This window comes from Ursus arctos, unplaced genomic scaffold (assembly GCF_023065955.2).
Source record: "Ursus arctos isolate Adak ecotype North America unplaced genomic scaffold, UrsArc2.0 scaffold_8, whole genome shotgun sequence".
NCBI lineage: Eukaryota > Metazoa > Chordata > Mammalia > Carnivora > Ursidae > Ursus > Ursus arctos.
This window is the reverse complement of record NW_026623100.1, coordinates 76,233,536-76,304,892: the sequence shown is the minus strand read 5'-3', so window position 1 is coordinate 76,304,892 and position 71,357 is coordinate 76,233,536. Positions and strand designations below refer to the sequence as shown.

Sequence of the window (71,357 nt, the reverse complement as noted above, 5' to 3'; positions counted from 1 at the left end):
ATAAAATTAAATTTCGAAGTCCCTGCCTTGAGTTCCACTACAGATTTATAATTTTACAGTAAAAAAATTCGTTTCGATAGACATCCAAGTGTTTAGGGTCAGAAAGGTAATTTTGAAAAATAATCATCCGTATCCTTAAAAGTTTTCATAATGAGGGGCGACGCATTCTATTTCACAAATTTTCTAAAAGGTTCATCAATATTTAATTTTCTTCTAAAAGCCACATTACGATTACCATTACAAAGTAAACAGGCTTTTGTTCCAAGGGAAAAAAATGTATCTCTGTGATGTGGCCGATATCTCTGTTAGCATAATACGGCGGAGGGGAGTATATTTGTAATAACAACAGATTCGTGCTCTGAATTCCTGCCCCTTGCTACTTTTACAAACTAAGCATCATTTTACCAGCGGGAAGACACGTACCTGACTTTGCAGCAGCAGGGTTCTATTCCTTAATGTTTGGCTAATCTTTGGGTGATCTCAAGGGAAGGTAATGGAAAATTTTTCACAGTTAGCAGGGGTTATGTGACCTTCTCTTTCTGTTACCTGGGTCAGCTAACGCTCTGCGAGATGGTAGGGAACGAGAACCTCATGAACGTGTCCAGAGCCTCTTCCCTGCTCTATTCAGAACCAACTTGTAGCTAGTCCTGAGTGCTAAGCTCTAATAGAGACGCTCTTAATAATTAATCCTTTCCTGAAAGTGCTTTGATTTTTCTGATTCACATTGAGTTGAGTATATATTTGGCAACTCTAAGCCTATTGGGCCAAACCAAAATTGTGTTATATTTCTGTCCCTGTGAGATTCGAGTGAGAGAAGCTAGAAAGGTGTGCTCTCCTAACCCATGAAGAGAAGCTTGGCATTATTCGCCTCACCAGACGGGGCACGTTTAGCCCACAGTAGAATATTCACGCGCACCGGTCACCGTGCCTCCTGGTCAACACGTGTGTGCCTCACACGTCTGTGCCTTTGCTCATGCTGTTGCCTTCCTCACGGTACCTTGCAACGCCATACTCAACTCTGAAGAGTCAGCTGTTGCCTCCTCCGAGAAGCCTTCCTTGACTCCACCCCATCCCCAGGCTTGCTCGGGAGCCTCCCCTCAGCCTTCCTTTCCGCCCCCCTGCTTTCCGCTGCACTTGGTTCCAAGGCAATCTCTGTGGGGGTCCGTGGCGCCTGCAGACTCCCCACTTCTGCGGGGCATGGACTGTCTCTGTATGGGAGCGTGCAGCCTACACAGTTCCTCGGGACATGTGTCCTGAGCACGGCTGAGCTGAGCGGAGCAGAGTGGCTGATAATTTATGAAGTCTAGATCTCGCCTCCGGCAAAACTGCAAAAGGCAACAGTTCTCCCAGCCCTGTGCTGCATGACCATTTCAGGACACAGGGGAACATTCATCTCTTTTCTGTAAAGTCGCCTGTGTGGGTTTGCTGCTTGCATTTTTCCTTTTCTTTTTGGCTTTCTTCCTATAAGAATTACACAACCTCCTGTCCTCCTCTTACCTCCTCCTCCTCCTGCACAGCTCTGTACCTCCGGCTCCGAAAAGCTATGAATAAAGAAAGACAGCTGGTACTTCAAGATCCTGTTACTAATTCAATACGTGCATACCTTTCCTGTGAGTCCTGCAGAGAGAGCTCCATTTTCTGGAGAATGGCAAAGCCAAAAAAGCCTTTCACTCCAGCCCTACAGAAAAATACAGACCTCAGAGGCCTGAAAGGGCTTTCAGAACTCAGCCTCGCCCCATCCTTTATGGGAGCGTGTTGGGTAACACAGCCAGACGTGGGGGAGGTGAGGCTTCACCGTTTGCCTGCTCTCCGCAACTCCAGGCCAGCTCCTTCGGCTCTTCGCTCTCAAATAGGGTCAATACCATCCACTGCTCAGCGTCCGGGGGAGGATTCATAAGCTCGTGTTCTGTAGAGTCTGGCCCCTAATGTTCAGAAATGGGTAGAAATAATAATAAAGAGGATGATAATCGTAAAATGTTTATTCACAGTGGTTATGGGTTAAATTTTATCCTCCCCAGATTCAGAGGTTGAAGTCTTAACCCCAGTACCTCAGCATGTGACCTTATTTGGAAAGAAGGTCTTTTCAGAGGTAATCAAATTAAAATGAAGTCATGAAGATGGGCCCTCATCCAGTATGACTGTGTCCTTATAAAAGGGAGATTTGGACCCAGACGCGTGCATGGGGAGAGCGCTGTGTGAGGATGAAGACAGGCGTCCCTGTGATGTTTCTAGAAGCCAAGGACCACAAAGGATTGCCAGCAAACCACCAACAGCTGGGGGACAGCCTGGGAACAGACCCTTCCTCGCAGCCTCCAAAGGAACCAACACCACCGACACCTTGACCTTGGATTTCCAGCCTCCAGACCCGTGAGGGATTGATTTCTGTCGTTGAAGCCCCCCAGTCTATGGTTATTTGCCTTTGAAGATATTGAGAACAGAGACATTAGACAAATGCCCAAGGTGACAGAGCAGCTAGGAGAGGGCGAGCCAGAGCACACACCCATGGGGAGCACACTGGCTGCCCCCCCTCTGCAGCCACACCCCCCACCTACTGCCTCCTCCAGCTCCCATTCCCCAGGCCCCTTTCTCTACACACTCAGAACGTGTCAACTCATCTTCCCCAATAACCCGGCCACCTTCCCATCTCCTACCTTACGCTTCAATTAGGAATGACATCCTTCCCACGAGAGATTCTGATTTAATTGGTCTAGGGTGGGACCCAGCCCTGACATTTTTAGAAGCTCTCTAGGTGCTTTTCATGAGAAGCATGGTGAAGACACTGCACTGGGCCATACGCCGCTTAGAGCAAGGCCACGGCTGCCTTACCTGGTGTCCACCATATTTGGTTCAATGGGTGTTCCAATGGGTAGGGCTTAATGACTGCATCCCAGGTAACAGGCCAATACACAGCTGCAATGCTCCAGGCCATGTTGGACCCATCTGTTGGTTGTGTGAACTTAACTGTGAAAGTTGCCTGACTCCCCAACACCATTTTCCCCTCCCTTCCTCCCTCCCATGCTCTGTGCCCTCCTGGGCTGCCCTCCTTGTATCAGATCTGCACTTTGCTCTCCACCATGGGGCTCTGACTCACCACACCTCCATTTTTAAAAATAAAATTTAATTTAAAACGTCAGGCTCTATGCTCAGTGGGGAGTCTGCTTGAAATTCTCTCTCCCTTTCCCTCTGCCCTTCCCCCCATTCCTGAGCTCTTTCTCTCTAAAATAAATAAATCTTAAAAAAACAACAACATTTGAGCGTCTCTCCATCACATATTTCAGAAAGTTCAAACTCTTTTTGCGACTCATCACACCTGTTGTTCTTCTCCCCCTTCTCCCCCTTTCTGTTCTGCAACATGCTGAGATTTGCTGCCCTAGTCAGACTCCCTTTCCGCAGCAAGCTTTCTCCTGCCTCAGGGCTTCGCTCCTTCTCTTCCTTCTGCCTCACAAGCCAACCAGGACTACTTTCCAACACTTAGTTCAGGAACCTCCGTCCCTGGACCTGCCCTCTCATAGACGGTCCACCCCCACCGGCCTCCCAGGCAGGGTTAGACCTTGGGGTTTCCACTTGCCCTCTTGGTCTGGCGACTGTGGTTATGCATTTATATTATCTGTCCCCCCAACTCTCTGCCGTCCTGGGAACATTGACTGTCCTATTCACGTCTGTGGGGCCATCGCTTAGCCCAGCATCTGGTACAGATTAGATGCCCAGCAAATATTTGCAGAATGAATGAGCAAATCATATTAATTGATATTTACCAGTGCTTCACAGTTTACAAAGTGTGTTAAATGGCAAACAGTAGGGGTAAAAGGGAAAGAAAGATCATGTGGATCTAGTGGCCGTTTCACCGAGGCTCCTGCCAGCCCTGACTCAGTTTTTCAAAGAGTTACTGTTCTTCGAGGGCCTGCAGTGGCAATACAGCCATTAGGGGAATGTGTTGGGTTTTGGACTTGGACAAAGAAGGCTGAGTTCACACATCAGAGTGGAACTGGCTTCATCCCCCTGCTTTGATTGACACCAGACCCCGGGCCACTCCATACTCCAACCAAGAGCCCTGAATGCTGCCATCTACAAGGACAGGTCAGCACAATTAACAGATGTTGCCAATGGCCATTTAAAAGGACAGGTGGCAGTGTGTGCATCCGTCCGCAGAGGTCACTTCTTGAAAACAAAAGGCTTTCCTGGTGGTTTGTTCAAGGCCAGAGCTCCTAGGGAGTCTCCCTTGTCCATTTGGAGCACCAAGCCCATTGTCAAGACTTCTGGCCAAGCCATTGTGAAGCGATGAGGAACAGGGGATTAGGGTCACACAGAAGGAGGATTGGCTTTGAAGCTACTCCTGGGCAGGACCTCCCTGCTGGGGGCCCCGGAGAAACTAATGGACTGATAGGCAATGGGCGTAATCTCAGGCCTGTCTGCCGTCCAACTGCTTCAGCTCCTTAAGTACACCCCGTGTGGTCCCTCAAGCTCGTGTGGTGCCAGCATTAGAAGTCACTACTGTCACCCACATTCTGCCTTTGGGATTGTGCCAGGCCACCTCCCGTCCATCCACTTTGCTCCTGCTTCAATTCTGCTTTCCTTCCAGGATCCACACCCCCTCTTAGCTTCATCTCCTTTGGGTTCCAATTCTGAGTCAATCTCCATGGATCATGGCACTTGATTTCTGGCTAGAAGTCTCAGCTTCGGTGGTCACCACCCTGCCCCACCCCACCCCACCGCCCCCGCCTCCCACCTGTGCCCCCAGTACACCCAAGGGCAGATCTGCCAGTCTCTTCTCCTGGCTTCCCATGCTGATACCACAGCAAGAGGCTTTAGATTCTAAGTAGTCCTCATTTGCTCCTCTTCCTTCAGGGTCCCCTCTGGCCATCTACAATCTGTGTTACTCTCAATCCTGTCCAATTTTCCATCCTTGAGCCCACTCACTCCTGAAGCCCATTTCTAAGTTAACACCGTTGATCGCAGAGCCATGGAGTGGAAAGACGTGGCGTGTATTATAATAAACATGCTACTCTCAATAGAAAGAAATATGTCAGGAAGGTGTTTACCCAGTTGTTTGAGAGAAGAAACATCATCTCCTTTGTATGATACAAAATAAAATAATAAACTGCCTTGTTAGGCATAAGCCAGATGCAGAGGGCCTTGGGCACATCTTAGCATCAACCCCATGAGTTGTTTGAGTTACCTGGTGAACAAATTGAACAGATACAGAGTGGTGGGCTGTCATGAGCGCACACAGATGCCGCTTGAATCCTGGACAGATGGCAGCCTTTTTCCAGGCACTTTGTTTCCTTTAGCCCCAAAGTCTTCCCGATATTTCAGATTCATGCTGTGATTTTTTAGTGGAATGAAATTACAGCAGCTCAAAATTATATCAATAATTATATTCTGCTCAGATGAGAATGAGTGTGTTCCAAACTGCTAGCGGGACCTCTAGCAACCATCAGGAAAGCAATTTCTATGTGCCAAATAATTAAGTAGAGCATTTTAGAAAAAAAAAAAATGAGGAGGAAAGGCTGTGTGTGAGCTCATGCGGATCTGAGAAATTTTGCCTCTGTCATCCACCAGCCAAGACTGAAGTCTTTGAAGCCTTAGTTGTCTTCTTTGGAAATTAGAAATGATGCTAGCCTAGCGTATGTAATTGTGATGATCGGATGGGGGATGCATTGTTACATACATTGCAAATTATATCAGAGAAGGTGATGCATAAAAAATAGTCACAAAATGAAAGATGAAAACTCTTAACTGGGGCTCCCCGGGGATTCCCTGGGTGCGAGACTGGGTTACTATTCAAAAATATTTTAAAAATTCTCTCTAGTTCCAAGAGCAAACTACCTCTTCACCCCTTGACTCTGGAATTGGCCGCATGACTTGCTTTGGATTATGAGATGTGAATTGGTGTGACGTAAGCGTGAAGAGTTGCAGGGTTGTTCTTGTCTTCCTCTAGTTCTGTTATTGCCCTGAGCAAAACTGTATGCAGGTGGAGCTGCCTGGCAGGGAGGGTGGGGCAGGGGCGGGGGGCGGGGGGGGAGTCCAGTCGCAGTGACTGATTTCAGTTGACTGTTAGAAGCATGTGGAAGCCCAGCAGAAATAAGACCCTCAGCTGATCCACAGAACCATGAGCATAAGTGATTGTTATTTGAGGCCACTGAGTTTGAGAGTGCTTTGTTTGCAGTAATTTTGTGACATTAACTTTTCCCCTCTCTACATAGGTTGACCGTATATCTCCGTTATGCAGAACAGCCTTGGTTTATGTCTGTTTTAGGGTCTCATCTGTTTTACCATTTTCCCCGTCTGTCTTTCCTTCCTTCCTTCTTAATCTTTCTTTTTCTTTCTTTCTTTCTTTCTTTCTTTCTTTCTTTCTTTCTTTCTTTCTTTCTTTCTTTCTTTCCTCTCCTCTCCTCTCCTCTCCTCTCCTCTCCTCTCCTCTCCTCTCCTCTCCTCTCCTCTCCTCTCCTCTCCTCTCCTCTCCTCCCTTCCTTCCTTCCTTCCTTCCTTCCTTCCTCCCTTCTTCCTTCTTCCTTCATTTTAAACAAAGTATTGCTATTTGTTGCACTGAGATAAACTCAGATGGACTTGGTAGACCTTGACTTTGCACTTCGTCTTTCTGCATGATCTATCTACTGGAGTTGAAATGAGTGCACTCAAGAGAGACCCATGTTAACATCTGATTAAATCTGAAAGGTGGTTAAAACAACACATCTCTCTTTTCTCAACCTTCCCAAACAGAATGTAACTAACACCTCTCTTTTAGTGACAACATGCAAGGGACTTGCAAATAAAGCAAAATGTGCCCGGGCACTAGCAGCTAAGGACAGCTAACTCTTCCCATCCTTGAACGGCCGTGGGAGAGAAGCTGGAGCTTCTGCCTTCGGTCAGCTGGTATACCGTCCATCTGCGGCAGCACCACACAGAAACTTGCAGGCTTCACAGAGCTCCTGGGCCACCAATCAGAGGGGTTGTGTAGGAACCGGTAAATTACAGCTCAGGTGTAGATTAAGCACGGGCAGGAAATAGTTTGAGAAGCCTGCTTTAGAATGTTGTAGCAGAAGAGGATGTCATCTATTAGTCAATATAAATCTACAACTATTTTTTAATGGTTTTATTTGACATACTTTTTTTCTCTTTTGCTATTAACTTTGTTGGCATAAAGTACCAAAAAAAGTGCATAATTAATGAAATATACAGTCTAAATTTTTGTTTTCAAGAAAGTTAATTATGCTATATCACAAAATGCTTGCAAACACTTACCTTCCACCGTGGAGGGCTGTTGTGATGTCACTAACCACAGGGAAACTAAAAGACCAACCGTGCTGTAGAACCATCAGTATCCATTTCAACATTATTTAAGAAGACAGTGCCCGACCACCATGATTTAACACACGAAGAGCAGCAGGTGTGTTTGTTTTCACTGTCTGAAGCATGACTTTGAATTTAGATCAAATCACTATTCAAATTAAATTGGCTCTTGTTTCATTCTGAGTTTTCCTGTGCACATACCAAAGGTGAAACTATGATGGTTTATGTGTTGTCTCTATGCCTCGAAGTTCACAGAGTGTTTAATGATTCTGGTTTTATTACGCAAATAAATACTTCAAATGGAAAGTCAGATTATTTTAATAATTAGTCTTTTTTTAATTCATGAAATCAAGGCAGAGCTATTTAAACGTTACCACAAATTCAGTTCGAACGTTCAGCATGAAAGATCAAATTATTTGTCTTTACAAGGTAAGGTAAATATAAGATTAAGGAACCTACATGACAGAACCTAGCTTGGAATTGGCTGTGAGGCAAACATACTTAACAATGACATTCATGCACACCGGAAACTAATACAACGTGTATGTCAATTGTGCCTCAATAAGAGAAATAAAAAGCCATTCAGATAAACTGTAGGGATCTGCGAATCAAAATCAAAGCTGTAGTTGTCAAAATGTATAAAGACACGCACACGATATGTACACCCAGAGGCAAATAAACATCCCCAGTAGCTAAACTGCAAAATCGTTGACAGAGCTAATGTTGAGTATCTTTCTAAAAACCAATCTATGTATGTCTACGTTGTTTGTTCCCTTTCTTTAATCAGATTTAGAAGTGTTTGATTTTTGAAGAACTACTCTGTAAGTCAACCCAAATGTCCTACAAGGCCATTACACTTTTTGAAAAATGACCTCTACATTTTGGCCATGTTCTGTTCAAAACTAGATGGAAATCTTTGATCAAAGAAATGGAATGCACATTCCCCACTGCCCGAGATAAAAAGCAAAATAACTTCTGCAGCTTTTGAAGCTCTTAACAAGTTGCCATCGGTAAAACAAAGCTTACAAACAAGATCTTGAAACACCCCTCCAAAAGCAAGGGGAAATATTAACAATGGTGAAAGTGTAATTTACAAGTTTGCATTCTGAAATTTCTTAATATGTTTGACAAAATATTCTCAAGAATTATGAACAGAAATAACTATTATCGGAGAGTTTCGTCTACTACTGCATCTGAGGAAAAAAGGTACTCTGAACGAGGAAAAATTATGCCCAGGGACAAACCTTGAAGAGTGAAATGCTTAGACTTTTCAGTATGAAAGGAACTTTTTAAAGTGTGTTCTAGTGAAAGGAGTCAGAAGTGTCAAATGTCAAATTTTTAAATTTTAAAGTAAAACTTGGAAGAAGATTAAAGACAATTTTATTAAAATGAAAGAAGACCATTGAACAAAATTTTCAGGAAAGTACATAATTTTAAAGACACAAATAATTTTAAAACTGTTTAAAATGTATACACTCTAAGATCATTCATTCCACTTAGATTATTTTTTGTTTGAGATAATCAGTATAAAGAAGTTTTGACATTTGCTTTAATGTACTTGGATATATATTGTTTTTTGTGGGTATTTGATTTGTATTTAAAATTACTTTTAAAAATAGGTTTGACTAGAATTAGGTGATAGATCATCAGTATTATACAATTAATTTGTCCATCAATAAATACATTTTTAAGGGGCACCTGGGTGGCTCAGTTGGTTAAGCCTCCATGGGCGCAGGTCATGATCTCAGGGTCCTGAGATCAAGCCCTGCGTGGGGCTCTGCACTCAGTGGGGAGTCGACTTGAAATTCTTTCCCTCTCCCTCTGCCCCTCCCCCTGCTGGTGCTCTCATAGGCACACTGTCTCTCTTTCTCTTTCTCAAATAAATAAACAAATCTTAAAAAATACATTTTAAACAACATATTTAAGTTCAGTTCTTTCAGTTTCAAAATATATCCTGGCTCCAACAATAAATTGAAAAGTCACTGTATCTCTGGGTCCCTTTCACTGTCATATTATTGTTTGTTTTCTAAGTAAAGCAATCAATGAGCACTTCAAAAAGTCCTATTTAAATTGTGCAGAAGTAAAGATTACAGAACAGCGTTTCCGTATCCAGCCACTCTGGGTCCAATAACCCTGAACGACAGATGTTTCTGGAAGAAAATCCAGGATTTGGGTCAAGAAAGTTCTGGGTAAATATGTTTAAGGGCCATTTGTGGTAGTGCAGGATTCTGATGTTCTTTTTAGGTATGACTTGCACTCTTTTAAATGTCCCTAAAAATCACTATTCGTGTTTACTTAGAACCTCTCTATTAAGTAGTGAGAAATGTCGAAGATATGGTGAAAAACGATGCTCTTTTGTTGTCACAAACCAAAAAAGTTTTAAAACCCTTACATCAAGGCCATAGCATTACCAAGTGCTAGCTAGAAAATACTATCTCATGGGATAATCGGTGTCATGTCTGTTGCACTGGCCTAGGGGAAAAGAGACACGTTTCAACGTCTTTGCTACAGCACGTGGCCGGAGAATGTCAGAATAAAATGGTCACAGAGGGTTTTCGAGAATATTAGGATTAGCTTTTGGCACAAAGACCAAGAGATTGCAGTGTTTCCTTATTGTTCAAAGTGAACCTGAGTTGTCAGAGCAAACAAACGTGTTACAGAGTGTTTTCTACACGCCGTGCATCGTGTACGGTACAAGAGTGCACTTCCCGAAGGCCTACTTCTATTAGTCATTTCTATCTTTATTGGAGGCTTAACCGTTAATGCCTCAGGGTTTACCTTTTAAAAATAGCTCAGACAAGAATGTTGAGGCCGTTTTAACGTGACAATGTGTAAGTCGTCATGCATGTGTCTTTGAATTCCAGGATGTATTTCCTAGTTATAAAACACATAAGTTCCAAATGTCACAGATACTTGTAAGAACTTTGCACCTAAAACGAAGGCAACATGAAGCAATCCAGTAACAATCATTCATGCAATCCTCGGAACATTCTAGATACAGCTTGGGCACATGTGAGCAGTGTAATCGCCATTCTCACATACATGGATGTGATCCTTTTTTTAGATGACACTTACTCATCTGTCATTTCATTGGATTTAGAAATCAGCTGTCAGGGGGATAGACCAATGTTACAATTCTCTGATATTTCTATAGAAAAATTTAAAAGGTCAGATTTCCTTTTTTGCAAGCTTTTCACGTTGCCTCATTTGATCCTGAAAACAATCTGATGAGAAAGTCAGCATAAAAATTAGATCTGCTCTCTTGCCCCAGGCTGTTGGAGTTTGAAAGTAACATCTTGCAAACTCAACTTGATCAGTTGAAAGGGAAATTTATTGTAAGGATCACCTTTCCAACTCACGTGACAAGTAACAGCATCCCGCCAGCCAGAGAAGACTGTTCTCTCTCTCTACCACAGGTCACCTTGAATTTTTTTATTTCTGCTTTTCTTCATCTCTTACTCGGTTCAATTGATTTCCTCAGGACCTACCGTGGCCGGCAGCCCCTAGCTCTCTGTCCAACTGCACCGTCCTCAATCCACCACCATCCTCTAAGAATTTTCAGGGTTTCCTAAAAACACAGAAAATCTGAATGACTCAACCCTTCCTGTGACCTGGTTCCCTTGGGTTAGAGAGTCACCCTAACCCAATCAGCCATAGATGGGAGTGTGGGAACTTTCTGGAAAATGTTGGGAAGTTAAGTATCTAATTAATATCTGTTAACACTCTCTGTGCCAGATACTGGGATAAATATTTTATATGCGTTTTCTCATTCTATCTAGTTAACAACTGTATGTGTAGGTAGTAGTATTTTTATTTTATAGATGAAGAAACAGATTCACTGACTTGTCAAATACCACAGGTTAGAAAGTTGTAAAGCCATTCTTTTCGTTCTGGGCATTCGAATCCAAAGCTGTGCTTTTATTCACTGTGCCATGTTGTATTTCATAATCTCTAAATTTAGTACTATCTCAACTTTAGGAAATCATTCTGAAATGTTGATGGAGCTTCTTAAAGCCTAAAGTTTATCTGGATCCTGAAATGTCTAAGAATTACTGGGAAATGCTGGAAATTAAAGGAAGACAAATGTGGGTTACACACATTCACAGACTCAAATGGATGAAATCAGCGTGGCATTGTCGTAAGGCGGAAGGTCATAAAATAAGGATTTCAGAAAAGGATCCATTTTACATATGAGTACTTAGTATATGAATGAAGCTAATCAAATCACCAGAGAAAGAATAAACTGCACAAAATGAGGCAAGACAGTAGCTATCAGGGTAGAGTGATACTTCATAATACATACGATTTTTAATTTTAACTTCTGGACGCATGAAAGGCATACAGTATTTATGTAATACGTATTTATGAAACATCACTATTACCTAATGCTACACAAGGCAGCATTAATTCGTATCCAAGATGATTTTTATATCAGCTTTGTCATGTCAGTTCTCCTTGAGTCCAATTTTTTCATTCAGCAAACACATACTAAGCACTTTTTCCGGGTCATGCGATAGGATTACAAAGTTAAAAAGCACCGTCTCTGCCCTTAATTAGCAACTGTGTTATTCTTCTGTTTCTCATAGTATCCAGTTCAATTCCAGCCTACAAAGAGTTTTTAATACTCCTTGGTGGCCAAGAACCTTGCAATACTCCGGACATAGAGCGGAAGAAAAAGAAGAGGAGGAGGAAGAGGAGGACCGGAAGGAAGAGGAGGAGAAAAGGAAAGGAACCAGGAAGAAAGGAAAGAAGAAAGGGGAGAGGGGGTATGATTAGTTCCTGCATGAAGGAAAAGTATATTCCAACTGGAAAGATGTACAAACAAATAATTTCAATATAATATGACAAACGCCAAAAAGGATGTAATGGCTGATTGTAGAGGACGCACTGAGGAAGGGCATTTAGAGGGGTGTGGGCATCCCAGGAAGACTTCCTCGAGGTGGTGATGCTAAAGCCGGGAGCAGGCCAGCAGAATCCAACCACCAGAATAAAGAATCGTACATATTGGATACGTACGTACTGAATTGATTGAATAAACAATGAATGGTTCATTGACTAGATCAATAGTAAGTGGATGGAGGAATCAGAAAGAGCTAACATGTGATGTCTGACCTCTAGGCTTTTAATTCCTCACTGGAGAAAAGAAACAGAAGCACAGGAACTCAATTATTCTTCCAGAACAAATCTGAAGACAAGTTCTCCGTCAGAGTGCCTTTGGCAGCTTGGAACAGAACCCATGACTGAAGCAAGGCATAAACGCTGAGTGTTTGTAGAACCGCTGGGCATGTGAATGTCCCCGAGAGGGGCTTGCTTATTTCACAGCTCAGAGAGACCAGGCCTCTGGGCAGCTGCTCCCCGGTTCTTCTAGACAGGAACAAACAACACACTGGGGGCGTGTTTCCTTTGCTCACAGGACTCTACCCCACACTACTCCACCTGTGACACTAGAAGTGAGGATTTTCCACACATCAGGGGATTCTGGGACACTAACTGGATGGCCCTACTATTGAACTCAATTTTGACCCTGAGATGGTGTCAGATTCCACAGGTTCAGGGCTCTGTCCCCCAAGATTGCTCCCCACGCCCGACTGCCCAACACACACGCGCACACACACACACACACACACACACACACACACAAGCTTCAGATGCCGATCCCAAGTCTGGTAGTCACCAGTGCTTCTGACAGGCTCTAAATCAATTTCCTAAAACCCCCTCCTAGGGTTCAATTTAGTTTTCCTGGAGGGACTCACAGAACTCGAGAAACCAGTGTAGTTACTTTATTACCTGTTTATCACAAAGCGTATTAAAGGATACCAATGACCAGCCAGATGAAAAGACACATAGAGCAGGGTCAAGAAGGGTCCTGAGCACAGGAGTTTCTGTCCTCATGGAGTTCGGGGTACAGAACCCACCGGTACACAGGGGGTTCACCAACCTAGAACTCTCTGCGTCGCCTTTCTGGGGTTTTATGGAGGCTTTATCCATAGGTATGGCTGACTAAATCATTGGCTATTGCTGATGAACTCAGTCTCCAGCCTCTCTCCCATCCCTGGAGGTTGGGGTGGGGCTGAAAGTTCCAACCCTCCTATCCAGGCTGGCCACCAGCCCACCACCGGTCCTTGGGGACTTTCCAAAAATCACCTCATCAACATAAACTCAGGTGTAATTGAAAGGGGCTTGTTATGAATGACAAAAGTCACCCATTTCACCTTTATTGTTCTTGGAGCTATTTCAGGAACAGAGGACAAAACAAAATATTCTAACGGAAGATGCCCCTTTGGTTGTTATATAGGAAATTACAAGGGTGTTAGGAGCTGTGTGCCCGAAACAGTGGAAGAAGACCAAATGTCCATTTTTTTTTAAGTCCCACTATCCCATCTTGGCCTTCCTTTGTGGTTGCAAGATGCTGTTAAAGCCTCAAGCTTCACATCCTCACACAGCAATTTCAAGACAAGAGGAGGGTTCTCCTTGTGGAGCACTTTTTTTTCTTTTTTTTTTTTTAAACCAGAGGGGGAGGAAAACCTTTCCAGAAGTTTTCTCAAGTATACTTTCCTCAGTTCCCCTGGGCAGGATTATATCCTATGGCCTTGCTTAGTTGAAGGAAGGCTGGGGAAAAAGCGTATGGCATTTCAGTCGCCAGAGAGAGAACTATAGAAGAAGGGTGGGAGAATGACTGTCGGCTCTACAGACAATCGTGTGCGCACATGAGCTCAGCAAGCCCTAAGGAGGATCACCCGTACCTGGGACGATGTTCTGTATGCTAAGGGGACACGCGGGAACATCAGCTCCTAAGTACGAAGAAGTAATAACAAGTCTGCAACCTTTACTATCTCTTCATGCTTCTTTTATGTACAGAATTGTCCCCAGAATAAAAGAAGGGCCTTTCTTTTAAATATTCTATTCACAGAAATGCAGAAAAGACCTTCCCTCTTCCTTGGTCGATACCTCGCATCGACTCCAAGGAAATCACTGACCCACTAGAAACTGGGAACTGAGAAGAGGTGAACATCTATCTATTCCGAGCGGACTCTTTACTGGATGCCTGTCACACATCGTGTCATGGTCCATGGTCACACTTACCTCATTCGATGGAAATTTAATGTCACCCATGGCTCAGTGGGTCAAGTTCTTGTCTCAAGTCAGAGAGCCAAGAGATGGCCTCACCTGGTGTCCATCTTTGGCTCGTCTGACTCTGAAGAGCATCCCTCTATGAGAGCATCTACAAGCCCGGAGGTGACATCACGAGCGTCTGAATGTGCCAAACATCCTTGTCTTCTAAGCACTCCCGCTGGAAAAACTCAGGCCTGATGGTAGGCAGAAGACGTCTCCTTTAAGCCCACTCTTGCTTATTAATTGATTACATCATGGGCCTCACACTGTGGCGCCCATTTTCACAGCCCAGGAAATTTACACGGATTGTGCAATGACAACCATAAATCATAGTCGAAACAACTCTGAGAACAAAAATACCAAGGGTTTGCCTGAGGTTTGCAGAACCTTTCATCGGAAAGATTACGTAATTTGTTTTGAACCTACACATTCATTATTCATTCAACAGATATTAACGGAGCATCTACCGTGCGCCGAGCCCTGCGCACTCGTGGCTGTTTATAAATGCTGACTTGTGATCTGCCTTGGATTCAACACCTATGTCCTGATTGTTCACTACGTGCCAAACAACGTGATAGATTCCGCTGGGTTAAAAAATGAAGCAAAACCTGGTCCCTGCACTCCAGAACTCTGTCACTGGAGAATCTTCAGTCGCTCCAGGAAGAAGAAATGTGTTCTGCCCTTTTGCCTATTGTAGAAGCCTAATGACATGTATAAAGTCAGAGAATACATGCTGGTATTTTTGTTTTCACCCCCTCCGGACGTATTCTGTACCCTTCTTTTCACTTCTCTGTGCTGCAGGAGGCCAGTTCCTGTGGCCTGCTTAATGTGAGCTCCCTTGCCTGATGTCATCGGGTCTGAGCCAGGAGAGGCACCGGTGACACACTGCACGGGGAAGGGGATAAGAGACAATTCAGGTTATTTCTTCTCTGCTCCCTCCTGGCATCAGTACCGCATGTCTGGGAGGGGCTGTGTGACCCTCTGGACTGGGGCTCCCACCAGGTCTCCTCCCCCTGAGGTCTGGGTGAGTCTCGTCCAGAGATCCAATTCTCATCGGGCTCTGGGAACCTTGTTTTCCTTTTGTCCGCAGCAGTGGTCACTGCCTCCTGCCTACTCTCTAGTGGTCCCTAACTAGTGTCTGGGTACCTAACTAACTCTGCCTTATTTGTTCTCTTAACCTGGCACGCACATCTACAAGGGGTCCCTGTCCTAAAAAAATCTCTTCCGGTGAGCCATCTGGATCAAATTCTCTTCCTTACTGGGACCGTGGCTAATCAGAATATCAAAGCTAATGAAAATTTAGAAATCATCTGATCTGTCCTTCTCATTTGACAGGGACAGAAATCAGGTCCCGAGAGACAGCACCACTTGCCCGAGGTCACTCCGCCTGTGGGAAGGACAAGCAGCAGCCCCCTGCCTCTCTAGCCAGCGCTCCTGGACCTGCATCCCAGACCCCTGCTCCGTGGGAGGCTAGTTTTCTCTCTGGGGTCTGACCTTCCAAACTTTGGACAATGGCCTCTTCTGCAAGCTTTTAAGCTTGCAAGCTAAGGACATGAATGAACTGAGTCATCCCCGCAGAGCTTCATTAATTTTAAGGCAATTTAAGATATCTGAGTCATAGGTTTCAGTCATTTAGACTTTCCCAGCTGGTACTGTGCTTGCCCACACACATTTTTCTTTCAAGATCGAATCTGCATCTAGATGTGTGGCTTTGCCCACTCTTCACTGGTGTCTGAGGGAGACGGCCTCATAGAATGATCCGTGCCGCCCTGTGCTTTCTCCATTTGCACGTGCATAGTCTCTGCGTGTCTTCTGCCTTTCATCTTCATAGAATTAGCAGTCTGCAGCTTGATCCAGACTCGATCCACCAGAGACCTGCCCAAGTCTAAATTCTATATCCAACACAACATTTTACCCAGCCTCCCGAGGAAACTCAGTTATGCCATATGGTCGACTCCACTCACTGAATAATATTTAGCAACCTGATGAACAAGGACTGAATCATATCTTAACCATCTTGGCCAAATATTGTTTTATATAGCAACAGTATTAGTAATATATATATGTTTTATTTTTTTTACACTAGTACTTCCTGCTACGCCCACTGAAAATTAAGAGCTAGACCTCACTGAAAGTAGACTGCACAATAAAAGAGTTCTCGCTCATTAGTGATCTTCAATTCAATATTGCATTTTATGTATGATACATTCAGAATGTCTGCTTTTTCTTTTCCTCCAGAACAGCTGCTGGGATTGAGCAATAGTCTCCCGGGGTAACGCAGCAGGGAATCCTGGGGCATTTCCCAGACACTGAAAACAAAGGCTATGTATCCATGGGGAGGACAGGGCTCGCGCTCTCTCCCTCCCACCAGGGAGAAGTCCCAAATTCTCAGGATGTGGGGAAGAACATTAGAAAGCCTCTGTGTGGGGGCCCCTCTGTGTGTGCCTAGGTGATCTTAAGAAAGTCACTTTCCTCTTTGAGCCACAGTTCAATTGTTTAACGGGGACAATAAAGAACACCCTTTATGAACTGTGACAGTATGCAGGTGCTGGGTCCGTCAGTTACAACGCGCAGGCGCTGTTCAAGCCTAGAGATGGAACCCTGAGTAAGACGCGATCCATGCTTTCAAGGAACGGACGAGTCGGAAATAGGAATATATGCAGAGGTCATCTCAACAAAATACAGCTTGGCTAAGATAGAGCTGTGCACACTGGAGAGACTCTTAGCTCTCCCAGAGAATTCCTGAAAGAGATGGTGCTTGAGATGAATCCTGGCAAGATTTACGGAGACGAGAAGGGTATTCCATAAAGTCAAGACCAGAGCTTCAGTTATTGGAAAATGTATTGTATTACACAGACTGATAAAAAAAATAAGGTGTATTTATCCCTATTAGAAAATATTCGTTATTACTACAAACATCAGTATTTTCTGCAAATCAAGAAGGGGGATTTGGGGGAGAGTCCAATGCAGTTGCAATTCCCCTCCCCCTACCCCTGTGGCAACTATTGCGCTCATCCCCATGGGAAATTGTTTGCTGTAAAATGCTGAACTCCTGGAATTAGGAGAAAGGAATCATCCTACTTTATCTAGAGTCTCTTAGCATGCAAATCCCTAAAGAAAGGAACCCACTATCTTCATTCTCAAAGAAGCATGCGTTACCTTCCATGATCTAGTGATGTTTTCTATGGCAGCTGGGCTACCAATGTTTGAAAAATGAATTATTAAAAAAATTCCTCATTGTAATACAGACTGTTAGAGATAGAAGGGACTTGAGTATCATTTAATCTCATGTCCTTATGTTACAGATGAGGCAACTGAGCTCTAGTGAGAAAAACCATCTGGATCACTAGCCCCTGATAAATTAGTGGCAGAGCAAGAGCAGATAGGAAGTTCCCTGAATGACATCAAGACTTTTCTAAGGACTGGATGAATTCTAAAACCTCTAGCCCAAAGCAATCATGGTTCTCGTGATAGATTTGCATTCTCTTGGCGTGCATCTGTACCCAACACGGCGACAAGTGCAGAATGGGGAAGAGGAGAGAAGACTGGTCCTTGCCCTCGGAGAGCTCCTGATCCCCTGCGAAAGTCTTGTTCGCTTCCTACAAACATGACACATTAATCAGAATTCATCATAAAATCATTGTCAAATGATGCTGTGCACATCAGGAATGAAGATATTTCCTTAGCAGATTTGTCAGAAGAAGGAGGGTTTGAGATCCATTCAGCCTATGTTTATGAAATATTCTCTCATTATAGGTTGTTGTTGTTGTTTTTCTCCCCTGGATAAGTCTTCCAGAGGAATTGCTTAGCCGACTGAGTAAGACAACTACCCTACATTGTTCCAGTTTTCTGTTACTGAGGAAAAAAGCTAACCTGATACTTAATGCTGTAAAACAACCACAACTTTACTAGACCATGCTTTTGTGGGGCAGGGATTGGGAAAGATGGCATAACTGGGGCATCTCTGGGGTACTCCCTTGGGTACTGCTCTGGCGTGAAAGAGTCAAGTAGGTTTCATTCTTGTGCCTGGATCTTTGTCAAGGTTTGGTTGGAAAGCTTGGTTCCATTGGGCCCCCTCCCTCTCCAAGTAGTTTTGGGGCCTTTCTGTGTGGTTTCTTCAGAAGAATAGTCGATTGGACTTAATGAGTGGCAGTTCAGGGCTCTAAGAGCCCAAGGAGGAAGACTCCAGTTTTCTGGAAGGCAAGACCTGGGCCTGGTCATGCATGATCTCCACCATTCTCTATTGGTCTAAGTAGTCTCAGACCAGTCCATAGTCAAGGGGACAGGAATGAACCCTATCTCTCAACAAGAGGAGTATCAAAAATATGTGGCCATCTCAAACTGGCACATTTATCTTTCCACTGTGTTACTTCATGTGTGTAAGAAAATCTTGGTGATTTATGGCCCAAGTAAAAATGTGATAAGAAAAAAAAAAAAGAAAGATCTCAGATGGGAAAACAGGGCAGTGTATGAGAAGCTCCCGTCATTAAATTGTGAGTTCCTATAGGAGCCGCTGTGCTGAGCCCAGCACCCAGCATGGTGCTTGACACAGAGAAGGTGATCCATCAACAGAACTGAGCTAATGGACAGACATTTGTTACTATATTTCTTGTTATGTGAGTGAATTTCTCACACTAAACCTCCCAGGAAAGGTGCCAGGGGAATCTTATTGCAAAACTAGCAGTTTATTGGGTTGACAAAGAGAACATTCAATTAAGGAGATTTTCAGAACACAATGGAATCATTTTAGTTGTGAAATGTGGACTTAAAAACTAATCATTTAAAAACATCCATAAAGTATTTGAAGACTGGATGACACCACACAACCCCTTTCACTCAAGCATAGACGTACAGACGCACAGATGGGTTTGGGTCAATCCCAGGTCCCTCTGCCCCACTCTGAGATCCAGGCTCTTTTCATAAAACCAGGTTTCTAAGAGAATATCACTCATGGATTGACTTATCCAGAATACAACGATAACACCCAACATGTGTCCATCACTGCCCCAGCAATAGGAGTATAGAGGGAAATAAAATATGGCCCTAAGTCTCATGTCTCCTTAAACTCCATGTCTCCAGATTGGGGCATTCTTTGCCCATTCTTAGAATCCAGGGAAATGTTCAGGTGTCTCAGGTGGATCAAGATAGCAGAGGGGCAGGGAAGCTGAGATACTCCATTTTTAGCCATGAAGCCACCACGTCAGAGGGAAAAATCCTTGAAGGATATCAGACGGATATCAATTCTGCCAGTGTGGGTCAATAACAACAACAACTTTTAGCTTCCATCCCTTCCATTAAACATAATAATCTCCATCCCAAAATTTGGATATATCACCCTAGAAATGCTGGCAACTTCCAAAATGGCTCCCAATCATCCCTGCCCCCTGGTATTCACATTCTTGTGTAATCCTCTCCTGTCATTTTGGGGTGGCCCTGGTGCCTTGCTTGTAAGGAGTAGAGTATGGCAAAGTGAGATGGGATGTCACTTCCAAGATTAGGCTAAGAAAGGTTGTGACTTCTGTCCTGCTTGTCCCCTCTCTCTAGCCCTTCTCATGAGTTTGCTCTAATGAAGCAAGCTGCCATCCTCTGAGCTACCCTATGGAGAGGCAGTGGCCCAGAACTGAGAGTAGTTTCCAGTCAACATCCATAGAAGAAACGAGACCCTCAGGCCAACAACATACAAGGGCCTGAATCCTGCCAGTAACTCCATGAGTGACCTTGGAGGCAGAAGCTTTGGGGAGCTATTTGTAAAGCAGCAAGAGATAACACAAGTGTATAAAAGAAGAGGAAAACTCAACGAGGTCAGCTCCGAAGCCAGTGTACTTTCTACTACACCATGCAGTTTCTGGCTAGTAAGGATCTTTCATCCAGAGGCCAGGGGAACATCTGGCCCGTGGAACGATGTCCAAGCATTTTAGCTCAACGTTCATATTCCCCCATGGCCTGACAGCAGCTTCGCCTCCCTCCCTGCAGCCTCTGACTTTGCCTCAGGCAAACCTGGCTGCTTATGCCTTCCTCCCTCCAGGACTCCGCATGGTACATTTTCCTAGACACTCTTCCATCTTGACCTGCTGATGTTCTGCTCAGACTTCAAGGCCAGTTCAAACGCTTCCCTTGCTTCGTTTCCTGGTGGGAGAAATTATTTTCCTTCTCCAGAATTTTATATATGTATATATCCCCTACTTTGGGCTCAGGACTACTCTAAAGGATGAAGGGGCACACTAAATCCCCTGTTTTTCTCTAGTTTATATTTTACAATTATAGTGTTTAGGACTGATTGTACAGTATAATTTATGTAAATCTTGCATGCCTCAACTCAATTATTAATTCGGAAGACAGAGATATGATCTTAGTAATCTCTGTGATGTTTATAGGAACAAAAATCTCGGAGCACAGTAACTGCCTGTCATGGCCTAAACTGTGTCCCTTCCTCCCCCCGCCCACCCCGCCCCCACCAAATTCATATGCTGAAGGTCAGACTCCCAGTGTGACTGTATTTGCGGACAGGGCTAGTAAAGAGGACATAAAGGTTAAATGAGGGCGTTAAGAGTGGGACACCAGCCCAATAAGAGGAGAAAGAGGGGTGCCTGGGGGCTCAGTTGCTTAAGCGTCTGACTCTTGGTTTTGGCTCAGGTCCTGATCTCAAGGTCAAGAGAAGGTGTTCTGGGGCGCCTGGGTGGCACAGCGGTTAAGCGTCTGCCTTCGGCTCAGGGCGTGATCCCGGCGTTATGGGATCGAGCCCCACATCAGGCTCCTCCGCTATGAGCCTGCTTCTTCCTCTCCCACTCCCCCTGCTTGTGTTCCCTCTCTCACTGGCTGTCTCTATCTCTGTCGAATAAATAAATAAAATCTTAAAAAAAAAAAAAAAAGAGAGAGGGCGTTCTGCATCGGACTCCGTGCTCAGCGGGGAGTCTGCTTGAGATTCTCTCTCCTTCTCTCTCTGCCCCTCCCTCCCTGTCTTGCTCTAAAATAAATAAGTAAATCCTAAAAATTTTTTTTTAAAAATGAAGAAGAGAAAGAGGCATGAGGAGGGTACATACACTGAGAAAAGACCACAAGAAGACACAGGGAAATGGTGACCCTGGTCAGGAAAGAGGCCTCAGGAGAAACCAACCCAGCCAACACCTTGATCTTGGACTTCAAGCCTCCAAAAACTATGAGAAAACAAAATTCTATTGCCGAAGCCAGCCAGTCAGTGAGATGGTGCTATGGTAGCCTGAGCAGACGAATACACTGTCTTTTGAGAAGAACTCAGCCAAGCGCCTCGGTAGCCTCAGTGGATCCCTAGTGGTGTGAAAAAGCCAGAAGCAGTGGGCTCAGCCTCGTCTGAATTTGAATTCTCTCTCTCCCCTATACTAGCCAACAAGAGCTGCTCATCCTTTTCCTTCCCCATAAACGCAGTCAATCACGCCTGTTTTATACTGGGATCTTGAGGAAGATAGGCAATAGTGTCTGCAAAGTGCTGGTCATAAACTAAATGCAGGAAAAATACTACTCACTTCCTTCCTTCTTTTCTTCCCTCTCCTGGGCAAAGCCTGGGTCAGTGAGAGGGACAGAGCAGCCTTTTGGAGCCTGAGGCAAAAAGAAACATCACAAATTCTGATCTACTCTTTATTTTTTTTAAAAAGATTTTATTTATTTATTCGACAGAGAGAGAGACAGCCAGCAAGAGAGGGAACACAAGCAGGGGGAGTGGGAGAGGAAGAAGCAGGCTCCTAGCGGAGGAGCATCATGTGGGGCTTGATCCCAGAACGCTGGAATCACGCCCTGAGCCGAAGGCAGATGCTTAACGACTGCGCTACCCAGGCGCCCCGATCTACTCTTTATTTAAAATCTGGATATATTTTTCATCTTGGATTTTTTCCCCTTGATTTTTATTTTTTAAAATATTGCCTTAAAGTGCTATTTCTCTTGATTACTGAGGTCTTTGGTGTTCCTTTAAATTTTGTACCTGAGACAAGGGCTTTACTCTCCTTACGGAGTTTGGGCCCTGATTACATAACTCACAAAGAAAGCCTCCTGTAGCCTGAGCAGAAAGTTGATTCAAATTCTTTTGGGATTGTCCCTGCCTTTGAAGTAACCCCGCGCCCAGCTCCAGCAGGCTATGTGAACGACTCTGGGGTCTGCAGTAAGGGCTGACTCTGTCTTGTCATCTGGGGAGGAGGCCTCCTGAGGTACATGAGAGCATTTTATTTTCCTCCTGAGAGGACATCAGAAGGGGCCCTGCAAGGAGGCAAGATGATGAGCTAAGTAAAGGATTTTCAAAATGTCATCTTTTGCCAATTTTACCTGAGGAATTTTAGTGAACTCTGAGAAAAGGAATGGGTCCAAGCTGGCAAGGCTTTGCCAGCTCCCGATGGAACCCAAATTGGATTTCTGGCTGGGATTCCCAGCGGCGCCTTTGGTCTTTACACCTTTCCCTGAGGTGCTGTCTCTCCTTACCAGGCTGACAGCAGCTCTAGGGGAGGCAGGGGACCTTAGTGTACCTTCAACTGTATTGTCCAGTGCTGGGTCAGGGAGGAGGACAGAGAGGAGGAGGCAGGGAGAGAAGCAGGGGAAGCAGGAGAAAGGGGAAGGGGAGGAAGAGAAATACGTCCTGACAGTACTGAGTCAGTCAGTCGTGACGGTGGTGGTGGCCCTGTGGTAAGTAAGGGCCAACCTGAGCACTTCACTTCCGTCACTGAACCCTCATGACAGCGGCCATTTTAAAGAAGCAGAAACTAAGGATTAGGAATGTCCCAGAACCACCTAAGGTCGCAGAGCTCCTGAAGTTCCAGATAAGGGCACTCAATGTCTTCTGGACCTGTTGAGGGAGGGTTGTTCGACTGAGCTCTTTCCCAGATGCTGTTTCCTCAAGTCTGTCAGGGATCAAGCCTCGTGGTCACTGAGCAACCTTGCAGCCCATACAGGAAGCGGCTTACTTCCCTGTGGCCAAACGCCCTAAAAGCCATATTTGTTAGCAGGCTCTTGTATCATGTAAATGGAAAGAATGGCCCCTGGGCCCTGGGGCATCACTTATATTTACAACTAGGGATTTTATTTCAGCAACCTCTCTTCCAATTTACAGTCAGGACCCTGCACCATCCCCCAGGCCCACACCTGCAGAAGGGCTAATTTTCTCAAGAGTTGGGTGAGTTGCTAGGAACCACCCATCCAGTGCCGAACAAGCTTCAACCTTCAAGTTCTGGGACCCATGGCGAAGGGTATAACATTTCATGTTGTCTCCAGTGATAGCAAGTACACTGAGATATACTTTTAATTGCCTATATGGGGAAAAAGTACTATGAAATCGGTGATTTGTTTACATTTTGTATTTTATTAACCACAAAAGCACGTATGCGTATTTGAAAGTGAATCGCATGGACAAGGGGACAAGGGTGAGATGCACCATGTGCTCCCCCCGCCCCCGGGGGGTCTGCTGAGTGGGCTGCCCCACCTGGAGCTGCGTCCCCCTTGCTGGGTCCTATTGGGGTCCAAGCCCACCTGCGGACCCAGGACTCACAAGGTGGAAGCTGCTCTTCTATTGATATCACCTTTCTGTTCAGACAGACTTTCCTCGTTTGCGAATTTATAGTTGTCATCAAATGAAATGCTATGCAAGGACCCCCAACATATCCAAAAAATGGTTTTAAATTTAAGATGATATCCGGACACAGATGGAAGTAGAGCGAGAAGAGATACACAGGGAGGAAAAGTGACAAAAGGACAGAGGACAAGAAGGAGCATGGTGGGAGGCAGAGCTGGATTATGACGTGTACGCAGGCTGTGCATTCAGATGGACCGGTTTCGTGCTCGTTAGCTCACAATTTCACTTCCTTGAGACTCAGTTTCTTCTCCTGGAGCTGATAATGAAATCCTCCTTACTGAGCTGCTGTGAGGATTAAAGGGGACAAATCTGTAGAGGGCTCTCTAAGTTGGCAAGGCTGTTGCACATATTAATTCTTAGAAACCTTCATCTGAGCGATCAGGGCCATCCAAGGCCATGTTGCTAATTGGCTGAAGTGGGGCCCAAATGGGATGAAAACTCAATGCACCATTGTTCAGATATTGGTCTACGGGTGATGAGCCCGTGTTCCCCATACTGAAGTCTGGATCTTAAAAGCTGGAGAGAGACTGAGACGGTCATCTGATTTCTCCTCTTCCCTCTCTCAGCAAAGTATTAGTATCTTCACGCAACAAAGAGAAGGAAAGGTAAGTACTCTTCAGAGCCCTACAAACTGTGGGGGGCTCCTCCTGCCGCGTATGGAAACGTGCACTAGATTTACCAGAACACTTCAGGCCGAGTTCATCTGGACGGAAACCTAGCACTTGTACACGGGGACCACCCCCTGCAGGAACAGGTTCAGACCTGCTTTCACTTCTCCCTTAGCTGCTCAACAATGGGTAATAGGAGCGCAGACCGTGGGCAAGACCCAGAAAATTCCCAGAAGCTGGAGTTCCTACCCTCCTCTTAATGTGAGTAACAGCAACAATTCTCTTCTACTCATTGCACTGGTGAGTACTCAGAACTCTTTTCCTGTGTGAGAAGAAGAGCTACAAAACCAGGGCTTGGGAGCAAAGTGGTCCCCACATGGCCATTTCTTTTGTATTTATACACTGGACTTTCCCCAGTGGACCATTTATCCGAAAAGAAAAACACATCCCCTACCTCACCATGATGAAGCAAACAAGCAGGAAGTCACCTTTTATTTATTCATTTTTTACAAAATTGGGCGTGAACCCAACTTGGGGCTTGAACTCATGACCCTGAGATCAAGACCTGAGCTGAGATCAAGTCGGTCACTTAACGCACTGAGTCACCCAAGAAGTGCCCCAAGAAGTCACCTTTTAATAGGTACTACTGGGAATCACCTTGTAAATAAACAACTGCTTTCTGAGCATGAAAGATTTAGAAAAAAAAAATTGAGAAAAGAAGTCACTGTTACGGGAAGGTTTTGAGTTGGCCTTTCAACCCAAAGGTTTAGAACTGTCTAGAAAGCCTGATGACAGGCAACACGATGAGTAAAACATCATTGAGTTTCAGAAGAAACTCATTGCCCTGCCCCTCCTTCCTCCCCAACACACACACACACACACACACACACACACACACACGCACACACGCACACAGAGCCCTGCACAGCCATTGAGCAATAACAGGCCACCACGGAAAAAAAATTAATTGGTCTATCTGGTTCCTGGTTCCTTCATCTATAAAGTGAGGGTAATAATACTCATTTTGAAGCATTGTGTAAGAACCAGAAAGAAAGTGGTACTCAAAAAGGCATAATTAAATATAACTAACATTAAAGTTAGTAATAGAGAAGATTCCAAAGTAATGGGGCAATTGATGGCATGGAACCTAGAAGCGAACCACAGGCCTCATGGCCACTGGAAATGTATCTCCCAGTTCTGACTACACTTAAACCCCAGGGTCACCGTGAACCTGGCCAAACGCATCTCCAGTGGCTGCCACAGTGGATGCGTGTACCTTCTCCCCTGGATCTTTTCCTTTTTCCCCTACACAAAGGGAGGACAGAAACCCTTCCTAGAGTTGGCAGAATGTTTAAGGAAGGCAACGAGGGATATGAAATTGAATACAGAATAATGAAATGCTACTAATGGAACCTGAGGAGACAGTGAAGAAGTCGGTGTTAAGACAGGGAACCTCCTGGAACCACTGCCGAGCAAGATGTGGGAATGGCTCCTGATTTGGTCTTGCTTACACTGGCCAGTTAAATGTTGGAAGAGTAGTTAGGGGCACTTATCTTGGTTACTTTGACTGACCCTCATGCTAAGACATCTGTAGATCCTCTCAGGCATATCTAGATGGCAACTGATACATGAAGACCACAAATCTCCCCATTATTGGCCAAGCACACCCATAGCTCCTTGATTTTGAACACATCGTTTGAAAGCTAAGGAATCCACAAGGCCGGTTAGAACGGGGAACATGAACTTGAGCTGGAGGAGTCGAGCAAAGTGGAGCGAACACCTTGGCAGGGAGTAACTCCTGAGAACCGTGGAGACACCAAACATGGAGGAAGGCGTCACTCAAGTCATAGGCACAGAGGTGGGTACGTGCAGTTCACAGAGTGGTGAGCAGCTGGTGGGTGTGTACCAGATGAGCGTGGGAGACGAAGTGGTTAACTTCTTGAATTCCAGCCCCATGAGTCTCAACTCCATGCTCCACGTATGGCCAAGGAAACTGCTCTGTATGCTCCCAGGGCTGCCATTCATAAAGACCTCAATGGAAATGGATTGTTCTGGAGTTGTGGAGTCCATGGTCTGCACATCAGCATAAGGTGGCATTCTCTACAAATTGTCCTGGAAGTTGGTCACAGATTTTTGAGCCTGGCTACAGCTTGCTTTAAGAGCTGCTTAAGAAAGATGAACGTCATCACCTTTGTTAGATGTTGGCCTTGAAGTGATACAGTCGTCTTAGGAATTCTTTTCAAAAGCCATTTACCTGATCAATAAACACAGCCCTTAGCCTAGGACCTCACACTTAGCAGGCACTTACTACTACATGCTTGCCGAATGAATGAACTTATGAGCACTGACGTGAAGGAGTGACCAGTTAAATTCATTGCAAAATGAAGAATGTTCTGGAAAGCATGCACAGCAGGCTAGTAAACTAAGGCAACTGGATTTGACCCAGTCTGGATTTAAGTGGGTGGGTTAAAACGTGCCTCCCTTCTCTAATTGCTGTGTATTTTATCATAGCTGCATTTTGCATGTAGCCATTCCTAGCACTCTACATTTAACCACTTCCCCACATCTTACTGATAACCATAAGCATCTTACCTATTTTATCGATTATTACTATTTGTTAAGGATTTTATCTATTTATTTGAGAGAGAGCACGAGACAGAGCATGAATGGGGGAAGGGGCGGAGGGAAATGGAGAAGCAGACTCCCCCCTGAGCAGAGAGCCCAATGCAATGTGGGGCTCAATCCCAGGACCCTGAGATCATGACCTGAGCTGAAGGTAGACGCTTAACCGACTGAGCCACCCCGGCACTCCTATGTATTATTACTATTATTAATCATTGTGTGTTGGATAGCTCTGTAAATGTATATTCCAATAATAATAATAATAGGAATAGGAATAGTGATAATAACTATTTCTGTTACATGCAAGACATTGTGCTCGTTGCTGTATACACATCTTCCATAATTTTCCTGTGTTAGGTAAAATTCAGATTATAATTTCCCTTTATAATTAAGATATTCTAAATTCATCCAAGATCATATGGCTAAATAGTGAATGAATGAAAAGTCCCACCCAGATCTTCCTACTACTTGCTTGTTTTCAATCTGACCACGATTACTGTTAATAAGTATACAAATGTTGAAGGCACTTGGAATAATTATTTAATCTATCCTGCATGGCAGTAGCTTCCAAAGGACGTGAATCTGGCTTTTGAGAATGAGGAGGAAGTAGCCACTGCATACTTTACATCAGAAGCAATAAATACACCATCAATCACGTAAGCATCAGTTACACACCACTATTAGTTTATAATTTTCTTGATCTCTCTGGCTACAGGGCTCTCTCTTTCCTGGGAAGCTTGCTGGAATGTTCTGGAAAGCATGCACATGACCTCCAGCCTGATTTTTCTAAAACTCCAATCGGACCCCGCCACTTCCCAGTTTAACGCCAGACTTGACGCTCTATCTCCTCTACCAAGAAGACCATGGTCTCTAGCTGGTCTTCTGATCCCTTCCCATTCTAATTCCAACCCATTTGGCCAGCCGCAGGCCTGGCCACGGCTGCTGGACTGCCAATACTGGAGCCATTGCGAGTTAACTAGAAATTTCAGAGGATCTCATTCCTTTGCTTTTGCACATTTTTCTTTCTGCCTGAAATGTCAGCGAGGATCTCTTATTCCTGTTATTTTATGGCTCATAGAATTTTTTCAAGGTCCACCAAGATAGGAAATGTATTTTTTTTAAATCATTGTATCTCCATACCCAGCGTCTGGCGCATAGTAGGTTTCAATAAATATTTGCTCTGGATTAATTCAAGGTAAAAAAAAAAATCACATTTTCTGGGAAAACTCCCTGAAGTCCAGGAAAACTTGCTCCTTCCTGTATGCTCCCTTGATATATTCTAATTGCCACATTGTTATGCAATAAAATGATGCATTTCCATGCCTTTCTCTGAGGCTAGACTCTGAGCTCCTGGGTGGCAGAGACCAAACCTTACTCATACTTGGGTCCTTAACAACCAGCACAGGGCCTGGCTTATAGTAAGCCTGCATAGATTTCCTGGAATTGAAAATGTAATTCTAAAGCAATCACGTGAGCTGAGCAGGGCGGGTGTTATGCTTCTCATTTTACAGTTGAAGAAACAGGGACCCAGGGAGGAAAGCAGTCTTGACTCAATTTTCATTTGAAACCAGAGGCCCAGACAAGGCTGGGACAACGCCTCCCAACCCCTGGTTATAAAGCCCTCTTGGTGGCCACGGAACAGAGGAGGCCAGTGTCTTCCCGACCCATCTGCCGAGGCTACCTCAGGTCTGCTCCTGAGAGGGGCACAAACACTGGAGTGTCTTCAGGGGACAGAACTGGATTAAAGGACTCTGCTTAGCAGTCATGGCGATAGTCTGGGGGAACTCATGAATTCCTCTGGGGCCAGGGACAGCGTCCTAGGCAGGTTTTCAAGCACTAAGATGGTGAGAGGTGCCAGGACCCAGGAGGCCACTTCTTGACCTTCTTTTCAAACTCTGGCCCTGTGGTGGCCTGCTTGTATAGTCGTCAGTGTCCTCCTCTCTGGCCAACTTCCCAGGAACTTCTGATCACTAGAGTAACTCAGTTGTGCATAATTATAAACAGGTTCCCTTTCTACTCAAAACAGTCCTACTGTGGACAATAAATTGTATGGTCCCCTTTCCCTCCCGTATTAGAATATATTCATGCCTCCAGATAGAGCCTCAGGGGGCTCCAAGAGTCTTTTAAATTCACCTTTCCCAGTCCTTTGCTTTTTATTTTTTAATTTTTTTTTAAGACGTTCATCCTCCAACCAGATTGCTTCTGGTTTACCAAGACACACTAGGTTAAGGCTCTGAGTCCCAAGCCTCTGAAGCAGTTCAAGCCCTTTGCCTGGTGTGCTTCTGCCCAAGCCAGAGGACTGGAGCCTCCCTAGAAAGTTGAGAAAAATTCGCAGGGACCTGCGGGCGGTGAACTGCACCTGATTCTCAATGTCTGAGTTTGCTGTGCTTGTGTGTACGGGGCCTGGGGGGGTGGGGGGTCGCTAACTGAAGGAGCCAAGAGCACTTGGATGCCTGCGTGCAGGTGTCTGTTTCACTGGGCCCCCAACCCAGAGGGGAAGAAGGGGAAGAATTAGTGATTAAATTTGGTCTGAGTCAAAAGGGGTCTTCAAGCCGAAAACACTCAAAGCCCCGGTGGTGGAGAGTCCAGGGTAGGGAGGTGGTAACAGGAGGGTGACACCAACCCAAGGCAAGTCATTGTTTTCTTTTTAAATGGGAACTAGGGTGTTGGGGAAAGATAATGAAACTAATTTTTGAAACTGCATGCAGCACCACTGATGCAAGGGATCACCCACAGGGAAGAGCTCCCGGCTCAGAGCAGCATCTGAAGCGCGGGGGCCTGATGCTATCAGGATGCCCCGCTTTGGGGGGGGGGGGGGGGAGAAGCGCCGGGCGACTCCTGCACAGCCGCTGGCTGGCGGCGGGGCGCACAGTCCGAGGCCTGTGGCGGCGCCGCGACCGTCCCTCCCGGGTGCGGGTGCGCTCTCTCCCAGCCCCGGGCGGCGGAAGGATATCGCACTGTTGCCGAGCCGGAGAGCCGCGAGGCCGGCGCCCGCGCCGGGGCCCGGAGCTGCAATGGCAGTGGCAGCGGCCGGCGGGCGCGGGGAGCCGCCCGAGGACTGGCAGCGGCGGGGCTGATTGATGGGCGCCCGGCTCAATGAGGGGGGCCCGGACGGGGGTGGGGCGGGGCCGGCCCTGGGCTGAGCCAGTCGCGGGTGCCGCGGGGGGGCGGAGGCTCCGTGGAAATGTGTCGGTGACATTGAATGGGGAGACGGAGCGCGAGCGAGGCGCGCGCGCGCACACACGCGCACACAGGACCCCGCTCGCTCCGAGATCCCCGGCCACGTAAGTAACTATTAATACCGCCTCGCCGGGAGTTGCGGGCGTGCTGAGCTCGGGGATTGGCCTCGGGCACCATCGGCCATCCCCTTCAATTTTAAATGCACATTCTTCTTACCTCTGGGGAAGAAAGAAAAAATAAATAAAAGACGACGAAGAAAAGCCATCAATTTTCTCCAAAACAAACCCCATCGGGCAATTTGGGTTTAGGGTCGGGGGAGACGGAGTGGTTGTAAATTATTCCAAGGCAAGATCCAGTTATCCAGCGGGAAAGGAACGCCGCAGGTTGGCTGGGGGCGCATCCCCTTCCAGAGTCCGGAGGACCCCCCACCCCCGGAAGCTCGTGCCGGGGGAATCGGAGACCATTGATCTACCTTCGTCCCTGCCCGCACTTCTCGCTTTATTCGGAGGACGATCTGGAGCACGAGCGAGCAGCGACAGCATGAGCCTGTGCTGACCTCCGCCCGGCGGGCCAACCCAGGCTTTGTCGCGGTACCTGCGACCGGCCCGCGCTGCAACTCTGTGCCCGGCTTTTGCAATCTTTTGTTGGCAGCGCTGACCGCTCTAAGTTAAATGCTCCCTTGCTATTCTTTTTCTTCTTCTTCTTTTTTTTGGTCTGTTTGTTTAAATTTTGGAGAGCTCTTGCGATCTTGGAAAAGCCTCAGACGCCATCTACAGTTAAAACGTAGGTAACTACCCTCTCCGGCGCCCCCCCTTCCACGCCCCCCACCCTTTCCACCAAAAAAGGGGGTGCAGCGCGGATTCTGTCTGCCGTGCGGCGCGAGCCGGTAGACCCGTGCTTATTTCCTTTTTCTTTTTGTTTGGTTTCTAACGCGTTGAGACCAAGCTGCTGCCGTGCGCTCCTCAAAGATTGCACAAACTACAGCAGGGCTCCTCCGCCCCGTCTGCGATTCGGAAGCCTGCGTGGGGATCGCTTCGGGAGACCTGGCGCTGCAGCTCCCCACCTTAGCAATCCTGTTAGTCGTCTAGATCCACGTTGGAAAGAGAGAGACAGAGAGAGAAACTAAAAGTGCGGAGATTCTGCAAATCGCTGGCTGCTTTGGGGTAACAAAAGGACCCGAGTTACTGCCGACTGAGCACCCCCGGGAGCCGAGCTCGGAGCGGACAAGGTGCCCGGCGGCGCCCATCTGGGGGCTTCTAACTCTTTCTCCACGTCGCCCCCTTCCCGTCCCCTCCCCTCTCGTTCCCTTTTAAAATCCGTGGCACGGAGGCGCCTGCAGCCGCACTCGCCAGCGACTCATCTCTCCAGCGGGTTTTTTGTTTGCCGAGTGCGATCCCCACACTCATGAACATACACAGGTCTACCCCCATCACAATAGCAAGATATGGGAGATCGCGGAACAAAACCCAGGATTTCGAAGAGTTGTCGTCTATAAGGTCCGCCGAACCCAGCCAGAGTTTCAGCCCGAACCTCGGCTCCCCGAGCCCGCCCGAGACTCCGAACTTGTCGCATTGCGTTTCTTGCATCGGGAAATACTTATTGTTGGAACCTCTGGAGGGAGACCACGTTTTTCGTGCCGTGCATCTGCACAGTGGGGAGGAGCTGGTGTGCAAGGTAAAGAGCCCAGGGTTTGTTTTTGCTTTTTGTCTTTTAAAAAGCTTCCCCGGCCGTTTGGAGGGGGCGGGAGGTCGCCAAGCTCCGGAGCCTGGAGGAGGGAGACTCTCGGGATAATTATCCGTGGCCTCGTTAAATGGGTTTATTTATTTGTTCACGTTCGACTAGTTGCGAAGTTTTTAGAGCGTTGCAGACAATGGGGCGGGCTGCGGCGGGGGCGTTTTGGGGAGAGCCCGGGGCTGGGAAGGGCGGCGGGACTGCGCGGGGGCCACGAACACGCGTGCTCCCAAAGGCTCGTGGAGCGCCTCTGCTCTTGGCCGGGTCCCACTGCCCAAGGGATTTCTCCTTGTGTCTAGCCCCCTCCCCTTCCACCGTGGAGTAGGGAATCCCCCGCTCATTTTAAGGCACGGATGACTGGGTTCCCTTCGCAGCAGCCATTGTTCTTAGAAGCGTGCAGGTGTTAAACCTTTGTTCGGAAGGTGCCCTTTAAAAGAGACACACAAAGGTGTCCCCTCTGGCTGAGCCAGGGGCCCAGCGCGGGGAAGGAGTTTACAAAGAGCTCTCTGCTGCCTGCAGCCTTGAAAGGAGGGTTGGGGGTGGAAATCAAAGCCACCGGCGCACCTTTGGGTGTAGGAAAGAGTGAGTCCTTTGGGTCCTCTTCTCTTGTCTCGTTTCTTCTCATCTCCAGACTTCCGTGCCTGAACACCCCCACGTGCCCCCCACCCCCAACAACACCTTTGCCAGTATGGTCTAAAGGCCGGTGTTTGGAGCCCCAGGGATTCACAGGGCTAATACAGAGATGGGCACTCCAGTTTCCTTTTTGTCTTTGACCCCCAACAGTGACTGGTGTGTCTGTGTGTCTTTGTGTGTGCAGTACAGTCCAGGGGATGAGAAGGGGAACAGTTGCAAAAAAAAAAAAAAAAAAAAAAGAATAGAGTAGAGCATACCGTTACCCAAGCATTGGATACAGATCAAGAATTCATTGTCACTTCATTTTACATTTGGTCACTCTTGTTTTTTTGGGGGGATGAGGGGGTAGTGAGGAGTGACGACCTCTGCTGTCTTTGAAATGGGCACTCCACACAGCTGTGCTGCAAATAATACATCACACTTTTACCATTAACCACAGATTGCTCTGTTTCGTAGGGGACTGGAGTCTTCCATTGTAAATACCCGTTTTTGTGGAGGTCTTCAGTCAGTTTTGCAATTGCTCAGTTCAGATCTCAGGGGAAAATCAGAGACTCTTTAAATACAGCTCTCTGCATCCTCTCCCAAGTTATTGAGACCCAGAGCGACTGTGCCCGGTTAACCAAAATTCAGTAGGCTATTCAGAGCTGGATTGAATTCTCAGAAGACCTACAAGGTTGCACAATAGGGGAGGCATCCTTTGAAATGAATGAATTCCACAGAGCTGCCACTCTCCTATGAGATATGCACAATCGCCCAGCAGTGAGTGTGTGCACTCCTTTTGCTCAACTTCACTACAGCATTTTAATATTTTTCAAAGGCTGGAGACGCTTTTAAGTCAAGGGACTCTGCCTTCAAATTCTGCAGGAGCGTCTTGCTGTTATTTCTTTGTTTAAAGGCAGAGGTGACTTGCCCCTGCTCTTCCTTTCTCCCTCCAGATTCTTCAAGACATATTTCACTTTGGGCTGACCTTACGGTGTCATTCGTAGACGTGCTCTTTGGCCTGAAACTGTACTTAATCTGCTGGTTTAGTTATTGCAAAGATTGAATCAGCCCCTCGCCAATTACTGTGGGGCTGCAAGTGGATTTAAGTGCAGTATCATTGTTCTGCTTGACAGAGGTCATCCCTTTAAGACACGGCAGCCTATTTTCCTGCCTTTTTACCAGAGGTGATGTGGGTGACTTTTTATGCAAGCATAGCTGTGTATATCCTAGGAAGCCCCAAAGGGTTTTTATAAGGCTGCTTCCATGAGCTACCCTCAGATGCTCGGTGTGACCTCAGCTTACTGCAAGGCACTGTGAAATCTGCACACTGAATCAAGTTCCTTCTGACGTCTCAGCAAGAGAGTGCGTCTCCCAGCCCTATGTTGACCCAAGGAAAAAGTCTTTGCAAAAACAGATCAAATGTAAAGATGCCTTTCCTACGGGGGACTGCAGAGAGAATTCTGCAGGACACTCTTTGAGGTCATTTAACCAAAATAATGGAGCCTGTTTATTGTCTCCCTGAGCCCACTGTAAGCTAGGCACCATGTGAAGGAAGGAAGCTTTAGGGGGTCTTCACCTTATCATTTTCATGGAAAGGCTGGTAGCTACTGTGCACATTGACATAATTACTATCTTGGCATAATGGGCACTTGGTTTTGTTTGTTTGTTGTTGTTGTTGTTTTTTGCAAATACTACTAATGAGGGCCTAATCTTACTGCCTTATCTCAATGGTCACATTATATAACTAAGGCTCCAAATTAAACATTTAAAAGAAGCTGGCAACCAGGCTTATGGCTTGATTTTGCATTTGAAGGTGACGGTTTAAATACCAGTCCAACCCCATAAATGCCTGTTATAGCTGCTACTAAAAGTTTGGTACCCATCCGTCTGGGAGAACAGAAGTACTTGTTTTATTTTTCATACTCTGTCCACCATCTTGGAATTTGATCTCCTAGGGAGGGTATTAACTATTTCTTGAAGCTGCCACAAATATGTTGTTTTAATTTCTGTGTCCATTCAGTTTTTCATCAGTGGGACGGGATAACAGACCCAAGGTGCTGAGCAAAAATCACCTTTTATTTTTTAAAAATGCAGCTTGAAGGGGGAAGTCCATGATACATCATCGTAATGCCACGAGCACTGGCGACAGAGCCCACATCCTCGTGCTTCGGAACCCCCCCCCCCCCGGTTATATAACACACAGCGTTTACATTCTCCACTGCAAAACGTTTATTACTCTCTGTGAAATTTTTGAGGCTTTCCTAGGTTTCTGCTGCCCGCAGTCTGGGTGTTAAATTTGACTCAGGCATTTCAGATTCCTAATTGAACGGACCTCTGAGGTCACTGCTCGTAGGTCATCATTTGACAGTATCAGGGTGTGATTTGTGGTCTCTGGAGACGTTGAAGTATTCATTCTTAAATTCTAGGTTATAGTGGCAGCAGCTGTGCCGCCTTCCTGAGATGCCTCATTACGGTTCATTCACAACGTTACTTCGCTTCCTCGCCCTGGGTTAGCACCAGCCCTCCCGAGGTTCTTACTATCCTTGTTTGACTCACTGATTTCTTTTGGTGTTTGAACCTAAGGGCGACTTAACTTCGATCATGGATCTTCAATGGCAGCCTGGGTCCCTGGATGGGTCTCCAAAGGCCTGTGGATCCCCTTAAAATGAATCCAGTATTGTGCGTGCATTGGAGAACGGGCATTGTCAGCTAAGAGGGGACAGAGCTTTTTGTCAGGTTCTCACGTGGGATCCGGCCCCAAAAAAGGTCAACAGCGTTCTAAATCAACGTCTCCAGTTCAGGAAGAGGAGGGAGGCCCAGCGACCCTGAGTGCTTTACCCATCTGATCCAGATTATCGGTGGCCAAGCCAGGATTAGGGCCTCAGTTGGGCGATTTCTAGGCCACGCTGCAAAATGTGGATCAAGGAGAGGATGTTCTAACTAACGAAAAAGATTTAAGAAGCTACATGGTGGTGCACGGGGACCATTTAAGTGTTTGTTGCTGGAGCATTCTTGGCCTGGACTGCTTTCCAGCAAAGCACCTCATGCCTGCCCTTCGCTCATGCAGGCACAGGGAGTCATGTGCCTACATTCCCAGGCAGATAGTAAAACCACATTCCAAACCCAGGGATTTGTATTCCTGATTTAGCGGAGGTCTTGAAATGAATGAAAGCGTTTTTCTTATAACCTCAAAGATTCTCTGTAGTGTTAATTTCTCTTAGGTTGGTTTCAAAAAGGTATTGAGGATGGATTTTCTTTTTAAATAACCCCACGATGAGGTGGCATTTCACAGGCTAATTTTGATTCATAGAAAATCATTGCATAACTGATTCATTGAGCTAGATAGCTGTGGAGGGAATCGAGAAGCGTGTCGGCTTGCCTAGTAAGGACTGTGTGTCCTATTCCTAGCTCTGACGCTTGGGGCTCGATTTGACTGGTTCTCTGAGCCTCGATATCCACATCAGTAAAATGAAGGTGTTGAATTAGAGGACCTCAAGGCGAAGTCTACCTCTCTGCTCTGTTCATCGCGAATATGTTGTTCAGTGCTATACAGCACAATTGCATAGCATAAAATATGTTATATACAAGTGGTGTAGCTGTCGAGTGATGTCCGTTTCTGTTCTGATTTGCTTTTTGGAAGGAAAATCGGGCTCTGTCTGCGTAGCTTGGGGTGGGTCACTTTCAGGTTTTGCCTTAGTTCTTTTGTAAACAGGTGATTGAGGTAGGGAGAAAAAAGTAATAAGGCTTAACCATTTGCGTACCGTGTTACGTCTTGCAAAGCACTTTTACCACTGTGTTGTCATCTAATCCTCCCAACACCGTGAATCAGCTGTCATTTGCCCATTTTACACAGGAAGATTTGGAAGCTCAGAGAGGTCAAGCAGCTTATTCCATGTTACACAGCTGGGAGCAGGCAGGGCCAGCGTGTTCTCGGTCCAAGTTCGGTCTGCCTTCTGTCACCTCAAAAGCACGTGCCCTGGGAGGTGTCTGCATTCTGTGATTGGGCTGGAGAAGAGGCACCCCTGACTCTTGGTCTTGTCGTGAATCCTGTCCTAGGTGTTCGATATCAGCTGCTACCAGGAATCCCTGGCCCCGTGCTTTTGCCTGTCCGCCCACAGCAACATCAACCAGATCACCGAAATTATCTTGGGGGAGACCAAAGCCTATGTGTTCTTTGAGCGGAGCTATGGGGACATGCACTCGTTTGTCCGCACCTGCAAGAAACTGAGGGAGGAGGAGGCGGCCAGACTGTTCTACCAGATCGCCTCGGCCGTGGCCCACTGCCACGACGGGGGGCTGGTGCTGCGGGATCTGAAACTGCGGAAATTCATCTTCAAGGACGAAGAGAGGTGAGTGTCATTGCTGTCCAGACCCGGTACTCTGACAGGCTGCTCAGGAGCGGCTTGCTTGAGAGGCTGGACTGGACGTTGTTTTGCTGCCCGCTGTCCAGGTGAGAAGGAAGGGTGGGAGGACGAGGGAGGTGAGTGAATATTGCCATGTTTTAAGTGCCCTGGGAAGCCAGGTTGCCGCTCCCCCAGCGGTGTTACTGAATGCTGAAGTCGGGCACCAGGAGAGTCTGTGACCTGGTAATTAGTGTTTTTTGTTTTTGTTTTTTGGGGATTTTTTTTTTTTTTTTTTTTTTTTGCTTTGTTTTGTTTTGCTTGGGTGTTGTGAACTCTGAAGCGGCTGCAAGCCTGTGTGGCATATTCAATGTGAGTAAGGCGTGATTATGCTTTTGAAATAATCCTGCCTTCAGAACACTCAGTGCCTGGCATCAGTCATTTCTAATTCATTCATTCATTCCTTCACTCAATAGAGGTTTCCTAAGTGTGTGTGTATGTGTGGATAAAGGGCGTGTGTATTACTCACAATTCTCAGTCCTGTGACTATCAAGGCGCGTTAGCTGGTCAACTCACCTACAAAGGAACGTTCCAAACCCTGAATGAGGATTCTATATGGGGTCAGATGGGACCTGGGGGCTGGGATGTCAGTTCTAACTCGGACTTGGAAGTCAAGAAAGGTGTTACAGGAGAGTTGCTCTTGGAGCTCCTTGGAAGATGAGTATGTTACAGACAATGTGGGAAGGACAGGCGTTGCAGGTAAGGAAGCTGCCCGTACGTACACACGGCCATGTGAAGGTCTGGGTTATTGTAGGAGACGTCTGGGCAAGGCACTGGGCGTCTGGGTTCCATTCATGGTTCTTCCATTCACTCATGACATTCTGTTGAGCCGACCCACTGGGGCCCGCTTTCTCTTCTAGCTGACTTCGATTGTAAAACTCTTTCGAGCCACTTTTTTCCTTTTGAAGAATGTGCTTTTTTAGAGGGGTGGAGGCAAGTGATTTATATTCATTGTTAACTGCTTTCTCTTCTAGCTGACTTCGATTGTAAAACTCTTTCGAGCCACTTTTTTCCTTTTGAAGAATGTGCTTTTTTAGAGGGGTGGAGGCAAGCGATTTATATTCATTGTTAACTATGCCAAAAATTGTTCTAGAGTTTCTGCCCAGGTGGGTCATGGAATTGCCATGACGGCCTTGGGCATCCTCAACTCCTCCTAGGAAAGTGGTAGGTGAAGTGGAGCTCCATGGTCACAGAGCTAAGGGCCATCTGAGTACAAAACTAATGTGTGTCATTCATTCACTCACTCAACAAACATATCTGGAGTATTTTTTTTTTTTAATTTGGAGTATCTTTTATGTGTCTGATGCAGATCTGGCTATCAACCCTTTCTACCTGCCAGTTACTGTGACATGGATCCCAATGGCCTGTGCTGTTTTAGGCTATTGCTTACAGAAGTCTGGGGATGTCCCTAGAATAGATATATAATGAGACCTAGTGGAGGCTGCTTTGTTTTTTTTCATCTTATGGTTTGAACTAATTGGGAAGTAAATGCCTGGGAAGCATTTGAGGATTAGCGAAGGTAAAGGGCCTGTGGTTACTTAACCCAAGTGGAATAATTTGATGACAATTTATCATGCAGCTGAGTATGCAAAGTGCAGAGGGCTGCTGGCCACAGAGATTGGTTATTGTTCCATATTTTTTCCCATAAACAGGTATCTTAGGCACTCGTGGCAGTAATAGCCTGGTCTTCGATAGTGCATGGTTTTGACCCTTCCTAACACATGGAAGAAGAGGGAGCTATCCTAAGACCTCGAGTGTGGGTGACGCTTACCTTTGCTCTTCTTCAGCTCAGATGCATCTCCCCCTAAGCCTGGAGACTCAGGTTCTTATCCTGGTTTCACCTTTGATACCCCCTGTGACCTTTTAGGGACCTTTGGTTCCTTTCTCCTGGCCTCACGTTTCTTATCCTTTCATTGTCCTTGCTCTGTTTTATTGGTTCTGAGGTCTTTCTGAGTTATAACATCAGGTGAGTACTTCTTCGACTATCCTCATTGGAAGTTAAGTATATACCTGACCCCCAGCAGAATCCTGACAAAGATACTTTCTTTGTCCTTCTGCATTCCACCTTTCTTGGAAATGTAATAACTATAACTACAAAAATAAGAGGTGATTGTTGGCGACCACTACGAGGTCCTACTATCAGGTTATTGTTGACCTTACTTAATTCTCTGTGCAAATGGGGGTAGGGTGGGTATCATCAAGTTCATTTGATGGAGGAGGACTCCAAAATCTTGTGTGAAGTCTCAAAGTTATAGACAAGAAAGAGCAGAAGTAAGGACATATTCTCTATTAAATCAGCTCTCAGGAAATTTGTTTGCCTGACACAGGGGGTAAGGGCGATGAATGCCCTCTCTCATGGGGATCCAAGTTTTTTAAACTAATCTTTTGGTTGTTTGTGTCTCTTTTGAGAGGAAATTCAGGGAACAGTGAGTATATGGGGTGGTATGTCCCGTGATAGAACACACATGGTAAATACGTATTTATGAAGTGAGTCACAGTAGGGTGGACATCCCCAGGTCACAGACCATGGGAGGGGCTCCAGAGGGCCCATCCTTCAGTCTTCTCCTACAATCAGAGCCCCAGAGGTGAGGGTGCTGGCCCCAGTGCCCACAGCTAGCGGGAAGCAAATAGGGGCTGAGCCAGACCTTGCATATGCTCCTGCAGGCCTTTCCTCCAGGCCTGGCTTGTCCTTTATGGAAAGTTAAGAGTGCCCAAGAGTGCATGGTGGCAAAGCTGAAATCCTTGAGGTCCCAGGGCCTAGAGAAGAAATCCCAAGATGTTGGAAGCTTCCAACGCCAGGACTGTGAGTCGCTGGCACTGAGTCCGGAGCTGTGTTTGACTTTTGCAAAAGAGCATGACCCTTTTTAGAAAGATCTAGAAAGAAGTATCCCGTATGAGTGTGAAACCAGAACACTTCACTGGAGTAAGCACGTCAAAGCTAAATCCTTTTCAATGCGAGAGAGCATTTTCCTTCTGAAAAAGGAAGCGTTGGTGACAGGGAGGAAGCTGCCCGTCATGTGTCGGCAGCAAGTCTGATAGCACCTGAGCCCCTGCAGCCCTGTCTCCCTAGCTCCTCATCTGATGGGCAAGGTGACGGGGTTGCACAGGAGTTAAGTGACCTTGCTCAAGGTCATACAGCAGCATGCCCATGGAGCCCGCCTGGAAATCCTATCATTTCACTCCAGAGCTCTTTCCCTGCCCCACACTGCACTGAAGTCCTGGAGGACTTGGCTGTTCCTAGCATGACAAGTGTCTCTGTCTGTGCAGCTCTGAGAAGGTCACTCTCATTTTCAAGGACATTCCAAATGTTCTCATCAGTAGCTGATAGGAACATTTTCCCCAAGCCAGCTGTCAACTTTTTGTGAAAGAGGAATAGTGCCTCGTAGCCTTCCTCCTTGTTGTTTTGCTTTTGAACGTCTCGATTTCAGAGTAGGAGACTCTGGTTTTGTCACTCAGCGTATTTCTCCCACCATGTGTCCCCGCAGCTGTTGAGTTTCATGGCAGAATTTTTCTTTGTTGGTCCGCACGGTGGCCTGCATAAGGCATCCTGCCTGTGTTTTGAGGGGGACAGCAATCTGGGTCCATTGGGACCATGGTGCTGGCAGCCTTCACCCCCATCCGAATCAGCAGGGCCTCATCAATAGGTATTTCAATAAGACTAGAGTCTGTGCCTCTCCTGACAACATCCAGCGCGTGAGAAAACAATGCGTTGAATTTGAAAGGCTTTTGAAACGTGGAAGGATGGAGTCTGTGTCTGTTTTCTGGCCCTTTATGCATTGGTCCTTTGGGGAAAAAACACAGAAGAGGCTTTTGCAAGTACTACTTTGTTAAGCTTCAAATCACCAGACCCCTCTTTTGTGCATGGTCTTCTCTCTTTCAAGGATGTGCGTCTGACTGTCTGATGCCCTTGCAAGGAATTGAAGGTAGAAAGCATTACCTAGTGAAGTTGGCTGAGCCCCACCAGGATCAGAACGAGATCGGCCTGTGAGCTGACTCCTTATGCATGGATTTCCAATGCTGGGCCATCTGTAATTGGATCCATGAGCACCCATGAACGTGTTCTTGGTAGAACGGTCAGGGCCATCAGTCCGGTCTCCCACGAGCAGCTGTGAAGACAGGATGCACACAGGACACCCCATGTTACGCGAGGGCCTGACGCCAGCGTGCCTTCTGCCTGTGTGTTGAATTAGCAGCACCGCAGATCCCTCCGCTTCCGTTTTATTGTGATTTGGATTCTGGATTCGGATTCTGTCTCTACCCCTCTGCCTTGTCTGGGAATCCCAGAGTCATTGAATGCCTCTGAGCTGCAGATTCCTCCGAGCAGAAATTAGGACTGCGTCCCTGTGGGTGGTTGTGAGAGTCCTGTGACGTGATCCAGGGGCGCACAGGGTGGGGCAGGTGCTCACGAGAGCCGGCTGTCCGAACGTCATTGATAAAATGGTGCCATTGTGAACAAGCTGTGAGATGTGAGAGTTCAGATTTAAGCCACATCCTCCTTTCTAGTTTAATTACAATATTGGATCCTTGCTGGGAGGGTGATTGACAGGGCAAGTGCCAGGGGGGTGGACCCTGCGGCTCGGAAAGGCCAGAAGGTCGACAAGATGTATGCAGGGAAGGCAGACACCAGGCGCATGTGGGGAGAGAAGGACCCCTGCTCTCCGGGCCTGGACCGGCCATGGTGTTCCCAGCCTTGCGCTGTTGCTTCTCCTTCATCCCTGGGATGTTTCTGTAGGGCAGAACTAAGGTTGTTTTGTTTTCTTTTTGAGGAAGTTAAACCCCTACCCCGGTTGTACTGGGCGTGGACACACCCTTTGCATCTTCAGTTCCTGTAGGAAAATCAGAGGTGGGCTGTAGAGTGGGCGTGTTGGAGGGGGCCCTGACTCTGATAGAGGGCAGTGCCCAGGTCCCCCAGCCTCTCCCCCTCCTTGCTAGGCTGATCTGCCTGGGCACCCTCTTCCAGGAGGCCCCCGGTTTCGCTTTGAGCCTCTAAGGGAAGGCCTGAGCTTTGGGAGAACACCCGTTACTCCCACGTGGGGCATGAGCCGCTGGGTTCTGGTCCCTGTTCCTGCACTTATTAGCAAACTTAATCTTGACGAGTTACATAACCTCTTTTGTCCAGATTGCCTCATCTGCAGAGTGGAAATAACCAGAAGACTTTCCTCATGAAATGAAATGAATGAATGCAGGTGAACTCAGGGCTTGGTGCGTAATCCGCCACGGACAAATGGTGGTTCCCACCGCCTTCACCTCCCGTGCACATAGTGTCTGGCCCCCCGGGTGACATCGGGCAGCTTGCTGAGTCAGGATGCGAAGAGCTCAGGAAGCAGGTGCAACCTCGGGCTGCCCCGGGAGCCAGCCAGTGATCCTACAGCAGCCCGTTTTGTGGGCTGGCTTTCTCTTCTCCCTTGGGACCAGGCTCCTTGCCACGCCCTAACCCCCGCTCCCTGCCCCCAATCTCGACTCTGTTGACATTTCCCTGCACAGAAATACCCGCCCTGTCAATGAAGAAACATGCCTCTGTACGTGTTTCTTCTTTGGTTAGAAGATTTATATCTCTTGACGTCACAGCTTGCATTTCCTCTGCTTTGTGGAAGCTGATCGCTGCCTGCTTCTGCAGGAGGGAGGCTGGACCCTTTGCAGAAACCCAGCTGCCCTGGGGCTCTCGGTGTCACCTACTGCCGTCTGCCCAGGCACGAGACCTGCGTCTGCGGTGCGGCGGAGGCCTTTTCCCTCCCCCGCCAGCCAAGGTCTGCACGCGCTCTCTCTCACTCTCTCAGGTTAGTTTCTAGACTGGCTGCTCTTGTAGCCTCCACTGAGGTTAAATATCTAACAAAATAGAGAGACTGGACTGGAGACCAGACCCTGCCTTCTTTCATAGCAATTTACATGAAGTGGAGGCTCATTGTATTTTAGCAAAAGACTTGACCTTTATGCTTTGAAGGAGACAGAGGTCCTGGAATTCCTCTTCTTTACGTTGACCATTTCTGTGTACTTCAGACACTGCCAGCCCTTGGGGGAGGCTCCCTCCCCCACTTCTCCCTGGATGGGTAAGCGATCCCCCTCCCATTGCACCCTGATAGTCTCCCCCTACTCGAATTGACCATGTGCACCCCTTGACCTTCCTCCTGACTCATCTGCTGCCAGGCTAGAGCTTCTTGGGGACAGAGGCTGTCCTGCGGTCACTGCTGCGGGAACACAGTGGCATCGAATGAATGAAGATCTCCTTCATTGAATATGTGCGTCTCAGATTGGATTCTCATGACAGAATGAGAGAAGTGGGGATAAGTACAGATCGTTGGCCTCCAGGACATTGCCCAGAGTGGGAGCCCTGGAAGACTAAAACGTATAACCTCCCGCGTAGACACCTTTTCAAAAAGAGCTACTTACAACATCCTGCGTCAAATGAGAAATTAACGCATTGTTCCCATTTTGATTTAATGATTTATGCAGAAGTGACATCTACTTAAGACACTGTTATCAGTGTCTGTGGTGGCCTATTTTCATTTATGGAGGACTTCCCTAATCTCAGTTAGAAGGGAGAGCGTCTGCAGGGTTCTTTGATTAGAAATGGGCTCACTAGCAGGAATCCTTCAGTAGGACTTCTGGCAGAGCTGTTTACTGTTTGTGCTTAATAAATTACCTGATGGGCTAGGCTGAGACCCTGGGCAAGCAGAGCCAAGGGCACAGCTACTGTGTGTAGAAATAAGGATTTCTTATTCCTTCTTATTCCTTCACTGAGCCGTTTGACCTTGGCCTACCTTCTCTGACGTGGGTCGGAGATCATGAACTTATAGTCTCCAACACAGTGCCTGGTGCATGGCAGAGCCTTAGAAAGGCACCTGTCATGACTGCTCTTGGCCATCAGCCGATGGCTTTGGCCCCATCACCCAACAACCTGAAGATTCATTTACTTATTCGACAAACAGTATGAGCATCTGTCATGTGCCGGGTAGTGTTCCAGGCCCTGTAGACACTGCAGCGCCCAAGGAGACGGAACCCTTCCCTCACGGGACTTACGTTTCCGTGAAATATTATCTGGCCTCCACCATGGACCAGCCCTGTTCTAACTTCAACACGTAAAGGAACTGATTTGATCCTATGTAACTACTGTATTTACGTTAACCCGTTTAAAACCACTGAGTAAATTAGTGCTATTATCACCGTGTTATGGATGAAGAAATTGAGGCTCAGGGTCTCCCAGCTCCTGAGTGGCAGACCTGGGGATTTGCACCCAGGACACCGGAGTCCTGTGCCTGGGCCCTCAAATACCACCCTGGCTCTAGGAAATAGACACCAGGCAAAATACCACCCCTTGTGTCCGATCCTTAGAAGGAATTCTCTCATGCGATTGGGTAACAAGGGAACGCCAGGAGGACCTAACCAGCACTGAGTACTGAAGCTCAGTACTTGCTTTTCCCTGAATGGTCACGGCCCACCGGTTAACCAACCCCACGGGCAGTCCTGTGATGGCTTGCATTTCCATTTTATGGAGTGGGTTTTGTTTTCTCTACAGAACTGTAAAGGGGGGTCCCATTATCTTTCTTTCTTCCCTACCTAGCACAGGACTAGCCTGGTAAATACTTCTGAATCTCTGGCAATTGGCTAAATGGGTGTGTGAATGGCCGCTTATGCCCTGGAGGCACAGATATTATAAGGAAAACCCCCTAGATGTATTGATGGCAGAAGGCAGTGGATGGAAACACATTTTAAATGTCCTTTATCCAACACTCTGGGAGTTTCTCTAAAGCATGAAATAGAGTCAAGCCTATTTGACATTTCTTTGGACTTGAAGAGAGTGCAATTCTTAAGCAGAATCATGCCCAGATACCCTGACTCTAGGCAGCACGTTGCAGCCAGAAGCATCGTTGACATGGGAGTCACACTATGTTGCATCTATTAAGCATCTATTATGTGCTATATTGGGCGCAAGGTATTGAGGGCATGAGAATCACCTCTGGAGTGTCCTTGCCTAATGCAAGACAGAGTGTAATAGTTATTTTTCATACCATGTTACAGAGAATGGGTGTGCATTAGAGAGCTCTCTGGGAGCAGGCAGAATGGCAGAATGGCGTGTAAAAAATGAGCATGTCAGGAACAGATGGGCTCCTTCTCAGGTTGGCCTGAGTGAAGTAGAAGGGTGTCCAGAAAATATGAGTAAAGGCCAAGAGATACAAATGAGCCCTGGGCGGGGAGGGGCGTGCTGGTGGAGAACACTGGGGGGGGTTCAGAGATGAGACTGAAGAAGCAAAGGTCTAGGGCCTGGATGCATGCCCATGCCCTTGAACTTGACCTGAAATCCAGGAGGAGCCACTGAAGGGTTTTTCTCGAGACAGGATGGGACGGGATCAGGTCATGATTCTTCTGGAAGTGTATGCACAGGATGGCCTGGGGACGGGTATCGACTTCAGGATGCTGAGGCTGAACTAGGACCCAAGCAGTGGGATCAAGGAGGGGTGGGTAAGAGGCAGAATCAAACCCAGCCCTCTGATCTTTACAGATGAAGAAATGGGGAGGAAATGTCCTTCTCCAAAGTTCTAGAACATGTTAGTAGTGTGACCCAGAGCAGAGCCCAGATTTTCTGGCTGCTGGAACGTGTGTAGTATGTGCCTGGGCCATCTGGGTGAGCCCCAGTTCAGGACTCTGCCAAGTGGAAATCCCTGTCTGGCCCAGTGCTGGACTACTGCTCACAGGGCTCCCTGGGTCGGTGGGGTCAGAGGGACTGGCCTGAGTCCAGCTGCTGCCCTGCCAGTGGTGCATGGATAGGAATGTTCTGGACTCTGAATCAGCCTCAGCAGCAACGGCGGAGCAGCACCTCGAGGAGCGCCTGGCTCTGTTTTTCTGGAAGAATCCAGGCTGGGTGGGCCCTCAGAGCAGCGCTGTCCGGCACTGAGCGGTAGGTTACCTGCCGAAGCTTCTCTAAGAAGCTGAATCGATTAACTCGGGGTCAGGGGATCCTTTGGGACCAGGTCTTCCTGCAGAGGGGCAAGAGGCGAACAGAGTCGTGTTGAGGTGTACCGCCTTTCTTCCTTGTCTGTCCCCGTGAAGATGTGGGCTGCCCTCAAGGGGCTCCTTCCTGCGTCGGGAAGGCCTTGGCGGTGGGAGGTGGGATGGCTTCCCCGCTGTCCCGTGGCCACGATGAGTCAGGGCGCAGACAACACAGGCCTTTCTACGGTGACGGGGCAGCGGTGCTGCGGAAACATCTGGGTGCTTGAGTTGGATCGGGCTTCCCATCCCCACGGCACTGTTCCCTAGCAAGTTGCTTCATCTTGCTAAGCTGCGATTTTCTGGGACGTCAGACCAGCGCAGGAAGCCCCACCTCCCCGACTGTGGTGGCTCCGGGGAGGGAGAGGACATACCACCTAGTAGAACCAGCCAGCCCTTCCCTGGAGACGGCCCTCACCCTGAGCTGAAGTGTTTCCCTGTGGGTCACCTGTTGCTGTCCTGCTGATGAGGGAGCAGCTGGACCTGGGTGTCCGGTCTGCTCGGAGGCAACTGCTGGAAAAAATCCATGCACCTAAGAAACAGAGAATTACAGTGACGATTTATTCGGTAGAGTTTAGCTTCGTTTATTTGTCAAGTCCCGGTGGTGGCTGTCCTATCAGCTGGATGCGACCTAGGGTGCTGGGACAGTCCTTCCCCCCCCCACCCCCCACCATGGTAGCCCCCCGTGGGACCCTAGCTCGTACAACCGAACTGACAGCCAAGGGTAGCTTTGCAGCGGTGGGCAGAGCCAGGCCAGACCTGGCCGTGCTGACCTTTCTCACTTGACCCTTCGCCTGCTTGGACCCACCCTGTGGAATGGCCTTCAGTGACTTCTCGAAGTCCACTGACCTCAGGCCACCGGACTTCCCGTCCGGGCCAGGCCCACTTGGTCTGGCTGAACGCCCAGCCCAGCCCCACCCTGGCCCACCCTGTCCTGATCCCTTCCTGCTGCGAGAACCCAGGGCGGTGTTGAAAGGTTTCAAAGCAGAGCCTGACTTGCAGGGTAGGCCATTTTGGAGGTTTTGAATGGCGCACTAATTGGGAGGTTGAAAACCTGCTTTTGAATCCCGGCTCTGCCACTCATTTTGCTAGGTGGCCTTAGACAAGTCACCTCTGCTTTCTGTACCTTAGTTCCTTCTTCTAGTCACTGGTCAGGGCCAGGCACCTTTGTCCAGCTCACGAGCTCCAGCAGTTAGGTCAGGGATGCGAGGGTTGTGTCTGTGTTCCAGTGCTGAATAAGCCAGGCGCCATGTTTGTCTCCGAAACCCAGAATCTTCCTTTCACAGATTCTTGGACACTAAGTCAATCTGCGATGCTGGCGTCAGGGTGTGTCTTGGAGCTAGCAGCAGCATGACGGTCCTCCCGATGCGGACTGAGAGCTGAGTTTTCTCAGGTACCCCATATGTGGCCTGGGACCTTCACTCCTCTGTGCCTCGGTTTCCTTATTTTGTAAGAAGTGAGCGTGTATCATAATATTTGCCTTTCAGCTTCGTTATGAGCCATAGAGATGTCAGGACTGCACAAGTCCCAGCACATAGCAGGTGTTGAATTCGCGGCTGCTGTTGTTGCTAGTGTAACTATTATCGTTATGACCAGGGTGTCCTATGCGAAGTGTTGCAGTTCCTGTAGTTTAAGAGTAAAGGAAACTTAAAATCAGGAATTTTGAAGCTAAGAGAGCCCTTTTCAGGCCATGCAGCCGCGTTCTCATTTTACAGAAGGGAAACTGAGGCCGAAGGAGCCCGTGGTCACATTGCCCTTGCGACCTAGGGGCCCGGAGGGAGGCTCGCGGGCCTCTGCTGGGAGTGGGTGGGGCATTGGGACTTTGAAGGCCTGTGCTGCGGGCTGCTCCACGGAGGCAGGGCTAGAAGCACATCCTGCTGGTTCTGGCTTCCTCACCTGGCTGGGGATCTGATGGCACCGGGCGTGGTGCCAAGTCCACAGGCTGCCCCCGCATAAGCCTTTTTCATTCAGAAGTTAAAGCAAAGCGGGCTGGTTCCTGCCTGTGCCAGGGACAGGTTGCAAAATGGATGCAGAGATGCAGCTTCTTGGCCAAGTCGATCCTTCCCCAGGCTAAGGGCGCTTTCTTCCAAGAAGCCGCAGGAGATAACCACTGTCATTCATAGCTTTCTGGTCCAAAAATCCTCCACCACCCCGCCCTTGTCACTTTCAGGAATCTCTGTTCTTCGTGTACCATCTTTATTCCCACCACCTCCACGAAGCCCGCTCTGATTGTCTTCGCCAGGACTGAATGAAGTGAGCAGAATGAGCTGGGCATATTTGGGGAGAAGAACATTCTGGGGGGCAGGGGGTAATAAGTGCGAAGAGCCCAGAAAGGAACATGGGCATAGAATTCACATCCACTTGGATCTGCTTGAGGCTTGCTCAGCTGTCTTCTCCTCTGGCTGTAGGCTTGAAGGTGGGGGGGGGGGGGGGGCTTATCTTACTAATTAGATCAGTTAGTTTCCACCAGTTTTTGCAGATTTCCTGTGGTCGGCTTCTTGACAGATACTGTGCTTGCATTGTTTCATTATTTCAATCCTCACAGAAACCGAGAAGGTGTTACTTGTCATGTCCTTATCCTCAGTGCCTCGTTTCAATGCCCTAATGATTAGTGGGACATTTGAATTACTAGGACCACTGATGCCCTTATGGATTGTTACGAAAACCAGTTCCTTTGCCTGGGAATACATAATCCCCAGGCTGTTCAGGGGACAGCAGAAGTTGGAGGACTGTTCATTCATCTCGTCCCACGCTGACACGAGGAGGTGCTCTGCCAGGCACGCCCCCCACACACGCTCTTCAGAGCAGAGGCAGCCTGCTCCCCAGAGGGGGAAACCAAGCCCTGGAGACCTTCTGAGGGCCCCTGATTTGTCCAGCAAGTCCACGGGGACCGGCGCTGGAATTGCAGCACGGCCTCGGGTTCCTGACATGCGTGCACCCTGGAAGGTCCTCGTTTAAAGACATAATCCAGACCGCTTGCCTTGACCCTTGCCTAGGAGTGGTGTAAACAAGTTCGGGGTGTTCCGAGCAGGACGCAGGGTCAGAAGTACGTGCTTCCTCCCCATCTTTCTCTAGGCTTCTCATTTTCTTCTCGCCTCGCCTGCCGGGATGCCTGTGCTGGTCCATAAGACAAGCAGGCTTCTGCCCCACGGGCTGGCTCTCCCTCACCCTGGGTGCATGTGTGCTCCCCTCTTGGCAGAGGCCTCATTGACCGGGACACCCCGGCTGTGGTTTCTTGCACCCGCGGCTCAGGTGGGTGGGCTCGGCCTGCAGGCTGGCTGCTTGGAGCCCAGGGAGGGCTGAGTGCTCAGCCCCTAACTGGCCTCACTGGCCATATGGGCTTGCATTGATTTTATAAACTTCAAAGAGGAAATATCTGTAGATACCTAGCACCTGTCTAGGTACATAGATGGTGTTTGCTATTTGGTACTTAGTAGTTTTCAAAGCCAGAATTGGAACCCAGGTCTCTGCCTTCATGACCGAGCTGGCCTGGTGTGTATGTGGCCGTCGTGGCACAGTGCGCACCGAGCCGAACGTGAAGAGCAGGTCCAGACTCGCCCCACCCAGAGCCTGGCTTCAGAAGGGAGGAGGTGGACGTGGCAGGGGGGTCGGCTCCGGGGCAGCTGAGCATCCGCAGCACATGGGGTGCACTTTCCACTGCACTCTCGGGGCCGCTGGGTGTTTGCACAGCCCCTGTGTCCTTGGTGCGGGGAGGAGAGAGGCGAATGCCGAGAAGGGCGTTAACTGACACGATTGAACCCTTAACCATTTCTGAAGGCCTTTTTCTCTGATCTGGAGAAGGATTCCAGAGGGGGGCAGGCTGGAAGTAGGGACCCTGCGACCTGGGGTTGGATCACGGGGAAGGTGAGAGTCCCAGTCTAGGGTTGTGGCCTGCAAGGGGATAAGAATGGAAAGGGCTTCAGATGTGGTTTAGCGTAAGGAGCTTGAGGTGGTGACATCTGTCCCCTGCAAGGGCTGAGCTGGAAGCAGCTCAGGTCTCCGGGGGCACATCCGCGCCCCCCCTCACCTCCTCCAGGGACTGAGGTATCGGAATTTACAAACCCTGTTCCCCATGGATACTTCATCCGACATCCACTTAATCCTGGCTCGGGAGGCAGAGCAGGGCTGTTGTTCCCTCAAAGATGGGCACAGTGAAGCTCCGAGGGGTTAATGGTGTGACTGTCCCTTTCACTCAGACTGAGTGTCTGCTGGGTGGCTGCTACTCCTCTCGGTGCAGGAGAAACAGCAGGAAACAGGTGATGTTCTCTACATGGGAAGTGACCTCAGCCACCTCAGCTCCTGGAGTTGGGACTGAGGTCATCACCCTGCAGCGAGCACGGGAATAACACGGAGTATAAATTTGTGACCATACAAATATAAATGCAGAGTATTTCAGGGGGCAGTGAGGGGCAGGAGACGACTGGGGGGGCGGGGTGCTCCTCTCTCTAGGATGGTCAGGCGAAGGGTCTTCAGTGACGCTCATTTGAGCGGAGACCTGTAAGGAGTGAGCGGGAATGAGCCGTCCACGCATCTGGGGGAGAACATTGTGGGCAGGGGCTGGGAGAGAACGTGCACAGAGGCCCCAGGAAGGACTGTGGTGGGTGGTCGGTGTGTTTGAGGAACAGAGAAGAGGCTGGAGCAGAGAGGAAGTGGGGCTGAAGGTGCGGTCAGGAGGCCTGGGGCTCACCCTGCAGCCTCGGGGAGACATCAGCACCACACGCATGGGCTGGAGGGCCAGAGCGAGGAACCCGGCCCCAAACCTGATTCCACATCTGGTGCCCCTTCCACCACACTGTCCCTCGCCCCACAGCTAATTATCGTTGCCACAGTTATAGTTATTCCCTAGCTATTCTGCTGCCATGCCAGTGACCTTGGACAGGAGGCCGGCCAGCTCTTCAACTAGGGGGTGGGGGCTGCTGCCAGTACGGGTCGGGCCCAGGAAGCTGTTGAGACAACCTGCTTGGCCCCGTGGTGTGTGCCCCCTCCCCTCCACCCCCTGGGTTTCCCTGACTCCTCTCCAATCTTGGAACATCTGGGGAGGCTGCTGTGGGCCCACCCCACCTGCCATCTTCCATTAGAAAGAGCAACAGGAAGAACGAGATTTGCTTTCCATCAGCCCAATTCCACAGGAGTCCATCTAGACCCTTCCTACGTCTGTAGACCCTTAGCGGAAGGGGGGAGGAGAAGGACGTGTGGGCTACACGTTAGAATATGGGTGAGCAAGTAAAGTAGCATTGCTGTATATCACAGAATCCCAGAAGGTTAACACTGGCAGAGACTTTCAGACTGTCTTGTCCAGATGGATGCCCACAGTGGGAATGGACTTAATGCTACTGAACTGTGCAGTTAAAATGGTTAAAATGACAAATTTTATGTCTATCGTACCCCAACAAAAAAATTAAAATGAAAAAGAAGACTGCCTTGTCTCACGCTCCTCTTTAAGTTTGAGAAACAGAGACGTTGAGTGACCGACCCACAGCCCCACAACAGGTGGGAGATGTAGCCTGGCCTGGAATCTGCTCTCTGAGCTCCCAGCCCAGCACCTTTTGCAGAAACCACAACCATTTATTGGTGATTGGCAGAAATGAGTACAGGGAAGTAGTCACTCCTTAATCTTTGAAACTTCTGTAATCCAAATACAAGCTCTCTGAATCAACCCAGGATTTGGTCCAGTTTTTCGCTACAGAGAGCTAACTTGATTAACTTGAACTTCACTTTCCTTCTGTGGCTCCCTGAGTAGCCGTGGTCATTGCTCGGAAAGGCCAAGACCTGTAGCCCAAGGGAGGAGAAGGAAAGCAGCTTACAGACCTGAGCCATAAGCTCTGATTTAGGCAAACCCCCAGTGTGGTTTCTCCAAGCACTTTCTTGTTCTACACCCATCTGAGCCTCGTCACCCCTTGGGACAACAGGGTAGAAACTATGATGTGCACTTCTGAGATGAAGGAACCCACTGGTGTGAATGATCATGACCTTGTAGAGCCTTGCAGGCACTGTCTACGAGGCCCGGCCCCTAACTCCAGCCCCTCCTCCCTGGCCCATGTCAGGGGGCCTTCTTTCAGGGGATGGAATGGGACTGAGTCTATGGGGTTTAACAACTCTGAGAGCTTGCTTTGGAGGGTTCTGGCCAGGAGAACGGGAAGAGGATTTCCATTTTGAGCACCGGAAGTCCGCAATACCTGGGTTTCCATTCAAGGAATGGCAGAACAGGGAAACAGGATTCTTGGGAGGCCCCTGAGCCAAGGAGGGATGTTGGTCTAGAAGCTTCTGGCGCCTGGTGGGGGATAGCCGTCAGTCTTGAGCAAGTCACTTCATGTCCTGGTCCTCGGCTTTCTTCACTGCAAATGAGTACAGTTAATTTTAAGAATTTAACTTATTTCCAAAAGTATTTACTGAGCACTTATTTTATGCCCAGTGGTCATATCAGGCTCTGCTGTATAAAGATGAGTGCTGGGCCCCTGGAGAGTTCAATGTGGGATTTCTCCACCTGTCTTCATGAGGGCAGCCAGGAGCATCCTGGAACCTGTCAGCCAGCTCAGTCGTCCTTAAATGGCGAGGGGGAGATTGACACACACACTGTGTTGGCGCAGATAGAGGACACAGGTAACCAGGTCAGATAAGCATCATGTCAAGGACCAGCCCCTGGGAGTGTGATGGGCCAGGAAGGAGGCAAGTTCAACAGCAAATCTTGGAAAGAAGATGGGCTTGCTATGAGGATGTCAGCCTTGGAAGGGCTTATGGTAATGCATGCCTGCTCGAACATTCCCCAGCTCTGCCTCTGTCCGCAAGAAGGGCGGCTTAGTAGTGGGGAAGGAGCAACAGGTGGCTCAGGAAGCTGTGGCACCAAGTCTTCTCTGTTGCCCAGCGGAGAGGCATGGGGCAGATGACTCACACTCCATGAGCCTTGATGTTCTTACCTGTAAAATGGAATCATCAAATCTTCCATGTCTAACAAAAGGACTGTTATAAAGCCAAAATGCCATTGAGTAAAATGTAAAAAAGCCAGAAGCTTGCCAGAAGTTGTGGACAGCACTTCTCGGAGCTTCCCACTTGGTTGGATCGGATTTCAGATCCTGCAGATCCCCACCACTACCTAGAAGTGTCTGAGACTAGCACGACTCTCCTATTCCCTCATCACTGAGATGGGGAGGTAATCATGTCATTTATGGTCTGTTTCCTCGCTGGAGGTGTGGGTTCCCCCCAGTAGCTCTTAAGCTCATGCAAACTCCCTGTCATTCTTCTACACTCCTGGGCCCCCCGCCCTGGAACAGTGCCTGGCACCGAGAAGGCGCTCAGTAAGTCACGTTTGCCTGGTCGAATGAATGAATGAATGAATGGTCTTGGAAGCATTAAAGCAGGAGCTACGATGCAGGGATGGGTTCCTGTGCCTCCTCGCCCGTAGGAGCTCACGCTCTCCTGTCTCTTGCAGGACCCGGGTCAAGCTGGAAAGCCTGGAAGATGCCTACATTCTGCGGGGCGATGACGACTCCCTCTCCGACAAGCACGGCTGCCCCGCTTACGTGAGCCCGGAGATCTTGAACACCAGCGGCAGCTACTCGGGCAAAGCGGCCGACGTGTGGAGCCTGGGCGTGATGCTCTACACCATGTTGGTGGGGCGGTACCCTTTCCATGACATTGAGCCCAGTTCCCTCTTCAGCAAGATCCGGCGTGGCCAGTTCAACATTCCAGAAACTCTGTCGCCCAAGGCCAAGTGCCTCATCCGGAGCATCCTGCGGCGGGAGCCCTCAGAGCGGCTGACCTCGCAGGAAATTCTGGACCATCCTTGGTTTTCTACAGATTTTAGCGTCTCGAATTCAGGATATGGTGCTAAGGAAATGTCTGATCAGCTTGTGCCGGACGTCAACATGGAGGAGAACTTGGACCCGTTCTTTAACTGAGCTCGTGCCCCCCAGAGACTTGGCAGGTACCAGGAGCGAGAGAGAGGGCCGTGGGGAGCCCTTCCAGTGGACACGTATCGCCTGGCTTGGTAGCAAGAAAGACACGGACACCCAAGTTTCTCGGTTCAAAGAAGGAGAACCTTCAAGGAGCTGACTGAACATGTAGCATGGGGGCGAGAGAGGTGGCGTGGGGGGCTGGGGTCAGGTCGGCGGGGTGCGCGCCCCTGGAGCTTCTCTTCCCTGACGTAGCCCCCCGGAGACCACCCCTGTCCGTTGGGCAGCTTCTGCCTACCCCACTTTTCATTTGTTCCAAAATAGTTGCAGATCCCGACAGAATCAAAACTCTCTGCCTCAAACACACATCTTGGCATCGCACTGTTAGCTTTTAACTTCTTGTCACGATTCAGGGAAGGTACAATTGGCCAAGGATTTTTTTTTCTTTTTCTTTTTAAACAAGACAGCCACCTATCTGATAATTAATGCGGTTCATTAAAAAAAAAAAAAAAAATTCGGTGCACACAGACTGACCAGAAACCTGGGTGCTAAGCTAAAAGAGAGTAGCAGTCCAGTTTGTGTCTCTTAATTGCTCTTTTCAACTCATTTCTTCTAAATAAACTATTGAATATCCTGGTCAGGAAATGACATGTTGATGCTTTGCTCCCTGAAGGGGGAAAAAAAAATCTGTCCTTTAACAAGCTATTCTGTTCTGTGTCCATGGGTTTGTGGCAGGAAGCTATTAGAAGTCGAACTTCTAGATGCATTAACTGCTATCATAGTTGAAAGAAAGAAAACAAAAGGAAGGGAAAGGAAAAGAGAAATTCAATCCTGAATTTCTTTCCTTCTAACGATGAGGGCTGCCTCACAGCGGGTCCTCCCTGCTGGGATGGGGGCAACGGGGCGAGATCACGGGAGGCGCTCGGAGTCTGAAGCTTTTGCGACACTCTGGTCTCAGCTACACCTTTTGTCTTTGTGTTATTGGAAACCAGTGAAACCAAGCAGGTTGTCCCACATGTATGAAATACAGGGAAGCTCTTTCCTTTTCTTTAGGAAGAATGATCCTTTTGGCTTGGAAGGCCCTCCGGTTTGGACAAAAACCCTCGGTAGAGACAAGCGGGAAGAAAAATCAGCTGGAAGCTAGGATGATATAAATAAAAACAGCTCTCTTATCCCAATACGCACCTTTGTATTTTCAAGAATTCTTCTATTTATTAAGGAAAATGTCACATTGTGATGTATTAAGCCAGTACTTCAATTACGGGTTGACTTGGGATGACATGTTACATACTGTAGCTAACATCTATATATTTTTTCTTGTTTGAGTATTTCTGTCCCTGAAATAACCTTTTGTTTGGCTTTTCTAGATAGCTTTATTTGATTTCAAGTGGCAAATGTTTTTTTATTACGGCTTTTCTATTTGCTGTATGATACAGAACTCTTTTGGCATAAATATTTGTGTTTCCAGTACCTCAGTTGTTTGGATTTTACTGCCTGTATACGTTTTGTGAAATGGTCATGTTTTCGGGTAGGTAACACGTGGACTCTAGTATGTAAATGTTACTTGAATCTGTGCTTCATTATAGTACGTGGCATGTGTGTGCAGATCTTGGATGCTTTCTGCCTGCTTAGCAGGAGTCCGGCCTTCACGTTCCCAGGAGGGCGGCTTAACCGTTCATAGTCAGGAGACAAGGCGGCCATGGATTTGCCCTCGATTCTATTTTGATAACGGAACATACAAAGGAGAGAGTTTTTTGGTTTGGGGGTTTTTTGTTTTTGTTTCTTTGTTTTTTTGTTACGTTCTGAAGATGGTGCTGTGTCAAGAAGGACCCGTTTCTCTTCCCTGTCCCCTATTTTTTCAGTACCTTGTAGGACGAAAGATTGGTGACGTGCATGGTGGGAATCTATGGCCTCTGGTGCTTTGTCCTGTATTTGGTTTAATGTTTTTGTCCTAATCTCTTCAATCAATAAAATTGTGCGTATTTAACTAAAATGCCGAGGTCCTACAAATGCTGAGTCTCTGCCATCTGGGGTTTGTGGCCACCGCGCACCAGTCAGGAACTCCGACGTCCTCTCGGGGGTTCAGTCTTTTAGGGTGAGCCACCGTGACCGTTTATACAAAGCAAACGCTAGCTTCCATCATGTGTGGGCACATGCTGGCCAATTTAGAGGTAATCTCTCACTGAATTAACCGTCACTACCACATGCAGGTGTGAATTATGTTCCTATCACAGATTAGGAAATAAGCCCAGAAAGGTGCAGCACTTGCCTGGGGTTAAACCACCTGTTAGCGATCGAGTCAGCCATGAACTGCTGTCCGTTAATCCTGAGGCTCGTAATGCTTTCTATGATGGTAGAGCCCAGAGGCTTTCAGGCAAGGAAGCTAGTAGCTCCGGAGGAGGCAGGGTGTCCTGGCTTCCACACGGTTCCTTAGGAAAAGGATCTGCTGCAGAGCCCATCGGGAACCTCCAAGGAGGAGACCACCGAACTCCCAGAAACTGATGTCTACCGAGCAGCCCTACGCCCAGTCAGATGCACAGATTCTCAAACTAGTGAGCTCCGTGGGCATTCCCCTCTCTCTTGCACCACATTGACCAGAAATAACTATAGCCCAGAAGGTCAATTCGATCCTGGAACGTCTAGTACGTGCCTCCCCTGTCATTTCAGTGCAGGCCGGGGAACAGACAAGAAAGCAGACAAAGGCGGCGGGCAGAGTGGAGGGGTGGGTCAACACCGATCCATCGAAGCCCGTAAGTCCAAGTCTGTCAGCAGGTGTGCTGGAAGGGGTGGCAGCTGAATCAGAGTTCAGCAAGAAGTGGCTTTGGGTCATGATGGAAGACAAAGAGCGGTAGCAAAAAGCAGGGGGAACTGTGCATTGAGAACTTTCTGGAGACCCGCCCAGATGAGCGCATTAGGACCAAGCTGTGGATAGATCTCATCAAAGTCCTTGCGAGGACTGGGGTTTGTGGCATCCGGGAGGATGTGGCCGAAGGTGAGGCTTTCCAGCCAGTTAGACCCATCTTCTAAATTCACAAAGTGTTCATCAACCTACAATGTCACATCTGTGTGTCCCCAGCGGCACCTGACCCAGTGCCTGGCCATGGGAGGTGTTCAGTGAACAACCGTGAATTGGTGTATCATTTGTGTGGGGCCTCTCTGTGCCCCTGAATTTCCTCCCAACCCCAGGTTTCTAAGAGGCACATCTTGAGAAAACAGCCTTTGCAGTGTTGAAGCCCACTGGTGGCTTTTGCGAGGGCACAGAGAGGCCAATCCAATTTCTTCGCTCTCTCACTGGCTGTGATTAAGCAGAAATGGGCCTGTTGCCTAACGGATGCCTGTTGGAATTGTGTTCTGTCAAATCTTTGCATGTGTGGCTGCTGGGGGAGGGGGTGTTGGCACGCACTCCCAGCCTTTTATATATGGAGCTTCACCTTGGTGGGAACCCAGACTCAGCACGCTCCCTCCCTCTTCATGTCTCAAGGCTTTACCAGCAGAAATCTTTTATTTTTTTAATCCCTTTGGGCATTGTTACTTCACTCCCTTGCTACTTAATCTGGACCTGGGGCAGGGCAAGGGGCCTGGACCGCTGGGAGTGAGGGCAGGGGTTGGGGAAGTAGTAGCCAGGGTTCTGAAGCTTTACTGTCTATTAGCTGCGACTGGGAAAATCACTTAACTTTTATAAGGACCAAGGGTGTTGTGAAGATGAAACTGACTTAGGGTATGACAAGGGAATGTCTTGTGCTTGGCTGGAATGGAGACTGTTACTATGATCCGCGGAGGGCCTGACAGGCTGGAGTTCTTTTGACGGGGGAATGCTCCTAGAGTGGAGGATTATCAAGCTTTAGCAAGGCCATCAAGAAGAGGTGACAGGGACCCACTGAGACCTCCCCTACGCTCCAGTGAAAGCAGTTGCTCCCCAGTGTAGTTCCGAGGTACACTTCCAGGCAGGAAGATAAAATTTCTGCTGCAAGATAGGTTTGAAAACTACCAAACAAGTCCAACTATTGATAAAGACTTGACAAAGGAGCTTCGATAAAGCATCCAAGGTCCAGAGAAATCACAGGCATCGCTAGTCACCCAGAAAGTAGGTAATGGACTTCGACCTGGAGGACCAAGATGTGCCCGAGCTTTGCAGATAGGTGGCTTTAAATGAACACCAGGGGTTTTGTTATTCACCTGACTTCTCTCACTGTGATCTTCAGTCCTTTCCACAGTGGCCCTTGTCCTTGACCCAGCCCGTTCTCTTCGGTGACTAGCTCAGTGACAGATCTTTAGGTCTGTAATGGGTGTCAGATGGTAATCTGCCGTAATTACGTATTATATACCAATATATCAATCGTCTAAACCCAAAATGTTCTTACTCATCATCTGTACCTTTTAGATGTTCCCATTTATACAAGTCGGACAATTGCCCAGTGTCACAACAGCACACCAGGGCCAGGTAGCTCCGTTTTGGAGAATGAGTACCTTGCTGAGCCCACAGATGACCCCCACCGGGTCTGTGTCATTTCTGTGCATACCGAGTCTCTCTCTATATGTTGTTGCTGCAGGAAACCAAACTTCGAAACAAAGACCTAGCCAGAAGAAAAATGAAGGGAAGGAGGAAATAGGAATCAACGTTTCCTATTTAATCCATTGATAAGCCTTTCAAGGTAGGAGGTAAGTTTTACAAAGGAGTAGTGAGCCTCCAGGAGATTAAATTAATTGAAAGATGCCATCCGGGTAGTTAATGCTGAATCCTGTGTTTGAACCCTGGTTTCACAGTCTGTAAAGCCATTCCACGCTGCCAGACGGAAACGCTGAGGCATCTCAGCACAGAGACCTAAATACTAAAACTGCGGAAGCTAAGACCAGCCCGCCCGCATTCCCAAACCATGCAGAGAAGGTTTCCTGCAACTCCCAGAAGCGTGGGACTGGAGACGAGCTGAGGGTAATCATGGTGAGGCTAAAATGAAGGTTTTGCCTTTCCCTGAACTGAATCACAGTTCAACTGGATTTGGACGGCAGCTTTTGCATACCTGAATTTCCTTTCTTCCCCAAAGAGAAACCTCTCTTCATCCAGACTGTGGAAGCTTTTAAAGCATGGGCATGTAGGTTTAATGAAAAGACAGCAGGATTTGGACTGAGATGGTCTCAGTTCGCATGCCCGTTTCCCGCACGATCTACGGCAGGTCGCTTCCATTGTTGAGTCTCGGCTGCTTGGTGTGTGAAATGAGAACAAAGGGTTATTGCGAAGGTAACTAGTTAATTGTTACTTTACATGCTATGTAAACTGTAAAGTAGTCTACATGCGCTTTTACAAGGACAGATGGCCCGAGCCATGTTACAGCTTTTAGGTGCTAAAATTAAAATTCTAAGTCAGATGCGAGTGTGGGGGCCAAACAGGACTTCACTAAGTGAGGAAGCAGCCATGGGACACAGGCCCAGGCTCCCCTTCCCAAGGCGCAGCTGCTACACCAGTGAGACTATTCCTCCAACACCTGCTCCTGGTCTAGGAGCCCAGGCTCTGAGACTGCCGCTGAGGCTGAGAAATAGGTAGTGATTCAGGGAGGACCCCCAAAGAAAGGAGCTTGGGCCATCAGGCTGAGTCTCCCCAGCTATATTGTTTCTGACCTTAACCTCACAGATCCTTAGCCCAGAACATGCTTGCAAGAACCTCCCAACCTTTCTTCATTTATCCGTGATGAGTTCTCAACACCTTACCTCTACCTGGATGCCTAGGAGACATTTTACTTTCTTCTAAGTAGCAGATGAAAAATCGGGCCACAGAGAGTGTACTTTGAAGATGGTGTCCCGGACCATCGGATCTTTAAAAACTTTGGTGAAGGGGCAGGCCGTTGAACTTCCGGAAGGTGTATCTCCCATCCTTTAGTTACGTGCATCTTATGAAGGCTAGCCGACCCTTGCTCCTCCTCCTGACTGCAGAATGTTATCAGTGTAAAGGCTGTGGGCAACGCTCTGCGGATGTCCAGATGGCCCAGCACCCTCCAGACAACGCTGTGAAAAAGCAGTAGCGTTAACATAGCTCTCTGGGCAAACCGGTGAATATATATTGTGGTCCTGTCCATGTCAGCGCAAACCGCTTTTTTTATGAGCCACCATGAAACGTAGTCTTCTACGTGGATCTTCTGGTGGATCTCCTGGCCTCACGTAACATGTCCATTCCAGCACGTTCTCTTCCCTGCAGCTTCAATCCCTTTCTCTACTGTTTGCCTTAGTAATTTGGGCATCTTAGCTCAACTCAGTGTTGGCCTTTGCTTTCTCCAGGCTTCTAGGAATACACGCCCTAATAGCATGTTTGCATTGTCCCCGGGACCCTTGCTGGGATGGTGTAGGAGCTTTCTATTATAGCTGCTGCAACGAAGTGTTACGAACTCAGTGGCCTAAAATAATACAAATCTATTATGTTATAGTTCTTTTTTTAAGGTTCATTTATTATTTTTAGTAATCGCTACACCCAACGTGGGGCTCGAACTCGTGACCCTGAGATCAAGAGTCACGTATGTGCTCTTCTGATTGAGCCAGCCAGGTGCTCCATTATGTTATGGTTCTATGGGTTCATCAACCACGTAGGACTCCCTTGGTCAAAATCAAGGTGTCAGGAGGGCTGCCTTCTTTCCAGGGGGAGAATCCATTCTTGCCTTTTCCATTTATCAGAGGTCACCCACCTTCTTTAGCTTATAGCTCCCCTCCTCCTCCAGCAACACACCGTCTCTCTGACTCTGTTTTCATTATCATGTTTCTTCCTCTGACCCTCTTTTGCCTTCCTCTTCCTCTTCTAAGGACCTACCTAATTAAACATTAATTCTTTCTGCAACTCTAGTTGCGGGTAAACTGACATATTCAGAGGTTCCAGGGGTTGGGACTTGGACATCTTCGGGGCAGGTCACTATTCTCCCTCCTGCAGGAGTAAAACTATACCCAAGGAGAATATCCCCAAGTTAATAGACTCTCCCTTTTCTAGTTTTATGTTCTAATCCTTTTCATCAAGAATCGCTAAACTCTGGGGCCGTAAGTACCCACTGGTTCCCTAATACATGCTAGCCAGTAAGTGTAGCTATTTTGGGGTGTACTCCTAGTCTTCTCTTATCAGGTGCCACATGGAGCCATGATTACACTTTGGGTTTCTGGCTATCTTTGTCAATCCTACTATGTGACCAAAGGTCCTCCAAATGTCTTGGAGATCATCGCAGTACGTATTTGTAGCTGGGTGAAGCAGCTGCTACATATAATTTATTGCCTTGGTAATTCTAAAAGAAGGGAGTTAGAAGGAGGCCGTGTGGTCTTGAGGTGTCTCCCTCTACAGGAGGAGGGCTACGTCCTAATGGGAGAGGAGGGCCACTTCTTCAGACTGTGAGACATCAGGATTCTGGGGAGCCAAAATCTTCGAGGGAACCCAGCAAGATGTTCAGCGACCCAGATTTTCCCAGCCAGGGCCTTGACTTTGTACAGTGGGCCTGCCTTAGCTGCACATTCAATTGTCATTGAAGCTCTCTACTAAGTATTAAATCCTGAGTCTCAACTTCAGCATTTCGTGTGCTCTCACTAACCCAGATATGAGCTTCCCTAAGGCTCTCTGGTCTTCACGCTGTTTCCAGTTGTTTGTTAACGTTCCAAGGCTTGTCACTGTCCTCCCCACTGCTGTGTAATCTCACTCCCCTGTGCATGGTTCACCCCCACTTTCCAAATACCTGAATCAACATACTGGCCAGGGCCTACCTCTTCACTGCACATTCTCTGAGAGTTACCACTCGTGAAAGTCTTAGTAGTCGGCCACCACTATGTCTAGAAGCCATCTGTGTTCCATGTACCACCCGGTATGGAGTCCTCGATGCAGCTGGATGATGAGCGATCCCGTCTTCAAACCCCATCTTAACACCTGCTTTCTCGGTCCCCCTACTTCTGGTACCACTGTGCCAGTTGGGGTTGCTCAAAGCGGAAGCTAAGTCGGAATCACACATGCAGGACATCTCCTGGGGCAAAATGCCTGTGGAAGGAAACTGGGGAATTCAGGGTTGGGCAGCTCACCCACAGCGATTATTACCATTGTACCACCATCTTGCTTAGTCTTCAGTTGGGCCACACTGAGAAGGATCTGGGATTGTTAAAAGCTGCAGGCTGCCAACCAGTCACACCAAAGGAATCCTTCCGTGAAGGGGGATCCTAGTGGGAGCCTTCCTGGGTTCCTCACCTCCGTCCACACCATTTGTGGGGTAGATCAAGTGGATAACTCTTAGGGAAATGTAAATTCCACTCTGAAGATCTGGCTTCTCAATTTAAATATGCCCCTTCTGTTTGACAGGCATGAGGCATGGCTCTTACTGCAAGGAGCTTATAAGCTTGTTGGAGAGACACAGGTTTAAGGCATTACATTTTCAGAGCCTATGGATTCCCAGTTCTCTGATTGTTCCTCATTAAAAAGTAATAAATTCCAACTTCAAAGAGAAGTACACATCCTCCCTGGAACAACCCGGCCCATAGCAAGGAGAAACAATGGGTCACAACCTTGGGCCAGCTTTTCCTCTTCTGGGAAGGAAGTGACATCTCTGGGGCCTGGCAGGGATCTGAAGGTCCAGATCCTCCCTCCCCCTGGCTGTGGTGGCGGAGGCTCGGGGCCCTAGAGGAATCTGGGGAGGGGATCTGGGTGGACTTCCTGGTGATGGGCCTGGAGGAGGTTTCGGAAGAGAAGACCCCCCCTTCCCCGCCCCGAGTGAGTAGTGCTTATCCTCACCTTCTCCTGCTATTCCCACAGGGCCCTGGAAACCGGAGTAGGAGACAAAGAGATTTGTCCTGTGAGATCAGCCCTCGACACTGATTAGCGTCCTTTCCCAGGAAGACATCATACCAGGGCTGGTGGCCAGGTTTTTTTACTTCTAGCATAACGAGCACCTAACTGCGCCACACATAGGGCATGAAAAGGAATTTTAAAATATAAGATTTTTATTAGTGATAAAAGTGAACACGTATCTGAAATCTTCCATATGCCTTACCCTCTATAATTACTATCTTTAAATATTTGCGACTTCGATGGCAAAGAAACCTAAGAATCATCTAGTGTGGCCCCCATCTTACATGGTTGAGGACACTGAAAGTCAGTGAAGGAAAAAAAACGGTTTCACATCAGCCTTCAAGACAGGGTTCTGCAGTCTCCTCTTCCAGGAAGCTGTGCTTAAGGGCTCTGCTCTACCTCTGGGCTGTGGTCTCCCGGAGAGCAGGGTTGAGCCTACACTGTCTCTATCCCCAGTGGCCCACATGGGTCTTAGCACAGTCAATACCCATCACGGGAGTGTTGAATGACTGACAATAGATCAGAGACATTCTTGGGGTCAAGGCAGAGAAATAAGCCTAGCATAGTTATTCAGAGCACAAGAGCCTGATACAAATCTCACAGCTGAGATGATAATGCCAAGGTAGGGAGGAAGGAGAGTTGTGGGGGAGGACAGCAAGGAACAACTGTTGAGTAGAAGGAAGTGTCCTTTCTAGAAATTACCAACAGTTTTCTTTATGACATAGGAAGCTTTGTAGTTTTTACCATATTGATCCAGCTGGCAGCTGGGGTGGGGCACATAGTTGTGAATACTGAAGTGCAGCCACGATCTCATTGAATGTCTGAATTCTTCACACCATTTAAGGGACTGGAATCTAGACATATGGGCATCTTAAGCAGGTGCCATGTTACATCCTCGAACCTTCACAGGATCTGGTAAGTGGCCATCAACCAAGATTTGTGGAGAGAACGAACACTGGGTTTAACAGACTCTTGGATCTTCACAAAGCTGAAGCCGCTGGATACCTTTGTGCCAGGGATGTTATTCTGGAGAGTAATTTTGAAGTCATCTCAATGTGACTAAGACTCTTTTTAAATAATTTTTACAATGTTCACTGGTGTCAGTATGAAATCTATTGAGATACTTAGGTAATGGCCTGGGGATATTCAGTGCAGTATAACTATGAGGCCGTTCCTGCTAGATAAACTTCTCAAAGGACAGTGCTCCTTTGGATAAAGCTTGGCAATCTTTGCACCCCATCCATCAAGCTGGATTTTCCGGTATTTTCCCCACGAGTTTATTTTCAGCTATTTTCATGATGAGGAGACTTTTGTTAACTTTATTTTAACAAGAGCGCTTTTGTTCAACTGTTTTAAACTAATATATTTCTAGAATGCATATCTCTCTAAATATAAGTTTGCTCTGTTATTAAACAAGCTTTTTTAAGCCGCACATGTATCATCGTTCTCAAATGGCATTCTGACCTTCCCCCGTGGGAAATGCCTCTGTAAGTCTTAAACCATCCAATCATGAGAGCAGAACCCTGGACTCAATAATCCTTATCATGGAGTCCCACAGAAATTTCAGGGTCCCTTGGCAGTTAAGAGGCAGTATAATGAATGAGAGATGAGAAAGTCATGGCTCAAATTCCAGTGCTAAGACTCTTTCAATATGTGAATTTGGCTAAATCACTTAGACTCTCCAGGCCCAAGTGTGATTTATAAAATTGGAGCATTGACAACTGTTTTTGCTGATTTCTAAAACACTCTGTGAATGGAGTTAGCCTGGAAGGGATGGGGGTGGGGGTGGTGATTGCAAACATCAAGGCCGGGGGGAGGGCCAGGCTGACAAGTGTGCTTGCCTCCCCTCTTAGTTTGAACTGCTTAGTTATAGACTATCCCAAGGGACAGTCTCCAGGGCATCAATTCCGCCTCTCCCCCCGCCTACCAGCAAGGAAGCAGGGAGAAGGGGTTGACAATTGCAGTTGCCTTGTTGATACAGAGTACAGTTTTGCTGTTCTGATCCATAGAAGTTATTGACTCAGTTTCTGTATAGTCCATTTACCTCCCAGGACACAGATGTCCGAACAGTTCACATCTCTGTGATTCTGGCCTATAGTGAGTCCTGGGTTAGCAGAATTGTCGATCGTACTGGTATTATTACAGCTAAGTGACTCCACGGAGATCTTACACATATTTATAAATTTACTTATATTACTCAACTCTTCTTCTTTTTTTTTTTTTTTTTGGAAAAGAGAGCATGCAGGGTGGGGGAGGGGCAGAGAGAGGGGGAGAGAGAGAATCTCAAGCAGACTCCGCAGTAGCTTCAGAGCCCAAAATGGGGCTCCATCTGAGGACCCTGAGATCATGACCTGAGCTGAAATCAAGAGCTGGGTGCTTAACTGACTGAGCCACTCAGGTGCCCCTCTACTCTTTCTTAATAAATTATTTTTATACAACTTTAAGAATAGAAACCAATGAATAAAAGGATAGAGGAAGATGCTGGAGTTACTGTCATACCTGTTTTTGAAGAGTGCATGCATGTGTGTGGGGGGTGAGGGGTGAGGGGGTCTTAAAAACATGTTATGAAATCTTTCAGATTTTAAAAAGTGTGCAGAATTTGTATAATGAAAACCCGGATACTCATCCAACCTCAGAAATAAAACATGACCATCATGGCTAAAAAAAAAAAAAGAAGAAGAAGAAGAAGAAGAAGAAGAAGAAGAAGAAGAAAAACTAAATAGCTGAAAACTCTAGGGTAATCATTTTTAGGATGGAACATAAATTTAATTCTGACCTCCCACTCTCTTCATTTCCTCCTTCCCTTCCTCCTCCCCCTCTCTCTTCCTTCCTTTGTCTATTCATTGAGTCAGACATTAAATCTGCAAATATCCCCAATGACTTCTTCTGCATCATGCATTGTTCGGCAAATGCAGACATGAAGGATACATCATTCCTGCACAGAAGGAACTCAGGGTATGATGGGGAAGCCGACAAGAAACTAGACAGTCACAATGCTCCTTGAGAATTACTATAGCATCGGTAACTTGGAGGCATTATGGGGCCTCTTGATCTAGCCTAGGGGGAGGTAAAGAAGGGCTCACTGAAAAAAATATGGCCAGACCGAGTCCTAAAGGATGAGTAACGATTTGTGAGGCAAGAAGGTAGATAAGTATTTTTAGTTAGAGAGATCGGAAGGCCCCTCCGCAGGAGACAATGGTCTGCTCTCAGCTGCTGCTGCCCAAAGCTGAAACAATTGGTTATGAAATCCACTGTGTCTGAGGAAATAAAATTCATGAATTAATCATGAAAAACACACTTTTCCTGTCATCAAACTCGGACAATTTTTTTTCCTCAGGTGCTATCAAGAGCATACAGTAATACGATAAGCAATGTTTTCAGGATCAATTTTGTCACAGGCACGGACACAAATTTTATCTGATCACATCTCACAGTCCTTTCAAAGTCCCAACGAGTGTGTGCTCGGCATTGACACGGTGGCACAAGCTGCCAGAGAATATAGAAGCTTAATGAAGAGAGACAGTTCTGTGGGGACTGAGGTCATTTGGAAAGACATTCTGGAAAGATGCCTCTAAATTTGAGCCTTTATTGATTTCCTAGGATTAAAATTTCTGCCAGAAGGGATTATGTAACTCTTGTCACTGGGTTTGCCGAGAGCCGGGCCTCCCCCTCCAGTTTCGGGATGCTCGTGTTGCGGAACATTGTGGGGACAGCCCGGGTTGGGCAAAATCAACACAGGAACGCTCAGAACGATTCCATCCTACACCATCAGCTCAGGTGGCATTGCTCAAGTAGAATCTTGTCCTCTTGGGCCGTTTTTCCTTTTCGATCCCAAGTCTAACACCTGAGCTGCTTTTACCAAGACTCAGTTTATATTGCCCGTATCATACCAGTTCGAAAAAATAGATTCACCCTGTTTTTCAAAAAGCTTACTTTCTCACATTTACTAAAAGCAAACATAGCTTCCCGTGCCTAAGGCATAATGGAGTTGAAAGCATAAGAAGGAAGAAAGATGCCATTGATCTGAATTTTGGCTCTACCTCTTTGAAGCAGAATAATATTGTCTAAGTTCCTTCTCTGTGTTTCAGTTCCTTCATCTGTAATTTGGGGATGAGATTACCTACCTCATTTGTCTATTGTGATATTTACATGGGATAAGCCATGCAGAAGAGGCAATAATGGCATCCTGTGATTTTTAGATGGCCAATTTCAGTCTCTCTATCTTAACTTTGCTTCTTATGAACCCTCGGAATCTTTAGAACCAAACATGTGCTAAGAGGAAAGAGCAAGGAAGCATGACTACCAACTGGCAGTAGATGAATCCATGGTTTCCCCAGGAAGTCTCTGGATGTTCCGTGGGCCCAGTAGGCCTTTCAGCAGCACAGTGCAAAGGGTTCTGGGCTGAATGGGGCCAGGGCCAGGGCTGGGGGTGACCTCAGGTGTCCCCATGCATAGCCGTTCGATCACTCAGGAGAGATCCTATGGAAACAAGGATAGGAATGCCAGGAGGTGTTGCAATGTTATTCTAGAGAATTCATCTGCTTGGTATTATAGTTCCCCTCATTTAACCCTCAGAGGTTTTGGACTCTGTCTGGTGTGAAAATTTTTTCTGTTTAGAAAGAGTTCCGCTCATTGCTCATTACTTTAGCAGACTGCACATTAGGAGAACTTGTTTATCCTGCTAAGTGAGTCATCGAGATCCTGCTCTAGACTGAGCCATGGAATGGTAGATTTGGAAGGAATCTCAGGGCTCATCTAACTCGGCCCCCTCATTATACTGATGGGGAAACGGGGCCCAAAGAAGAGAGGAAGTTGCATAAAATCACACCATCCTGGACCTGGGCCTGCAAAGCAGGCCTCCTGATGCCAAGTCCCACGTGTAATCTACTAAATGCAACAGACATCTACAGAGTTCCTAGGAGGGACTAGGTGTAAAGGGAATCATGCTAGACACTCTATCCATCGTGTTCCAGCTAAACCTCTCAGCAGCTATGGAAGAAATTCATATTGAAGTAGGGAAATAGGACACTTAGTGAAGGAGACAAAAATAGGAGGTAACTCCATCATTCATTCTACATAAATTTATTGGTGCATTTACTCCCCAGCCACAGTGTTAGGCACAGGGATATGGGAGAGAACAAGACAGATATGGTCTCTACCCTCATTAAGTTTATAATCTAGTGAACTCTAGAGTCGACATAGACGGTTTTAAACTTGGTTACTTGAAGCAACCCGGTCCCCCAGAAATGCTTCAGGGTCAGTATGAGGCTGCGAAGGAGACCAGGCTGGGCCCCATATCCCTCCCTCTCCTCATCACATCACCTTTGGAGGTGCCATTTTGTGCCTTTTGATACTGGGACTTCGTGTAAAATTTCACCTGAAGACAAGATTCCTTTGATTAATCCACTAAGTTGATCCAGGCTGCCTCTATTATTCAGAAAATCTTCACCCATAAGTGCAAAACCTCTACTCAAATTATTTTGATAGCAGAAACAATATAATTTATTGGAAATCTTTGGATGCCTCAAGCTTTAGCTTCAGGCAGGTCAATGAGCGCAAACTGACAGGGCTAATCCCTCATGTTTGGCTCCAAATTAGTCTAGGTCTGAGAACTTGAACAAGGACATCAGGATTTGCTCTTCTTTTCCTCTTTGTTACTCCACTCTGCTTATCTCTGCTTGGCTTCATTAGTCCTAATTGACCTCCAGTAGTGATGATATGATTATTGACGACCCTAGATTTATACTTTTCAGAGGAAAGAAATATCTTCTCTCCCTATATACATATAGTCATCCCAGGGGAGAATATTATTGGTTCTGCTTCGGTCCCTTGCTTATCTCTGAACCAATCAGTGGAGCCAAGGGCAGAGGGACACTCTTAGTAGCCAACAAGTGCTTCGGTGCCATCCCTGGTGGAGGGGACTGGGCATTATGATGGACAGTCTCACCAGCATTAAACAAATATGGAAGAATAGTTTTATAGAAAAAAAGAAGAATGAGAACGTGCAGGAAGGAAGACCAAAGCTATGGTATCACAGTCTATTATATTACTTCTTTCCCTCTGGTTGTTATAGTATTCCTTGATAACCTATCACCTTATTCTACCTCTTTTTTTTAATATTGACTAACTTCAAAGATGCTTCCAGGCAGCTCCAACTAAAGCATAGAAAAGCTAGAACTCAAATCCTTGATTTCAAGGTAAAAGGCAAAATGCAGTGACCATTCCACTATTCCTAGATGATGTAGCTGGAAGAAGACATCATAACTGAGAATACAATCTTAGCTGTGAGTTTCTAGAATTCCAAGTGAAAGAAGAAGAGGAAGAAGAGGAAGAGGAAGAAGAAGAAGAAAGAAGAAGAAGAAGAAGAAGAAGAAGAAGAAGAAGAAGAAGAAGAAGAAGAAGAAGGAGAAGAAGAGGAAGAAGAAGAAGAAGAAGAAGGGGGAGGAAGGGGAGGAGGAGGAGGAGAGGGGAGAGGGAAAGAAAGGGGGAGAGGAGAGGGAGGGGGGCAGGAGGAGAAGAAGATTGGGTGCAAGATTTTCATTATCTAATATTAGAATCTAGTTGCCAAGGTGTAACCAACTTTTTTTTCTCACACTGAGATCTGACTTTAGTTTGTCCCAGACACTTTTATCTATGAGGCATTTGTGTAATTTGTGTAGTTTTGTTGGTTTTACCAGCAGATAATCTTTCTAGCCAATCTCTACAACCCTGGATAGTTCTTTATCTAACCTTTGCGAAAAGTAAACAGAGCCAGAATCTTTTAAAGATGTGATTCAGCGGTGCCTGGGTGGCTCAGTCGGTTAAGCCTCTGACTCTTGGTTTTGGCTCAGGTCATGATCTCATGGGTCATGAGGTTGAGCCCCATGGAGATTCTCTCTCTCTCCCTCTGCCCCTCCCCCCCACTCACACACACACTCTCTCTTTAAAATAAAAAAATAAATCTTTAAAAAAGTAAAGAAGACATGATTCAAATGAGAGCGCCATGCTACTGAGAGCTGGAGCACGTTAAAGAAGGTAACAATGCTGAGGATCTGGTGATCACTCTAGAAGTTTCTGGGCCACAGGAAGTACCGGCAACAACCGTGCTCTCTTCAGATGGAACTGTTTTCCTTCTGTCTCAGTAAGAACACGGGGACCATGAGAAGTCATTGTAAATAAGGACAGCTTCATTGTGAATGGCACTGCACAGGAGTTACCTTCAGATAATTTTGATACCCACGGTATGAAGCTGGTGCATTACTACTGCATTGTCATTCCTTGGACAAGGAATGCAAAGAAGAAGGAACCTCTCTGTTTTCCAGGTAGGAGAACGCGCACAAATTCCACATAAAGGCCAAAGGGCTCGGTATACTTAAAAAACAATGATCCCGAGAGCCAAGCAATCGAGATTCTGTTTCTGGCTCTGTCCTTATTTGCTAGGAGGGACTGTCGAAATCTCTTTCTATTTGGACTTCGTTTTCAAAATCTGAAAAATACAGGTCTTGGTTTGCTTGATTAGTAAAGATTTCTTCTGGCTTTAGATGTCCATATCTAGATCCTATTTTTAATAATACAAATTCTAGAAAAACGATGCCTGTTTGGTTAACTGAAAATATTGTTTTCCACATGTAGTTTTTGGAAGTTGGTCCTGTTCATTGGCAGTCAGCTCTCATATTTCCAACATATTCTTAGTTTTTTTTTTCTGTTTTTCTTAACAAAACTTACATTGTGCTGAAAAAGATGTTGAATGTCCGCCACTCTTAATAGTTTACTGTTTTTGAACAGCCTTCTTCCTCAATATGCAAATATAATTTAAGATTCAAAATGCCCTGAAAGATCTTTTTTCTCTAGCTTTTCCTTAGGACATGCACTCGGATCTGCCAGTCACCCAAGGGGCGTGTCTCACACCACCCGCCTTGTACGAGGGCCTCGGACAGTCACAGTTAGCGTTCCCTGCCTCCGAAGAAAGGGCTAGAAATCTCAACAGAGGAACAAGCCGTAATCTTGGAAAGTCAGTTCCTCCACCTACGTGAGGGTGTGTGTATGTTGAAAATAGGGAATAAAGGTTTCATGTAAAAATACTGAGATTCTTCTCCCAGTTCTGCCCATAAACGAAGTATGTAAGAATTGCTAATATTGATAGGCCATTTTGCGGTTTGTAATACCCTCCCATACATATTATCTCAAGGATCTGCCCAAATAACCCTGCACGTCGGCAGTATTCATCGTGTTTCCTCGATGAGGCAATGAGGCCCAGATGGTTTAACTGAAGTGCCAAGGCCGCTAGTGGGGAAGGAGGGGACCCAGGGCTGGGATCCAGCTCTCGCCAACCCACGGCAGGAGCGTGGGCTAGCACTTTATGGCCCTGGGACTCAGTCTCCCCACTGGTAAGCCAGGAACCGTGACCCCAGGTTACCTAATTCACAGGTATGAGTGTGTTCTGAGAAAATACAAATGCCATTCATTGCTTATGGACTGAAATCCAAGTCTATTTCAATAGCTCAGCAACATGGTCAAATATCAAAGACCCGAATTTAGCAACTCCTGAAGTCAAAACAAACCCAGTGCCACACA

At 47.3% G+C, this 71,357-nt stretch overlaps 1 protein-coding gene across 1 annotated transcript; it reads left to right on the top strand.

Moving 5' to 3' along the window:
• The first annotated feature begins 30,380 nt into the window (after positions 1-30,380).
• Positions 30,381-56,009, top strand: TRIB2 (tribbles pseudokinase 2). The gene is made up of 3 exons (XM_026519092.4): positions 30,381-32,073; positions 36,802-37,094; positions 53,554-56,009. The coding sequence occupies exons 1-3, from the start codon at positions 31,804-31,806 to the stop codon at positions 54,020-54,022; spliced, it is 1,032 nt and encodes a 343-aa protein (XP_026374877.1). The 5' UTR covers positions 30,381-31,803; the 3' UTR covers positions 54,023-56,009.
• Positions 56,010-71,357: the final 15,348 nt, after the last annotated feature.

What these genes read in the sequence shown, in the direction of transcription:
- TRIB2 (XM_026519092.4), top strand. Translation starts at nt 31,804, where the DNA reads ATGAACATACACAGGTCTACCCCCATCACAATAGCAAGATATGGGAGA. An exon ending in GGGAGGAGCTGGTGTGCAAG is followed by an intron (nt 32,074 to 36,801) that starts GTAAAGAGCCCA and finishes ATCCTGTCCTAG; the next exon opens with GTGTTCGATATCAGCTGCTA. An exon ending in ATCTTCAAGGACGAAGAGAG is followed by an intron (nt 37,095 to 53,553) that starts GTGAGTGTCATT and finishes TGTCTCTTGCAG; the next exon opens with GACCCGGGTCAAGCTGGAAA.